The sequence below is a fragment of the Lytechinus pictus genome, chromosome 3, assembly GCF_037042905.1.
Source record: "Lytechinus pictus isolate F3 Inbred chromosome 3, Lp3.0, whole genome shotgun sequence".
Classification (NCBI taxonomy): domain Eukaryota; kingdom Metazoa; phylum Echinodermata; class Echinoidea; order Temnopleuroida; family Toxopneustidae; genus Lytechinus; species Lytechinus pictus.
The window spans coordinates 63,540,004-63,612,092 of NC_087247.1; the positions used below are offsets into that span (position 1 = coordinate 63,540,004).

Genomic DNA, 72,089 nt, shown 5'->3' on the forward strand with positions numbered 1-72,089 from the left:
CTAGCACATTCAAAACTTGCTGTTCCGCCTTCAGTACACAAGGCATGAGTAGGCTGCACATTCAGACCCTTAACTCGAGTGAAGGGTTTGCCCAGCAGACTAGCGGCTAGGTAGGCACTAGCCTCTTGTCGAGGCCCTGTCGGCTGCTTTCCGAGCGAACATGGCAAAGCAAGGGAGAGAGCGAAGCAGAGCGCCGCGAGACTCGCGCCAGGCCTAATTCGCTGCGCGAATTAGGGAATCCCTTGCTTCGCTCGGGAAGCAGCCGCCAGGGCCTCGACAAGAGGCTAGGTAGGCACAGGGCCTTGACATCGCTGTCTGGGCATGGGTATGCCGAGCCATTTGCCCCATAAAGGCGATAAACTCAGTTTATCGCCGAAAAACCTAGTTTATCAATCGAAAAACTAAGTTTTTCGCCGATAAGCTAAGTTTATCGCTTGAAAAACTCAGTTTATCTAGAAAAACTCAGTTTAACAGTCGAAAAACTTAGTTTATCGGTGATAAACTTAGTTTATCGAAGTTCTTGATAAACTTAGTTTTTCAAGTGATAAGCTTAGTTCATCGGCGAAAAACTAAGTTTATCGGCGACAAACTTAGTTTTTCGATTGAAAAACTAGGTTTTTCGATTGATAAACTAGGTTTTCGGCGATAAACTGAGTTTATCGCCTTTATGGGACAAATGGCTTGCCATACATGGGCGCCTTGCTTTTGATGATCGCCCAGTTTTACGTTACGTAAATGAATCAATTATGATCGACCCCACCAACTCTGTCTCACGTTTGTAGAGGAACGAACATGTCTTCAAATCGTCGAGTAGACAGCATTTTAGGGCATTTGTCCACCACACGAGACCAAAATAAGGATGAAGCTTATAACCTAAAAAAGAAAAATTGCAGTGAGCTGTCTAGTTCTGGGAAGGAATCAGAGGCAAACGGACCACGTATTCCAAAAAGAAGGTGAGATGCAGTCACTCATTGTCTTGATCCGGCTGCTGTATGGCTGGCCTGGACCAAGCGAAGGCTAGGCTTGTGCTCTGGGGCCCGAAACCCCGCCGCTGCTCTGAGCCCTGGTGCATGGTGATGGTGGTGGGAGCGAGCTCCTAAAAACGTGCTAAGACAGCCTAAGTTAAAGTTAGGGTAGGCAATGGCCACACATGGCTACATCTCGGCAAAATCGTGATATAGGCCCCGCTCGAGAAAAACTTGTAATCGATCATACCTCAATATCTAGGTTGCTAACTTCAGCTCACTATATATACTCGTGATATAGGCCACTCTAGGCGACACCCCAATACTTACCCGTGTTAATAAACTGGGACTCCACTCACGCACATTTGGGCCGCCCTAGCTTGGAACTAAGCATCAATATCAATTTAAAATATATATCTACAAGTTATGTATAACCTATTTACTACTTTGATAATGTTTAATCGGTACTCACCAGTTCTTTTGATGTATTTTCTCAAGAATTCCCAAGGATTTGTCCCAAATCTTGCGACAAACCACGTCGCGGTAGACAGCTGTACATTCTTTTTTATTTATAAATAGAGCGCCCCTTACGATAGTTGTTAACAACGCGGCCAAATTGTTAGGTTTTTTGCACTGTGTCCAAGGCGTTTTTATTTTGTTTTATTTTTTACTTTTTAATAAATATTTTGTTAAATAGCGATTTTTACGTCAAATATTAAATTTATATCACAAAATATTTTTAATTGTAGAGATATATATAATATCATGCAATTATTTATTCTATATATATTTTATAATAACATTTATAATTGTTGCGGTCTTTAAAAAAGGATAGTCGATAGATCAGGTGATGACTACACGTATCACGTGATCTGAAAATCAGCTTCATACCGCTTTGATCGCACTCGACGGTGACCGCACTGACTGCCAAGAAAAGATCGAAAAAGGACTCAAATGTAAGTTTCCCTTTATTTTATTAAATCTTAAGTAGAAATAATATGATATTTAATGGGCAATCTTTTAATAAATGATAAACAAACGAGAAAAAAAATTGTATTTAGGGAGTAATATCATACTTGGGTGCAGGAAACAGTAACGGTTCTACTTCTAACCTGTTTTTAACGCATTGTCGCCAATGAGGTCCATACATGTAATGTTTGGACCTCATTGGTACTAGGAGTGATATAGGCCCCGCTACTGTGTTGAATGGCTTAGAATGTCCGTTCGCGGGGCCTGTTTCACGAGTATAATATTATAATCGTTATATAGGCCCCGCACTACGGCACTTCAGGCACTCCAACACAGTAGCGGGGCCTGTATCACGAGTATATTATTAAGCTTGCATCCTAAGATAGTCGCGAAACTGGCCCCGTCCAATGCGCCTTTTCCAGCATTCGCACGTGTGTGGGGCTCAGATGACGGCTATTAGTATACTCGTTATCGAGGCCCCTTGCACTGTTATATCATGGAAAATAACGTGGTCCTGGGGCTTGTTTCCCCGGCCGGTGAGAATTATCATGGGCGGCGCTGGAGGGGGGGGGGGGGGTTAGGGCCTCCAATTTATTTTCCAAATAAACAAGGAGAGAGAATAATAAAAATGTGTATATATTTATTTCAATCTATTTTAATTGATAAATTAATCATTTAATTGATTTGTTTTCAGTTTTTTTTCTTTTGTGATATAGAGAATAAGAGGTATCATTCGTTTTCAATTATTTCTATGTGTGGAAGTTCAATCATTTCAATCTATTTTAATTGATTAATTAATGTATTTATATTGATTAATTTAATGTATTTATATTGATTAATTTAATGTATTTATATTTATACATTAATCATTTAATTTATTTGTTTTCAGTTTTTTTGTCTTTTGTGATGTAGAGAGTCAGAGGTATCATTCGTTTTTAATTCTTTCTATGTGTGGAAGTTCATTTATTTATTTATTTATCAATCTATTTTAATTGATTGATTAATGCATTTATATTTATTCACTAATCATTTAATTTATTTGTATTAATATTTTTCCTTTTGTGATATAGAGAGCCAGAGGTATCATTCGTTTTTAATTCTTTTTATGTGTGGAAGTTCATTTATTTCAGTCTATTTTAAATAATTGATTAATCAATGTATTTATATTGATTAATTAATGTTTTTAATATTTATTCATTAATCATTTAATTTATTTGTTTTCAGTTTTTTTGTCTTTTGTGATGTAGAGAGTCAGAGGTATCATTCGTTTTTAATTATTTTTATGTGTGGAAGTTCATTTATTTATTTATCAATCTATATTAATTGATTAATTAATATATCTATATTTATTCATTAATCATTTAATTTATTTGTATTTTTTTTGTGATATAGAGAGTCAGAGGTATCATTCGTTTTTAATTCTTTTTATGTGTGGAAGTTCATTTATTTATTTATTATCTATATATCTATTTATATATTTTTTGTTATCTGAGACGCGTGCGTAGGCCTAGGTCTTATGTTGATACAGGCTCGTACATTTCATTTATTTTTATTCATTCTGTAAGTTCTTGTGGATATACAAAATGATGACGGCAATCATTATAAAGCTCAGAATATCTACTCTTTCACCTGGTATCCTCAGAAGATTCCTCGATCATTCAGGCATGAATGACTTTAACAATTTGAAGAAAGTATAGATATACAATCTAAATTTAAAAATAATCGTTTACCTTTTTTAATTAGTCGTAGTTGAAGGGTGTTATAACCTTATTTTTTGTTACATAAAAGGAATATATATTTTATTTAAAGGTCAAGTTCACCCCAGAAAAATGTTGATTTGAATAAATAGAGAAAAATCAAACTCGCATAACGCTGGCAATTTCATCAAAATCGGATGTAAAATAAGAAAGTTGTGAAATTTTAAAGTTTCACTTATTTTTCACAAAACAGTGATATGCACAACTCATTTGCTTGCAAATGATACAGTTGATGATGTCCCTCGCTATTTCTTTTGTTTTTTTATTGTTTGAATTATACAATATTTCAATTTTCACAGATTTTACAATAAGGGCCAACGTGACTGAACCATATATTCCACATGTTCAGGGAGGATTTAATCTTTGTTTCACTTGACAATGAGAAAATCGGAAAATATATTTCATATAATAAAATACTAAAGAAATAGTGATTGGGTGGCGTCATCAGTTTCCTCATTTGCATACCGACCTGGACGTGCATAACTATTATTTTGAATTAAACTAAACTTCGAAATGTTATAACTTTCTTATTTTGCATCCGATTTTTATGAAATTTTCAGCGTTATGATCGTTCGATTTTCCTCTTTTTATTCAAATCAAATTTTTTGGGGTGGACTTGTCCTTTAAATTAATTTTTTTATTCATGTATTTGTTTGTATTAAACTTTTTGTTTTATTTGATATTAGACCAACAATTATCGTTAATTTCTCTTTTTTGTGTATGGATTTGATCTCTCTCTCTACACCGTATATTATTATATATATAACAAACTATATTTTGTTACCTTATAATACCACTGAAGCCAATACGTGAAGTGTTTATATATATATATATATATATATATATATATAGAGAGAGAGAGAGAGAGAGAGAGAGAGAGAGAGAGAGAGAGAGAGAGGGCCTAATACATTACTATTTCAAGTTCTCCTTCGTATTGCTTCACTTATTCATTTCCTGGTTTATTCATTTATTCGTTCATGTTTGTGCTGTTTTGGGAAAAAATGTTGTCTATTAATTGACACGATAGGCCTACCCCGAGAGGGGGCAGTATACCCTGACGTGAAGTTGATGATAATTAAAGCAGAAACTAGAAAAAATATTCTTAAAGGTTTGCTGAAAATATATTTTTTTAATTGCCACGCATTTTGGTTAAGAAGTTCGCTATTCTCTAATCAAATATTTCCATTCTCACACTTTAATTAGTGTTTATTATATTAAATTGTATTCTACTCATTAATGTAATGAATGACTTGCTAAGATCAATTGTAATGTCACTTTCACCTGCCCAGTAACCTGCACAATCAAGGTACTAATGGATAATTTGTTTTTCTGTTCCAATCATGAAGAAGCGAAAACGAAAATCAGCCCCTTAGTTTGGGGTTTTTGGAAACCCCCATAACGAAATCACAACGAGAATAACGTGTTATGATTTGGTTTTTGTATATCAAAAAACAGAAAAATTAAATTTAAATTTTTTTTGCCGCTTTATCTGATTTCTCATTCTAAATTTGTGTATTTATATATATAAAAAAAAAGAATATCAGAACATGCCACGATTCGTGACCTCACTGTCAACTAAGTATATGTATGATGCAACTGCATGAAAAACAGCGCCTATAGAATTGTTGGATGTCGCCTAGCAACAGGATACTATGTAAGTGGTAATTAAACTACATGTAAATCGATGTAAAATATTGATATTTACAGATGAATCCAACATGACCAAGCAATATCATTTTGGTTATATATCCTAAATATAATGCTAATCAAATAAAGCTAATTTCTTACCCTCCAGAAATTATTAGACGAAACTGACAAGTTAACAAATGTCACTTAAACACAACAGTCATATCATTTCGTCTTCAAGAAATATTATTTTACAAACAAAGAAGTTTATGAAGCATGATCTGATTATTAAATCAAGAATTATGTAAATCTCAAATATAGAGAAATAAAAAAATATCCACGCAAATCATGTTCGATAAACGATCAAGCAGGGCACTGGGAACGATTTTTAGTAGGGGGTGCTGTGGTAAAAATTATTGCTCCTAAATAAAAAAGAATTACAATCGATTATAGACCTATAATTTTATGCTCCCATCAATTCAAAGAACACAACGGTTCAAGGAAAACGTCAATTATACTAAAATCATTTAAAATGCATTATAATCCTTTGTAATGGATCAAATTCAACAAGGAAAGTTAAGCGTTGAACAAGATGCCCCCCCCCTCCTCTCTCACTCCTACATGTCAGCAGTGTTTAAAAACATAACCTTTTCGTGTCGATATATATCAACAAAATTCATCTCGAACTTCGATTGCATTCGCATCCTATTTTCAAGTGTGAAAAAAAAATCAGCTCGCGCTCCTCTTTCATATCCTGTTCATGCGTCACTGTAAAGTCCTTTTCCCATTTTCAGTTCAGTAATTAAAATATTAAATAAAGGTTTGTTGTTTAGGGTTAATAAGAACTTAGTGTGCTCCATTCATAGCTTTTAACACATGGATTATAATTATTTTTTTTTTCACAGTTAGCGGTCTCGTTTAGTTCGGCCGTATAGTCATGGTAGGCCTATCTTGTTGGTAAATATTAAAGTAAAATGTACTTAAACTTCCATATCACAACGCCCCCCCCCCAAAAAAAAAAAAACACTTACCTTTTCCTCTTTGAGTGGCCGACCAGGGATTTCATGAATGGCAATGTGTCCAACCGGCCTGTACGGCAAACAATCGAAATCCATCATTTTTAAAACCATGCCATCAAATACAGTTACAAACAATCTTCAAGTGGATTGATTAAAATGAAAGCAGGATGAGAAAATAATTTAAGTTGATAGGTTAATTAGATGAAGAAATACTGGGATATCAATGAACGGTATTAGTAAGCTTTTAAAAAAATAAATGATTAATAAATTGATATTTAGGTAAAAGAGAAAACGTACTTAACGTACTTAGATAATATAGATAATGATAGGCCTATCCCCAGTTGTGGGGGCCGGGAGGGGGATAAGTCTCAGTAAAATATAGATTAAATTAATTATAGCGTAGATATCCCTCAAGCAATAATAAAATTGACCAAAAGAAAATTAATACATTTTCCCCGAATGAATATGCCTATTCGTTTTCTTTTCTGAACTTAAAAGGATGAAAAGCGGGGGGGGGGGGGATTTATGAAAGGAATGAAAAAAATACAAATTGATAATACGCAGGAAGCCGGATGAATGATTCAATATTGAATAAGAGAAGAAAGCAGATTTGAAAAAAATGTATATTGACTTCTTACATCCAGGTGATTATAAATAGATTATGATACATGTACATGAATGAATAAATGGATTCATTCGCAGCAGTACGTCAAGTGAAAGATTGGGGGAAATTATACAAGAACTATATAATTTAATTATTAATGACACCTCCCTCCCCGCAAAAAATAATTCAAATGAAATGCTGAATAAAACGAGGTTATCAAATAACTAGCAAATACAAATTACGATGGATAATGGAACAAAAATAACTATGTATAGGCCCAACGTTACATCGAAAACACTCCCAAAAAATTAGCAAATGAATGAATCATTCACGGATTTATCAAAAGTTATTCAGAGAGCAGATCTTTAAAAGCAAAATATTAGCAACACGAGGGCGGCGTCAGGTTGTGAGGGGCCTGGTTGATTTTTCTCTGAAAACTGGAAGGATAACATCATGCCTAAAACAAGTCACTCATATGGATCCTACTCCATTGTCATGCAGAGTTTTTATACTCACTTCTTTATTATTCCCCTTGTTTTTTAAAAAATAAATTGGAGCCCCCCGGGCCCCTACAGCGCCGCGCATGATATCACTCACCGGGGAATCAAGACCCACGACCACGCTATTTTCCATGATATAACAAGTGTAAGGGGCCTCGATAACGAGTATACTATAATAGCCGTCATCTGAGCCCCACACACGGCGAATGCTGGGACAAGCGCATTGGACATTACAAAAAAACTGAAAACAAATAAATTAAATGATTAATGATTAATGAATAAATATAAATACATTAATTAATCAATGTAAATACATTAATTACTCAATTAAAATAGATTGAAATAAGTGAACTTCCACACATAAAAATAATTAAAAACGAATGATACCTCTTACTCTCTATCTCACAAAAGAAAAACAAACTGAAAACAAATAAATTAAATGAATAAATCTATTAATTAATCAATATAAATAGATTGATAAATAAATAAATAAATAAGTTAATAACTGTATCAATATATTAGTAAATCGACAAAGAAATTTCTGAAGAAGTAAATACATACACATTTTATTATTCTCTCTCCTTGTTTATTTGGAAAATAAATTGGACTTTGGTGGAACGTTAATTGACAAACGAACGGTAGCACTTGCGGGGCTTTGTTCAAGGTACATAGAATTTTCTAAATTTTTTGTTTAATTTGTCATCGTTTTGAATATTTTCCAAAAAGTATTATCGTCAGCAAAAATAATAAAAAAGTAAGTTTTTTAAGTTATTGCATTTATTGGGGTCTCTATTTTATCAAACAATTATTGGAATTGCGCATACAATGAATCATGAATCTAGTTAAAAAAATACCACCAAGCTGAATTAAGGCTGTGAACTGTATTAGCGCCACCAACGACCTTCTTTTTATTTCCGTGGAAGAGACGTGTGAAGCCACTTTCTAGGCGGAGGTAAGCGATGTTGCTCTTTTTGTGTCCTTTTTAAATTAAAAAATATGTTAAAAATTGAAAATGGAACGCTTTTACCAGAAAAAGCCCTGGTGAGTAACGGAATGGGTTTCGGCTAACATCATTCACGTTGTGAAGCGATGTTAATGACAACTCTAAAATCCACTACAAAAACACGTTGGTTGTGCGAGGTTCTTATAGCATATATACGAACCTCGCAATAGTGTGAGTGGGCAATGGCACTAGATTTGTGCTGTAGACATAAGTCTATAGCCAATTGGTGAGCTGGCCTTAGTTTTCTTTCTATATTTTGAGTGAACAATGCAACATTCTCGCCAGGTTCATTCTGACGCTTGGCGGAAGCCGCGCAGCGGCCTTGGTGCGTGCGAAGCACGCACGGGGGGAGGGAATACAAGGTACGGAGGAATACAAGGTATTTAAAGGCCAAACTGGCCTTGCCCTAAAAATGACGAAATTTAAGGCCTGGAACTTGTCGCGATGTCGCTCGCATTGATTGGCCAGGATATCGAAAAGCCTTGATAAAAGCACAACTCGTTGAACGTAGAGAGCAGCAACACACGGCTGCCATTTTTTCGTCTCCGGCAGAAAAATTCCAAAAGTAAGGAATAAATCATCGGTAACGTATATTTTCAATATTTTCTCGGAACATGTATAGTATCAAAAGAAAGATCAGAGTCTAACGAAAATAGTGGGCCTTTGTTCAAGATAATATAATGTCATTTAGAATATTATAAAAAAAAATCTAGACAAAACCCGGTCGCCTGGATTGGGCGACCTAATTACTAAGCCTGAGTCAAATCGATTTTAAAATCGGTGTTCGATCGATGTCATCGAGCGCCGGTGCAGATTTTGCAAAATCATTGCATCGAAGAAAATGCACGATGAATTCATGAATGGAAGTCATCGCCATCGATCGTGCATGCGCAGTACTGTGCTTTAATCAAACCAGAAAATTGCCGGGAAATTGACGCGATCAACATAAAATATACCTTGCATTCATGAACAATATTAATATAATGACCATAGAATAATATTTAATCGTAATATTTAACAATAATTTGCATATGATAATCATTAATATGCATTTAGAGCTTGATGTGAAACGTTTGTATTTCGTTTCAATTTTCAATGACGGACATCACATGACGATAGACTTGAGTGAGTGCACTTGTCTAAACAAAAAATTATCACGTCAGGATTGATTCTCAAACATTGTCAATATGCAGAAACTCTTTTCAAGATCGTAATATCACCATATACTAACATTTTACATGACAAAACAGAGAAAATTGCGTTTGATATTTTTTCCATCAATTTGAAGCTAGTTTGTGCCCAACTTTGGGCTCTGATTTCATGAATGGAAATATGTCATACGTCATCGAACGCGCATGTGCATTGTGCTTCTTTTCTCGGAGACGTCTTGATGGAATAAAAGTAAAAATAATGACAGGTTTAATATTTCCATGACCATATGAACATAACATACTTTGCTGACATCGTCAATATTTTAGTATGGCCATAAAATCTTATTAAATCGTAATTATTTAACATCCAATAATAATTTATATGAATTCTGAGCTCGATCCGAGACATTCGTATTTATTTTGATCGCATGCTCTTGAGTCTCCAATTTAAAAAAATGGATTATCATATCAGGATTGATTCTCGAACATCGCCATAACTCATATTCCACAATCTTTCCTCACAATCGTTATATCAGCATTAAATACCAACTCAAATGACCATCCAGAGAAAATTACGTATGTTATTTATTCTCATCAATTTGGATCCAACTACACGATCTCAGGCAAGTTGCAGTGCTCTCCGCTGGGTGCACTTGTTTGCTGGCTGACAAGCACGCCCGTCGTTTCTGGAGAGTGTACGGTACGGGGCTGCGGACGGGGCGGCTAGGTGTGTGGGAGTCTGCGAATGCTAGTTGACCGAAAATCATTCGGATCGACTCTGCGTGATTCATGTCTTTAATATTGTTTCATTTTAAACTTATGTGTTGTCATCTGAAAATATCATTGTTGAAGATATTTTGGGAAGAATTCTGCTTTGGTCCCCGGCCTTTTTTTGTATTTTGTGATCATGGAAAATACAAACGAACTTTGCTCCGTCGTCAGTGCTAGTGCAGTGAGTGCATAGCGCATCGCGGCCGGAGCAAAATAAAATTGACTCGATTTTCCCCGCCTTCAACATTTGATGCATCGATGTTCGATCGAATTAAGCTGTCGAACACCGGTTTTCAAAATAATCGATATGACTCAGGCTTACTGATTACACATGCAGGCTCGCACTAACACACTACCGTCGGTGAATAGGGATGATAGTAAAATGTCAGAAATTGTTAAATGAGAGACGACGGTTATTCCTGTCTATGGTGAGTGGAGCCAACGCAGTTCAGCGAACAACCAAAATACAGAGACTGAAGCTTTTGGTCTAGTATTTGGATTGCTTCCTCTAGCTCCAAAACTTATTCAGAGTTTGTAAAACTAATCCAGATTACACTGACATCTTAACAACTAGTGAGTGACTTTTCAGGACCCCCTTCGTTTTATGTTTGGTGTTATAATCATGTGAAATTGACAATTGACACAAACACCAAAAGGTCAACACTGAACTTGAAATCACCCATTCTCTTTACACACAATACAGGGATTTTAAAGACTGCAGTGCACTTTGATGCTGCTACATGAAATGCCCGAAAATCATTGTTTTTCCACCATTTTGAGTCAGATTTTTGAGTTAATATCTTTTTATGTACTATTGCATATAAAATGTAGGAAGGAGTTCCTCTTGCGACAGCCACCAAAATAACTAAAGATTGTTGAGTCTTCCGGTTCATTTACTCCCTCTTTTTTTTATTATTATTTTTTTTTTTAGTGTTTCTTACCCAGTGGCGTAACAGTGGGGGGGGGGGGGGGAAGCTGGCGGATTTCAATGGGAAAATTTAAAAAAACAGGAAAAAGAGAAACAGGAGGAAGAGAGGAAGGGAAAGAAAGAAAGGAAAAGAGGAAAAGGAAACAGGGAAAGGGAAAGGGAAAATGAAAAGAAAGGGCAAGAAAATGAAAATACATAGGGGAAATGGAAGAAAAGCGGGAAGGGAAGGAAAGAAGAATATGTGAGGAAGTGCAAAATATCCTGAAATACTAATACATTAGCATTAGCATGATTAGCAAGAGAGGGATATAAAAGATATGACTCAATGGCACGGGCAAGATTGGCAGGGGAATGGGAGAAAGAGGGAAAAAAACGGGAAATGAAGGTAGATCCAAAAGCTCAATTGGAAAATCAGAACATGAAGATAAGGGACAAGAAAAAAAAGAGAAGAACTTAATAACATGACTGGGCTGCCGAGGATTGAAAAATATAAAGAATGGGAAGAAAGGTGGATGGTGTCTAATATAAGCTTGCTAATTTTTGTGCAATAGTCGCAATCAGGACAAAAAAATCCTAAGCCAAGGGTTAGATATAAATGTATCCCCCTTATATTATATCCTAACCTAAGTAAAGCTTTCCACAGGGCTTTACGCTAGCTAGATTTACCGTAAAAAGCCTTTTAATGTTCACTTTGACTAAATTTCCAAAGCTACACTGTACTATCACATGATTAGAATTTAAATTAAAAATCATTTTGAAAGGCCAACTTTTTCTGGCTTGCTTTGCTCGTTGGCGACTTTTACAAATTTTTCCGCATTTGCTATGTTGTGCTGCCTCAAAATATTTTGTTCATTATCTGCAACTGCGTTGAAGTTAATATATGTTGTGTATGTACCTGCGATTCAATAAAAAAAGTGGCCATCTGTGATTTCTTAAAATATCATCAGGTTCCACAGGTTCCGCCCCAGACCAGTGGCGGCACCAAGGGAGGAGGCACGGGGGGGGGGGGGGGGGGGGGGGGGGGATTTACCCCCAGTGAGTTGCCACCCCCCCCCCCCCCGAAATTTTGAAAAATAAAAAAAAGATGTGTAGTAAAGCTTGTACTAAAGCTGCAAAGTGCTCCAGAACAGCTTTTTTATAATTCCAATTTGGAAATTTTCTCTTCCATTCACTGTTGTTAGCTCAAAATAATCTTTGTCACTAACATAAATCTTTCAGGTCATTACATAAAATTCAAAATGTTGCTCACGTTATACGCGCTTGCAGTAACCGTTGACTGAGATAAAGAAATAAGTTGTTCACATGGGGCTTAAAAATCCAATGTTCAAGTCAATATGCTTCTCACGATTAGAGTTTTCATTATTCGTTTTAGCGAGATACACATCCTGCGTATTCATAATTTTCATGAATCAAACATTTTTATTTTTTGATTAGATAGCCATCCAGTTCAAGATTACAAAAAGTGCTTAGAACGTCCAATTATCATCTCAGGATATCAACAATTTTCTGCTCGTGCTACGCACTACATTTTTTGGTGAGATATTATTTTCATAACCCAATGCAAACAGCTACTGTAAAAGTGGAAGTTTTCGCGGGATTAATTTTTCGCACTCGGCGGAGTAAAATGAATTTTGGGTGTTTTTAATTTCGCAGGCTGTCTGGACTATCAATTCACTCAGTCCACCACTGCCATGGTGCTGGCAGGGCAGCGGCAATAGACTACTAATACACTCCACAAAGTCTAAAATACAGAATTTCATGAATGCTGCTGGACTATCAAATGTGAAGAAAAGAAGAATACTAGTAAATACCGCTCATAACCCAACAACCTTGCTTTGGAAGATGTAAAATAAATACACATGGAAAATACATAAAAATACATCGATTTATATGAGCCTAGCTTACCATAGATGAGCACTAACTTGTCGCACTGAGCTCGTTCTGCATGCGCTATGCACGTATGCGATGTTTTGTTTACATACAGTAAAAAAACTGCAATAAGTACGCATGCGCACAGAATTTATTTTTCTTCTACTTGTAATTCCTACTTTGTGTATGAAAGTGAATTCCCTTCTGTAATTTAAAATAAGCATCGCTTTTAAAAAAAAGCATCTCTGTTAGCATAATAGCGATCCTGTATGTTGATCTTATTTTTTTGTGTTTTCCTTTTCCATTGCCTCCTAAACATTGCCTCCTTTAAGCCATCTCCTGGATCCCCACATTTTTAATTAATATTTCCTTTATAAGTCTACTTAACCTGAAAATTAAAACTTTCTTGTTATTTGTACATGTAGGCCCTATAACTTCTTTTTTAAATGACAAGCGATAGACGTCTCCCATTGCTTTTTATTTCCTTTTTATTTTCTTTTTATTTCTTTTTATTTTCTTTTTACTCATTTTTATTTCTTTTTTTTAATCACCGCCAACATGATTCCCCTTTCTCTTATTTCCTATTTACTTGTACTACCGTGGGCGTGCCTAATTCAATATGATTGCTGTGATAAATGCCCTAGTCTAGTTTTCTACTTCTGTGGTTACTAGTAGTAACTCATATTTAGATATCTAGGTGAAGAGTAATATGATATAAAATAACAGAAATGTAGAGTGTCTACATGTACTTACATTTACTGTACTTGAATGATCAGTTCATCCATCTATCCATGCATGCTTATAAAAATCCAGCTGTCCTAGGCTAAAGGCTTTAGGAGTCGATAATTCCAACTTAATATGACGTAGGCCAGTTTAAATGCACAGTTTAGACAAATTTTCAGTACAAATAATTGTCATACTGGGTAGTGACATTGGTGTAATATAATGTTTGAATTTAACCAGAACAATTAACACGTCAACAAATGTCAAAGTCAAACTCTAGTTGAACGTATTTACAAATGTTTTGAGTATCATAGTTTACATATTAATCCTCCCACTCTCCATCCTCCACATCGCTATCATCGCATGTGGGGACGGGAGCTTCCCTTGCTTGCTGAACAGCCTTGGAGATACCAGTTACGGCGAATCCTTGCTTCACCAACTCATTGGCAATGAGTTTTTGAGTGGTCATGAGCCACTTTGCGTGAACAGGCTTGATTGTTGCTGTTCAGAGATCAACGGAGCCAGCAATTTCTTCAGTAGTGCGCCCTTCTTCAACCATCACTGCAACTCTTTCTGCAAACCATCGCTGGAATTCACTCATGAATTGCTTGCATTTTCCGTTATCGGGTAGCATCAAGAGGTTGAAAGTCGTCAGTGCACCATGGAGGAATGAAGACACAGAGGGCGCCAAGATCTTCAAGAGCCTTTCCCACTTCTTCTGTGCAATGGGCAGCAAACACATCAAAGATGAGAAGAGGGGGCGAAGTGGTTCCTAGTTTTAAGTTGAACACGCTGTACGTACGGGGCTATGATCTGCTCAACATACCCAACCATGGTGCTTGTGGTGCTCCAGTGAGAAGGCGAATGCCATATGTACCAATCATCCGGAAACTTAACATTAGGATAGCATCTGTCCGTCGTTCCTTGATAGATTGTCTGAGGGGGTAGCATCTCGCCACTGAGGGTACATGCAAGCAGCGCTGTGTATTGGCGTTTGTCGTAGATTACCTTTGATCTCTACTTGCTTTCCCCCTTTTTAATCATGGTCCAGTTGCCGCATGGAATGACCAGTTCATCCGGAATGTTAAACTTTCTCATCTGACGTCTGATACACCGATAAAACTTGCCGCCGAGTGTTTCAAGATCATCTGGATGGTGCTTGGCAGCCTTGGTGCAGAGCTGCCAAGTAGTACGAATTTTCCGTATTTAGTACGTTTTTGCAACCAAAATACTGCAGTACGTTTTTTCTTTAAATAATACGTTTTTTTTTTTACAAAATCGAAATTTATTGAGAAAAATCATCTCTATATATCTCTATTTCATAAAACGTACACAAATATGGTTATTAGATCAATGTAATTTCAGGTAACTTGTTTTTTTTTTTCAATCATTTTGTAAAAACCAGGGTTAGATATATACACAAGTTTCAATGTTTTTTTTTTCATCTGCAATAGTACACATTTTAGCTTGCATGCAGCTTGAGTGCCGTGATGGGCGAGTGTGCCAAGCATTTTATTATGAAATACACTTTTTTTGGGAAAAATACTGATTTTGGGGGATAAGAATACTGAAAATGCAAAATACAACTTGGCAGCTCTGTTGGTGCCCTTCCTCTTCGTGAAGTTCATTCGCTGGAGGAGTGAACGGGCCAAAGTGTTTTCTAGGGTTATTGGACCACCAAAATCCTTCAGAAGTTGGGGCTCGCACTTTCTGAGCAGACCCTTTGAGGCTGCAATGACGATGGATGTAGAACTGGCACACGACAATACAGTGGCTGGCACAGATATGGCATTCGCGATGCTATCATTAGCATTCCGCACTGATGCTGGATCAGTACCAGGAACACTAGTTGGATCAGGAAGTTCAAGACGTTCCTCCTTTCGTTTTGGAAAGCGGCTTGAAATAACGAAGCATGGTGATGTTGTTGAAGCAGTGTGTAAGGCTAAACGTAGGCCGACGTGACGCGTGATGCATCAAAGCAAGCGTGCATACCAAAGTGCGCCGATATGAACGTCGTTTAGGCCAAATATATTCAGGCTTTTTTATTTTTGCGCCAAATACATGCCGCGCGAAATGCGCGAAAATTTCCACTTTTACAGTAGTCTTTAACAGGTCCCTTTTCAAGTCAGGGTCTACATTAAAAAAAATAAAGCTTGCGCTTCTTGCTCGATTTTGAGAAATTGGTAAAATATTTGTGTGTTGCCCCCCCCCCAAAAAAAAAGTGTTCTTTTGCCTCCCTCTAGATTAAACATTCTGGTGCCGCCATTGCCCCGGATCCGATCCGCAAAGTACTGCCCCAAAAGTTCTACAACTGAGAACAAAAAAAGGAAAGATGAAAGGAAAGGAAGATGTAAGATAAAATGTTATTTTCTGAATACCATATCAAAATCAATCTCAAAGTTATATTCTCATGAAAAGGTGATTTTTTTTCTCGCTCGCTCGGTCTTGGCTAATATTAAAGAGAAATTCCAGTAGTTGCAGTAAACACTGATTTCATGAGAAAGTCTGTAAAACCAGGCTTAATTGTCAGTATATCATCGAGGATCTAGATCTGGTACAGTTACATAAACTGAACTTTGTGAAATCTTGAAATCTACGCTGAAAAATGATCAGACTGAACTTCCCCAACACAGATAAGCGCACGTGGGACAGTGTATAATTATTGCTTTGAGCGTCGGGCCCGACGCTCTACCCGAATCCTGTGCTTATTTGCTGATTTCTCAGCAATTACACAATTTCTTCCAGAATCCTTTGGCACATGTGTTTTATTTATACAAACAGATACTTTGGTGGTCATTTCATTGGATTCTGTACGAACTCATTTTGATATCGTTACCAAAACTAGCATTTACCTTTAAGCAAATTTTTGCTGCGCGGTCCATGCTGTGCCCCCTCTTTTTTTGTACTTATCACGCATTGAGCTTCGCCCTAAACTGGTATTTCACTGTACAACATGCTACATGTATAATATGCAATAAAAGTAGAAATGTAACAAATAGAGTGTTAATTGGTGTGCTATTCTAGTCACCTGGTCTATTCAGTTTCTTTGTCATACTGTGTAAGGCATACTTACGTAATGTCTTGCTTTGAAATCTGCCTATCACAATGAAAGAAATGAAAGGCCATTTGACCAAAATTGTCAATGAGGTGACTACGAACTGGTCTATTTGCATTTTAGATGTTGACTTTGCTGGCCATCTGGATTGGATCAATCGCATTTCTTTGTAAGACTGAACCCAGCAATCAATTGTTTTTGTAACACCTCATTAGTGTCTCTTCATTAAGTTGGGAGTGGTGGTCTGGAGCCACGTGAAGAATAGGAATTACTAACATGACTAACGCAAGCTAAAATTACCCTCAAAAGACAAAACTAAGTGACTGGCTGTTTCAAGTGACATGACTTTGACAATCGCAAAAATGGGCTTGAAAATCACAGTCTGCAGATTGAGATGGTTCAATCAAACTTATAAACTGATTATCGAAGTCTGCCATTTCTTTGCAAAATCTAGCTAGACCAAAAGTTATTGTAGAAACAGAAAATTTTGCTGATGTGATTTTCTTTTGTAGTTGCAAATACCAAAGGGCCAATCACTTACTTGACGAAGCCAGAAAATTGATACATCGCATAGTTTCCATTGTTTGGCTTGGCTGGCTGTCGCTGTTGGTCCCAATGATACATAAGTTTTCCATTTAAAAGCTAAATCAATAATTAAGCTAGGGCCCCATTGCTGTGGCCATGTCTGCACCTTAAATTGAACTTCAGATTAAACATGACCTTGTTATTCCCACTCTTCCATTGTACAAGGTTAACCTTGTTATCCGTTAGTATCCCCTGTGGGCTAAATTTGTCAGGTCCATTTTCAACAAAAATGAATGCTATATCAATTTTATAACTGAACAAACAGTACCACAATTCATGCTAATAAAATTTTATCTGAGAGTAAAATTTTCATTTTTTTTTATTTCAGCTATTTCACAATAATGATAGATTACATTCAAATTCATTGATCAATGAAATTAAACTGGAATCGTGATTGGCATGTCATCTTTCTTAATTTTTCTTGTCTCTCTCTGTACAGAGTGAGTTGATCGTTTCACGAATTCAATATTGCGAAAGCTTCCTCTTCAGTGACAAATAGTATGATACCACCTTCTGTGCAAGAGACATTGTATAGAATAGCAAAATTTGGATCCAAGAGTAAGGAAGTGTGACATGCCAATCGTGCTTCCGATTTTTTAAAATTACATGTACAGCGTATAGCCTGGAAATCAATTTTGTTATGAAATATGTAAAGAATCTTAATTGTTTGAAACATGAAAATCTTCATTTTTTGTTGTTGTTTTGTTGCATTCAACAGTTGCTGACAGTTACAGTGGTATCGGAATTCAAAAAAATAAAAAATTCTAATATGACACAGCACTTTTTAAACAAATTTTGTGGGATGGGGGGGAGGTATTCTGAGATCCATTTTATCTTCTGTAAGACACACCTATTCATGAAGCAATATCCATTGAGAAAGGTTGTTTAATAGCCCTCTCATCTCATTCAATCTATGAAATCCAAAGTGAGTGTGTGTCAAGTGAATAGTGATCAAATGCACTTAGCACTATACGCTTAGTCGTCTTTACAGGAATTTCTTTGAAAAATACATGTATAATCAATACTCTTGTTGGATGTTTCTTGACTTTCTTCACGTCATTTCATGCATCATTTCAAGGGCAACATTAGTTGATAAATGTCTTATGAAATATTTTGTCATTCTGCTGAAATAATAGAGCATTAGGGTCAATCAATGATTATTTCATTTTCATTTCAATCTTGGCATCTAATTTACCTTGAAATATTGATGAAATTGATGTTGCAGAGATAAAATAGCCCCACCCTATTTCAAATTTATTTCAATCAACAACATGGGTGTAACTACATCATCTGTGAATATGTTATTAGAAATTGGTATGTCTGCTTAGGGACTGCTGTGCTGCTTATTATCTTTACGGGGTCATTGCACTATCACGATCTGAAACACCCATCCATCCTGTTCATTAGATTGGCAGAGGGCGGGATAGGAATTGGTTGAAATTGGGAGAAGTGTAATAACAATGTTGTGAGGATGGGTAACAGCGGGCATTTATTCAGATCGGTGTGAATGGCAAAAAATTTTTGTTCAAAATTTCATGTCGATTTTCCCAATCAGAAAAAAATTATTTTGAATTGTAAGGGAAGCGGGAAGAGCGTAAACTACGTGGCACACAGTAGTGGGATGAGCGTACGTGTAATCAGGTGTTTCCTGGCATACTAACAGCGGCATGCAAACGTAATTAATTCCCCGCTCCCTTAGAGTTTTGCTGACTCTCAGTCCAATGGTTCATTTCCCCTGATCCTGCCTGATCTGAAGGTTTGCCAAATCGTAGCAAAATATGATCCTTGGGTAATACCACATGTGAGCCTATGAAATGAAATTTCATGGTTTTGCTTGTTTTGAAACATAATATCATTCATGTCAGTGAGGTAATGTAACAAGATAGACTATAATGAATGTGATTATAGCAAGTATCATAACACGACAGGAATAAATGACCAATGAAAAGTCTATCCCTCGGCTTTTTTTTACATACACGTTAAACGGTAATGATACGAAATTGACCTGTATGCATGTGATGGTCTATAAAACTCACTGTGATTATAATGAGTATTTACTTTTAGGCTGTTTCTAATAATCACTTTATATTGACTGAAAGTTTTAAATATAACCATGGACCTGTTACATATTGTGATGGGCCCATGATTAAATAAATGTGTAGAGGAGGGTCTTTATATCCTTTTGGGGAACCACATTGCTGATAAAAATATAAGGAATCATGCTTTATGAACCAACAAGTTATTTTTCAGAATTGAAAAGGATATTATCAATCCCTCAATAAATCTTAGTTGATGACAAAACCTCTTGTATCACAAATGAAATAATCAAAATAATACAAATTCACCCAAGATGTTTTACACATCACTGTCTTTACAACAGATTAAAAACATGAAAAGAGGAAATAAATACCCTTGCTGTCAACCTGATAATGACAATTGATACTATATGATAACTGTTTTATGAATTTTATCGTTGTATGAAACCCTCATGATTTTGCTGGTTTTGTAACATATTAATCTCCAGGTTAGTTTGGATTATGTAACCAGATAGAGTACTAGGACTGTGGTATTTCCTTTAAGGCAATGGAATATTCAGTTTATATTGACTGAAAGTTGGAAATATAATCATGGACCCATTACCTTTGTGTGACATGATTTCATGAATGAATGTGTAGAGGAGGAAGGGTATTTATCCTTTTGGAGGAACCACATTGCTGATAAGAATCTATGGAAGCATGCCTAATGTGTCAAAATGTTTTGTTTTAGAGTTGAAAACGATATTAATTGGATAATAAATAAAGTGTATAGAAACATTTTTTTTTCTTAAAAGCTCATCTGTACTGTAGGCAAAATAGTCTTAAGAATACTTGAGTTATTTTATAAATACTTGTAGCCTCCATACTCTTGTTGTATTCGAATCAATATTATTCCTAAAAGGAGGTGGTGTGCAGAAAACACCAAAAAGGCCGAAAGTCATAATTTTTATGTCTGTTTTTTTAAACTGATATCAATCACATAAATTTACAAAATATGAGAGAATATGACCCTACATCAGAGAAAGAGGGGTAAACACTGAATTTAACTTTCGTACGATACAATGTTACTGTATCCATTATCTTACCACTCATTTCAAACAACAAAAACCATGTAAAACTTAGTTTAATGATGAGTCTGACTAAAACATGTATGATACAAATACATATACATTCGCACAATTTTCGAACTACGGCTATAAAATTAGGGGTCCGTTTCATGGGACTTGTTACAATGGCAAATTTAAAATAACAGTCATAAACTTCTGAAGTCCTTCAGTCGGATTGGCTTATAATAATTTGTTACAGAAATCTTGTATTTGTTATTGTGTCAGGTCTTTGAAAAACTGGCCGTAGGTCTACTTAATGAAATGAATCACTGGAGAATTTGCATTTAAAAGGGATTCCCCTCTTTATCTATAAACTTCATGAATAACCTTTTTTTTTTTTTTTTATATAGTCCGAGATGGAAATAGATTATATTCCTTTTTGCAACCTTCGAGAATAAAGAAGAAATATAGGCCTTTATATTCTTTCCAATCTTAGGCCCTCTTAAAGGATTGAGTCTATAGGTAGTAGTGATCTTATATTTGGGGCTTTTCTTTTTTTTTCGGATTCATTTCATAAACTGATCCGGAAATAGGGAGGTGGATTGGCTGCTCGCTGCTCGTCACTCGGCTCCATGCGTTGTAGGGCGTCCACCTGTCTGTGTGTTTTGTTGTGTGTAAGTGAGTTTGTCATGTTTTTGTCGTATTGTGTTTGTGTCGTTATTGTTTGTGTACAAAAAAAGAAATCTTCCGCAGGTGTTTCCTCTTTAGTATTATTCTCTTACTATGCGTATGACGCAGGGTAATGTCACTTTTATTTCCATGAACTGTCGCGGTCTAAGAGATAACCGCAAAAGGCAAGATGTTTTATTTTACTTGAAATCAAAGAAATATGATATTTGTTGTATTCAAGATACACATTTTGTTCCTGAAATAGAGAATGAAATCCGCAGGGAATGGGAAGGTAAATGTTTCTTTTCTTTTAACACATCCAACTCCAGAGGGGTAGCGATTCTTTTTAAGAAAACCCTCCCTGTTGATATAAATAGATTTAAAGTAGATAACATCGGTAATTTTGTCGTTTTAGATATGTTACTGTATGAACATAATATTACTCTCGTATCGTTGTATGGCCCGAATTTAGATAATCCAATATTTTTTTCAGAGATCCAACAAACCATAATAGACTTTGATAATCCACATACGGTAATTTGTGGAGACTGGAATTTAGTTCAAGATTTTACCTTTGATACCTATAACTACTTGCATGTAAATAACCCACGAGCAAAACAGCAAGTGGACAATATGAAAACCGATTTGGATTTATGCGACCCTTGGAGAGTTTGTTTCCCAGACAAAAGATATTATACATGGCGACAATTCACCCCCTTTAAACAGAGTAGATTAGACTTCTTTTTAATTTCTTCGGAACTCCTTTCACTTGTTCAGAAAGTTCGCATTTTTTCAGGTTATCGCACAGATCATTCTTTAGTTTGTCTAAGTCTCAACTTGAATAAGATAAAAAGAGGTCCTGGTTTTTGGAAATTCAACAATTCTCTATTGAAAAGTGATGAATTTGTTTCTAATATTAAAAAAGTAATAAAAGATACGACTATATTTTATGCGAGAGACGAAGTAAAATTTGATGAAAATGATCGAATAGTAGGTGATTGTGAATTCACTATAAACGATCAGTTATTTTTCGAAACTTTAATGATGATAATACGAGGAGAAGCAATATCACATGCCTCCTTTGTAAAAAAACAAAATATAAACAGAGAAAAAGACTTAGAAAAGAAAATTGAAGAGCTGGACAGAAAACTGGTGATCACCGACGATAAAATATCTATTTTGGATCAAATTGATAAAGCAAAATCAGAACTGGAAACATTCCGTTTAAAAACAAATGAAGGAATTGCGATTCGATCTCGGATTAAGTGGATGGAGTTTGGTGAAAAGCCTTCTAAATTCTTTTTAAATTTAGAAAAACAAAATTGCATTAATAAAGAAATACGTCAGTTATCCACTGAAAATGGTGATAATTTAGAAATGCAAAGTGACATAATCAATGAAATATTTAATTTTTACTCTAATCTTTATGCGGAAAAAGAAACCAACGTAAGCAACTTGGAATTATTATTAAATTTTCCTGGTATTCCTAAGTTGTCCCCTAAAATGTCTTCCTTATTGGAGGGTCCTTTAAATGTTGATGAGGTCCTTTTCGTTTTAAAGCTCATGAAAAATAGTAAATCGCCCGGACAGGATGGTTTTACCGTAGAATTTTATCGTTATTTTTGGGAAGATATTAAACATTTTTTGGTTAGATCATTAAATTATGCGTATTTTTCAGGACATATGTCTAATTCACAAAAAATGGGAATAATTACTTTAATTCCGAAAGGAAACAAACCCAGACACTTGTTAACAAATTGGCGACCTATCTCCCTATTAAATGTTGTCTATAAAATAGCGTCCAGTTGTATAGCAAACAGACTCAAAGGTGTTCTGTCTTTTTTAATTCATCAAAACCAAACTGGTTTTTTGAATGGTCGCTTCATAGGTGAAAACATTCGTTTATTGTATGACACATTACTTTACAGTGAATTACATGATATAGCTGGCATGCTTTTGGTTGTTGATTTTGAAAAAGCTTTTGATTCTGTATCACATAATTTTCTTTTCAATGTCCTGGAATTTTTTCGCTTCGGTCCATCCATTAAAAACTGGATAAAATTGTTATATGCAGACGCAACCTCTTGTGTGTTAGTTAACGGACATTGTACAAATAGGTTTAATATAGGAAGAGGGTGTCGTCAAGGAGATCCTTTATCTCCCTATCTTTTTTTGTTAGTCAGTGAGATTCTTGGTATTTTAATTCGACACTCAGACAAACTAGAGGGAATGCATATTAATGGGAAAACACTTAAAGTGTTACAATATGCAGATGATACCCTTTTGACACTCAATGGTTCAGAACAAGATTTAAAATGTGCTCTTGATACACTTGATGAATTTGAAAAAATATCCAACCTCAAAATTAACATAACTAAAACCCAGGTGATATGGATTGGGAAGAATAGAACTTTCAAAAAAGAGATGTTACACGAGTACAAACTGAACTGGATTTCGGAAGGATATTTTAGGTACCTAGGTATAGACTTTTCAGTTGAACTATCAAAAATGGTCGATTACAATTATCAAGAAAAGTTTAAAGAAATAAAACGTCAGATGGCGGTATGGCGAAAAAGATCTTTGACTCCCTTAGGGAGGGTAACCATTGTTAAATCTATATTTATACCGAAATTGAATTACTTGTTTTTATCTTTTCCAGAACCAAAATTAGAAATTATGAATGATATTCACCGATGTTTTTACGACTTTATATGGGAAGGCAAACCTGATAAAATAAGTAGGAAACAAATGTGTCAACCGTATAGTGAGGGTGGTGTTAGGATGACTGATATTTTTATCCATTCCAAATCATTAAAAATTTCATGGATAAGAAGGTTCCTTTCTTGTTCTGAAAATTTTACTTTTCACATGTTTCAATCATTTTTGCCTGCAGTATATACATCTTTTCAATTATTCATGGGGGCTGAGCATTATAAATCACTTGCTATATCAATGAATAACCCATTTTGGGCACAGGTATTGTTGGCCTTTTCAGATCTTTCCCGCCTTATTGTTGATGACGTTGCATGTCAAGCCCTTTGGAATAATCCAAAAATTAAAATGAATAATAATGTAATATTTTTCAGGTCTTGGTGTGCTAATGGGGTGCGTTTTGTTAATGATATTTTGGGAACAGATGGAAAATTTCTCTCATATTTTGATTTTCAACGCAAATACAATGTACACGTCAATTTTCTTCAATATCATGGCCTGTGCAGCGCCATTCGATATGGTTTCAATAAACATGTAATACCAAAAGCTATGGAACCTATTATTCCAGAAGCATTATTTTTGATAATTAAAGTAAAAAAAGGTTGTGCTCACATTTACAATATTTTTTTGAAGTATAAGTTGAAAGATTGTAAAAGTCTCATCAAATGGAAACAGACGTTTGACTTTGACAACACGATATGGAGGTTCTACTATCAAATACCTTTTTATTCAACTGCAGATGTCAACATGAGATGGTTTCAGTTCAAAATAGTGAATAGAATTATTTATATGAAAGATGCTTTGTTACGATTTAAATTTGTTACAGATAACTTATGTACCTTTTGTTATAATTATGAAGAAACTATTATGCATATTTTTTGTTCTTGTGCCCACACAAACGAAATATGGTCTCAACTCGAAATTTGGTTTTCTCGTAACAATTTGAATATCAAAATTTCAAACCAGAATAAACTATTCGGTTTTTACGGAAACAACAATGGTGCTCTTAATTATATTTTTATAATCGTTAGAAAAGAAATTTTTGCAGCAAAATGCAAACACTGTTTTCCAGTTTTCGACCATATTTTGTCTGAAATAAAATCTTATTATGGTATGGAAAAGTATATATATAAAACAAATCTGAAAGAGAAGAAATTCATAAAAAGGTGGTCATCTTTTACTTTATTACATTAAGTATATCAGATATCATTCTAAAATACACACATATATATATATATATATATATATATATATATTTTGTATGGATTTTTTCTTTCCTTTGCACTTTGATTTTGCTTTTTGTATACAAATGTTACGACAATTTCATGGAATATTGTATTGTACATATTCAACTTGTGTGTCATATACTGTGTTAATTATTTAATCATGTATTGTCAAAAAATATGTATTATAGTGATTTCAATAAAGGACCCCTGTGGAAGGGTTTAAAAAAAAAAAAAAAAAAAAAAAAAACATGTGAGCCTATGGGAATGATTGGGTCATAGGTCATCTAGGGGTCAAAAGGTCAAATGACATGAGGTCATGTTCATCCTTTTTTTTAAGCTTTTGTTCAATTTGCTCTCATTTCTTGATTTCTGCATCAATTATGTTCACACTTGGTACAAATGATCCTTGGCTATAAAAGACCACATGTCTGTTGTTCAGGATGATGGGTCAAGGTCACCTAGGGGTCAAAAGGTCAAGTTTATGTTCAAACTGCTCTCATTTCTTTATTTCCGGATCAATTTTGTTTACACTTCGTACAAATGATCTTTGGGTAATACCACATGTGTGTCCATGAGGACGATGGGGTCAGAGGTCATCTAGGGGTCAAAAGATCATATTGCATATTTTATTGATTGCGAAATCAGGCGAGACTTGTGGTTCGTGAACCATCTTGTGCAAAACAAATACATGTACCTGGTAATGGCACTTGTTTAAATTTGTGATTAATTTGGCAATGCTGGCATCTTGGGTAGGCCTATTGTCATTAGCTTCCACTAAAAAATTTGAGTTAATATTTCATATGAGCTTGAATGATAGCACCAATGTGTATGTGTGTTTTAATTTCACTTATGAATATTTTTATTCAATATTTTCAATTTCAGACAAGACCTGCTCAAGTGGAATGGATGGGGATATAGAGATTGCAAGTTTGTTTTGGATCCTGTCAAAGAACTTGTATCATTCGAAGGTGACAGGTTTGTATCTCTGTGTTAGTTTTGAGCTCAAAATATCATGGTTTTTTCCTACTTTATCAGATTCAAGAAATACTAGTACCCCATTACCTTTAATACATAGCAGAGCACATTGTTTGATATTACTATGTGCTATATATAGTAGTGTTCATTATATATATATTACATTTGATTCTTAGTCAGTTAGCATAATGTAACAAACCATCAGTGAGTGAGCTTCAACTTATAATAAAGAATACATGAAAACTAACTAATAGAAGCAAGTAACCAGCCTCAGTTATAAGCTGTTTATAATATATCTATAATCAACGTCGGGTGATTGTGAATTGATTGTATCCCTCAAATAGTATGATGACTCTGAGGTAGAATATGATAATCATACAATTTTTGTACAGATTCACAGTCACCAAAGCCTTTACAATTTTGTATGCCTCAGCTCGCCATAGGTGGTTTTCAGGTCATCTGTCTTTTGTGTCCATCTTGTTTTTTTTTTCATTATTGTGATTATAAATAAGCCATTTGATTGATCAACTTTAAATTTGGTCCGAAAGAAGTTAAGATGACCTGATCAGCTTTTAAGGAATAGGCTAACATTGATTTAACTTTTTTTTTAAATCTGAGCTGCAAGGTCAAATCTGTACAAAAATTGTCACCTGTGTCTTTGATGTGCTATAAAAATGAAGCCCATAAAAAAGAAATTGTGTCCCAAAAATCATTATTTACTGCTTCAAAAAATGAAATTTAAAGTGACCAGATACACTATCTTAATTTCATCTAATACACTGCCTTGCATTATATTAATCTCCCCAAGAGATTAGTAAATAATTACTTTCATAAACAGATATCTTGAAAGTGTTTGCACAAAGTTGATTTTTTTCTCTCTCTTCATGGGTGTTTTTTTTCCATATGAACAATATACAACATGAATCAAAGTTCAATATTTTTTTAATAAGACTTTGTAATGTTAGCCAACACCCTTAAGTGGTCATTAGGTGAAAAAGTCAAGTTTTTTTCAATGTTTTCATGAAAATCAATGAAAAATCTCTTGTTCTTCAGTAACTTAAAGATCCTTTGATGGATGAATTTCAAACCTGGCATCATGTATGCATATGGGTGATGATGATCATATCAGATATGAGTTAATAAGTTCAAAATTCAATGATCACAGAGGTCATTCCATGATTATTGCTCTTTCTCATTTTATGTTGAGAATTGTATGATTGTTTATACTAGATACAATAGATACAGTGGTGCTTAAGGACGTTCCACAGTTAAAATGAAGTCCATGTCATTTTCACCAAATTTTGCACAGAGTTACTTTGGTATCTATGCATTATGAAAATGCAAAAACTAATATAGGTTCATGTGCTTATTTTTTTTCTACGGGACTTCAAAGTTGCGGTATTTGAATGATATAAAATGTTGCGCAATCATGAGAATTATGCCTCTCTTAGACCTCACGAATTCACCAAATGAGTTTAAATCATCTTTACGCAGTGGATACCGCATCAAACTGCATCAAATTTTCAAGATATATAACAAAGTGTATTACAAAGTAAGAAAAAGTCTTTTAATTGGTAAAACTATATCTATTTGGAGTCAGCAGCGCCCTCATTTGGCAAGAATGGTGCAAAAGCTCGGAAAAAACAAATCTTCAAAGACGTGAATCTACTCAAAAATTAAAAAAAAGTATTTTATAAGCTGCACTTTTTTCAAAATCCATGTCATTTTTATCAACTTCGGCTAAACTGTAGAAGAATGTATATGGAAGATGTAGGGAAGTTAAAAATATGGGGTCCATGTGCTCGTTCTTTAACTATGAGTGTCAAAAGTGTTGCGAGTTTGCATGAAAATCGCCTAAAATACGCCGAAAACATGCAAAAGTCTCATAATACCGTCTGAAATGAAAAGGGTTCCCGTTATTCACTCCCAAACATTCAAAATGCATGTCATTTTCATCATACTCTCTAAATTTATAAAGGAATATATTCTAAAGCCATTAAAATATTAAAAATATGGGGTCCATGTGCACATTTTTAAATTATCAGTGTCCAAAGTATTGCGAGTTGGCTTGAAAATATTGAAATCCACCTAAAGTGCGCCGAAAACGTGCAAAAGTCTAATAATACCGTCTAAAATGCGAATGGTTCCGTAGTTTTGCTCCCAAACATTCAAAATCCATGTCATTTTCATCATACTTTCTAAATTGGTAGAGGAATATATTCTAAAGCCGTTCAAATATTAAAAATATGACGTCCATGTGCTCGTTTTTAAGTTACCAGTGTCCAAAGTGTACCGAGTTGGCTTGGAAATTGCCTTAAATGCGCCGAAAACATGCAAAAGTCTCTTAATACCCTTAACAATGCAAATGGTTCTATATTTCGTTCCCAAACATTAAAAATCCATGTCATTTTCATCATACTCTCTAGATTTGTAGAGGAATATTTTCTGAAGGCTTTAAAATATTCATGTGCTCGTTTTTATACTATCAGTGTCCAAAGTATTACGAGTTGGCTTGAAAATATTGAAATCCTCCTTTAAGTGCAACGAAAACGTGCAAAAGTCTAATAATACCGTCTAAAATGCGAATGGTTCCGTAGTTTTGCTCCCAAACATTAAAAATCCATGTCATTTTTCATCATGCTCTCTAGATTTGTAGAGAAATGTATTCTAAAGACGTCAAAACATTAAAAATATGGGGTCCATGTGCTCGTTTTTAAACTATCAGTGTCTAAACTGTTGCGAGTTGGTTTGAAACAGCCAAAAATGCGCTCGCGAAAACAAGCAAAAGTCTGATAATACCCACCAAAATGTCTAAAATACGAATGGTTCCTGAGTCCTGCTCCCAAACATTCAAAATCCATGTCATTTTCATCATACTCTCTAGATTTGTAGAGGAATATATTCTGAAGAAGTTAAGACATTTAAACTATGGGGTCCATGTGCTCGTTTTCAAATTATCAGTGTCTAAAGTATTGCAAGTTGGCTTGAAACAGCCAAAAATGCACCGAAAAACAAGCAAAAGTCTGTTAATACCGTCTAAAATGCGAATGGTTCCGTAGTCTTGCTCCCAAACATTGAAAATCCATGTCATTTTCATCATACTTTGCACATAGATACTATAGCACCTAAATATTTCAAATATGCAAAAATCAACATGGGTCCATGTGCTTGATTTTTTGCTATAGAGCTTCAAAGTTAACCCAAATGGATGTTCTTAAGAATTGCGCATTCAAAAGAATTTGGCATTTTTAGACCTCACGAGATCACAACAATGAGTTTAATGCTTTATTACTCAGTCAAAATCCATAAAAATTTCATCAAATTTTGCAACATGATTAATAATTGTATCCTTAAGATGGATAATCTATTTATATTGCTTTCAATTGTTTGCTCATTTAAGTCTAACAGTACTCTCAATTCTTAGAAATTGCGGGAAAGATATCAAAAATGTGAAATTTCAATAACAAACTTGAGAAGTAAAAGAAATGCTGCACTTTATTCAAAACCCATGTCATTTTTACCAAACTTTGCAAAGTTGTAGAGGAAGGTATACCTAAGAGGTGCAAACATAAAAAAATATGGGTCCATGTGCTTGTTTTCAAACTATCAGCACTCTTATTAGAGCAAATGTGCTTCTTAAAACACCCCCAAAATGCGCCAAAACTTTGTATCTATGTGAGGAGAAATTCCGAACCACTCTACCATTTATTCAAATATTCATCATACTTTGCATCACTACAGAGAAAAGTATTTTGACATTTCAAAGGAATAAAAAAAATGGTCCATGGAATAATTCCAGTTTATTAGGAGAAAATTCAGCTCACAATACCTACAGCTGATTAATCACCAGTTCATCCATTGTGACGTCAGCGCGCAGAGTGTAAAATATGCACAGATCATGATGCGCACAAACATAACTGTGGAACGTCCTTAAAAGTTAGTGAACCCCACCAGAAAATGAACATATTTAAAGTGTTCAAGTTCTGTCATATTGTAGATATTTGTAAAGTCAGGTGATAAAATATTATATTCATTGAAGTTTGTTTTTCTGGGCTTGTTGAACATTGTAGCCTTCAAGCATGTAATGAAGTTTAACATTTTGAGCACAACTGTATTAATAATATTTTGCGACAATATAATAGATTTAATGATACTTTTGTAAAAATTTTGGAAGTTTTGTGTGTAATATATTTTATTCAGATTTGGAAATGACATATTGGACTGCAAGCAGTTGAGAATCCGCATAGTCCATGTTCCTAATCTGATGTGTAATCAACTTGGCATTAAGAGCATTATGATGAAAAATAAGTTTTCTTTATAAACATAAATTTTATCCACTGTTTATCCTGGAATAAATGAAGTGAGTTTGTACATACTTATATTTCATATCTGCCTTGTAGGTACCAACTTAAAGGACCATTACCATACTTAAATGGGTGGCTAGAAACCATTGAAGGGGTCAACTTAAAAGCAAATCGTGAAGCACAGGTAAATATCTTAGGAATGTATTATCAGATGATTTTTTTTTTTTTTTTATTGAGTAATGTAATATTTTTATATCACTTTATAAAATTGAATTTGAACCAAAAATGGCATTACTTATAATTTAGTTTTTGACACACCATGGCTATCTTCCCACGATATCGTGTTCATTTCATGTGTACAGATGTCTACCCCCCCCCCCCTTTCTCCATAACTCCTATAGCTTTTTTAGCCATTACACAACATGGAGGTCTATACAACAAAGCTTCATAGTTTATGTAAGAGACATACATGTGTAAAAGGGGTAGGACATTCTAAAAATATTGCAGATCTAGATAATAGACTTGATTGCCAAGCTGCAAAAAATGTGGATCAGGCAACTTTTTAAAAATTTTATTCGGAAAGTTAGTGCAAAACTTGATGTAATAGGTTTGTCTAAATGAAACGTGATATTAAGGTCTCTCTGTTTATAGTACGGTACATGTAAATGCATTATGTGTTTGTATTGCTAATAAGCAGCAAAAAAATGTGTTTATGCCATCCTAAACACACCTTGTTCCTCCAAGTCAAATTCACCTGTCATGCTTCACTTTCAGCTTATGATTGTGTTTATTATCAGAAAGTATGTCTTGATTCTTCCTTTTAAATACTTTAATTTATGGAGTATTCAACTTATCTATTAAAACAAAAAAATGTTTTGAATTGATGTAAAAGCTAGTATATTCCTGATTTGTCAAACATGTGTGTTTTCTTTGATTTCCCCTAGCCTGATATTCCAGCTGATAAGATCCCTAAATCTATCATCAATGATGGATTCTTAGATGACTTCAGAAGAAGTGGTATATCACACACATTTGATCCACATGATAGACTCTTCAGGGCTCATGGTAAGTTATAATGGTGTTCTTTAATTGTTTCTTGTTAAGTACTGCTTTCAGTTTGGAAAATCACCCTGATGATTCAGAGAGGGAGTTGCATAAAATTATGATTTGATGCTACCAGCCCAGTACTTTTCATTTTTATTGCAGATTTTCTTAATTGAAATTGGTGATTCTAAAACTGAATAAATAATAATTTCCCTAGGTATTGTCAGTTAGATGAATTTACTTTTAATATATTTTAAGAGATTAAAAGGGAAGATGGAGGGGGAGTAGGGGAACAGTTGCTGTCTCCAATCCACTTTTTTTTAAAGCTTGAATAATCAGTCAAATCTATTAATCTGAGGTATAATCTTATGCCTAATATCTATACCCCTTTCACCTGGGAAGTTCTCCTGTGTACATTTTATGCTGGACACTTTCCCCTCCGCTGGCGAAGTTCGCCAGCGAAAAGTGCAGTATGAAAGGGATATTAATTTAGAAGCGCTCCAGTCTTGATGCTTGTTTTACATGCGTTATATATTAGTTTGCAATAGCAAGGTGACTTTCACAGTATTTACTTGGGATAAAATTGTGGGTATATTTGCTTTGTCGTTCTTGGATTTCTGACCTAGTGTAGAAATAGTGTAGGTTCAAGGTTCATAATACTGATTGTTCGAAATCTGTATCTGGCATTTTACTTATGCACAACTTGTAGATGTGATTGAATTTTTAAAGAAAGTAAACTTTATCAAATTTGATGAAGTAAGTTTGACTCCACTCAGTAACAGATATTATTACCTATACAAGGCATTCTAGCAGATAAATAAAAGTCATATTTCGCTCGCTACTTTCAATCCGAGACCAACGAGGTAAACATTTCCCAAGTTGCCCTCCCCGGGCTTTGCCCAGAGGAATACTGTACAAAAACATAGGGCAACATTGGCCATATTTCTGCTCTTGCGCTTGCACAGTAGGTGCCGATTTCGATCTCTCTTCTTAGTATTTGTAAAATCTGGTTGGAACCAGTGCATACCCATTCTCAGCTGCAAGATTTTATGCATTAAGTGTATGTGCCTGCCGTGCATGATGCGCGACTGTGTGGTAACAATTTATGTCACAATTGCTTAGCAAGGATTACTTCGTTAAAGGTCAAGTCCACCCAAAAAAAATGTTGATTTGAATAAATAGAAAAAAATCAAACTAGCATAACGCTGAAAATTTCATTGAGATCGGATGTAAAACAAGAAAGTTATGACATTTTAAAGTTTCGCTTATTTTTATTATACAATATTTCATTTTTTACAGATTTGATTATAGTGACCAACTTGACTGAACCATACAGTATTTAAGATATGCTAATTCCATATGTTCAGGGCGGAATTGATTGTTGTTTCACTTGACAAAGAGGAGAAAATTAGAATATTTCATATTTCATTTAATAAAATAGAAAAGAAATAGTGAGTGGATGACGTATGTCATAACTTTCTTATTTTACATCTGATTTTTATGAAATTTTCAGTGTTATGCTTGTTGGATTTTTCTCTTTTTATTCAAGATTCTTTTATTGGTCAATGGACACATGCAAAGAAATTTGGTTTCCAATGGCTTTAACAATAAGTATACACAAAGATGAAAAGTACAATGCATTGTAACAATATTGAAATGATTCACATGAACAATCAAATTAACTTTATATTTGGGTGGACTTGTCCTTTAAGTTTGTAAATAACTGACATCAGAAGTAGTTACAAGCAAACAGGCATATAAATTGTTCTAAATAATAGTTTCAATTGCTCATTAAACAGCTGTAGGTAATAATGATAATATTGACTGGCTCTTCTTTCAGGAAACGTCAAATATATACATGTATTGCCCTTAAAAGAACCATATTGCCCTCATCTAAAGACTCGGGCCAATATGATTCTGTTGCGGGCAACATATTTGATGTTCCCTTCAAGGCCAATCAATATTATATAAATATTTGATCATAGCATGGTCTTGCTAAAAATAAAGATTCAAAGAAACCAATTATTCCAGTTCAATTATTACAATAATAATCTGTAAGATACAATGACCTATGCTTTTATTAATGACATCCTGTACATTGTACATTGTAAGCAGTTTATATAAGGACAGTTATATACTAACGCAGACTTAAAAGACCAAAGATTGTTTGTATTATGGATTAGATATGTCATGTAAGCTTTTGTGGTTTTCAGTTGATTAATGGGTATATAAAGCTCTTTACTGGTTGAGTCTGGATTGAATAATCATTACTGCAGTATTCATGCAAAATTGATTTTAAAAAGTAAAAAAACATAACACTTTTGTAATTCTTGACATGACCTTGAGAGATCTAATGTATTTTTCGGAATATAAACCGCGGCCGTGTATTAACCGCACCCCCAAAATCGGGAGGCTAAAAAAAAATTTAACAATTTGGCAAACCGATTTTAACAGCATTTTGGGTTTAGCTATTTTACTGAAAACCATTGAAAGATCAAAAAAATATTACGAATTTTTGTATTTAAAAAAATGGTTACTTCATTCTTTAACTTTATTTTTCAAAGAATATAAATTATTCCTTTGTAGAATAAAGTGAAAAAAAAGACCATGAAATGGCAGTATTGTATATCAAACTTATAGTCTAAAAAGGGAAAAGGAAAAAAAATGTTGAGAGAAAATGAGGAAAATAAATGAAGAATAAAGGACTTTATTTATTGCCTGTTTTATAACCGATTACGATTACGATCGATTACGATTACATGCCTATTGAAGAGCATTTTCCATGCATTTTTAGCTGAAAAAAAAGTTTTCATCACAAAACAACCAGTTTTTTTTTAGGAAGACATTAAATTAATAATAATAAAATGAATGATATAAAACAACCTTTACAAAGAAGATTTTTCAAAGAAAACTTCGCAAAATATACTCTCTATTTTTAATAACCCACAAATAATATACATTAAATATAGTATATAATTCTTGGTTGGTTCATGTCTTTAATTACACAAGAAATTTAGTCAGCTCACTAATGATGTTTTGTAGTTTCTTTGGATAAACCGCACCCAATTTTTCAAGGTTATAAAGTGGGGAAAAAGGTGCGGTTTATATACCGTAATTGTTTTTATTGCATGTATTTGATGTATCTTAAATGTATTCATAAGTTATGTTCAACTTCATACACAATTTGGAACATGTTTTTTTACCATTTTGGGTGCTAAATGGCATTCTCATATCACCACTTGTGTGTAATATTATGTGTTCACACACAACTTCTGATAGCTTAATGAAACACTTCCCAGCATTGCAGAATAGACTCCCTACATTAGAAGCATGAAGGGAATTACTTGGCTCAGTGCTCTTTACACATTTGGTGAATGGCAATGTGAATATTTCACCAACATTAACATTTCAACAATGTGAACATTTCACCAATATGAATGTTTCACCAGTGTGAACAAATTACCTACATACATAGTTTGTAAGTTGACAGCAGTCAAAGTAGATTTGTTGCTTTTGATTGATTACTTTTTTTAGTGCCAAGTAAATTCAATGAATACATGCACTTTTATGTATGCAAGATGAAACTGGGATGTTTGTTTATTTCAGGGGCTCCTTTTTTCATTAAACAAATATTCCATTTTCTACATGTACCTTCCATTGTACATTGGTATATATATTCTAATTTCTGGTAAAACAGAAATTTTGCAGAAAGAGAAGAAGAGTTTAATATCTCAGAACCGAAGTTGAGATGAGATGAGTTTGGGTGAATTGAAATTTTTTTTTTAAAATGAGGTATAAATTTAGGATTTTAGGGAGTAAATATGTAGTACTAGGCTACATTAAGGGCAAAATAGTTACTCAATTTGTTCAGTATCAGATACATGTATATTTTTTTTCCTTTTTTTTCAGGACATACCCTTCATGACTTGTTTACGCTGAGGGAAGGTATCTTTAAAAGAATTCCAGATATTGTTATATGGCCAGGTAACTGATGATTGATTCTCATCAATTATGTTTTAAATGGGGCCTTTTATTAAAGTGTAGTGGATCTTTACTTTCCATATTTTTGTACACATTAGGCACTATTACTTATATACATGTAGCAACATTGATTGAATATTGTGTTGCTTTTTATTATAATTACTTCAATAATTATCTAGTACTTTGAAATGTCTGTCATTACTCTTTGGTCTGAAACTTTACTGACAATATATATTCTTGTGTAAATAACTTTCTGTGCTACTTGTAGTCTATTAAAAAAAATAGTTGTGTTAATAGCAAACACCAACATGTAGTGTATAGTGTATACTTTGTGTCATGGTAACCATTGCTCTGATATATTAATACATATTGTTTATGTTGGCCAATATAGGGATCATGTACAGTAGGGTGTAGGATGGGTATTGGTTACATTATAGCCATCATTTGATGACAAGCACTCCCTATTTTTTTTTTCATTTTTGCTATATCATGGCTTTCATGAAGATACATTTGTATTACAGACACTTGTGTGATGATTGTTTATCTTAAAGCTATTATAATTCTTTCAGTAAGTTAGATATTAAGTCATTGTTTCATCTGCAAAGCGGAACTGACACAAAGCCACTGCTTTTCTGAAGGCAGTAGTCGTGTCAATATAAAAATCTTAAACCCAGGTTAGGTTTATGAAAAGTGGACTTATAAAAGTAATTATAAGTTGCCCTCAGAAATTTTGACACATCTGTAAGGGCAATGAAGTTGCAGGGATCATTTGACGGAGAATTTATGTCCTGTTTCATGAAACTTGGACATAGTGGTTATTTAAGTTTCTGCAGTCATCCAAGTAAAATTTCAGATTACTTGGCAAGGTCAAAGGTAATTCAAAGTCAATAAACTTTTTAATTATTGATATTTAATCAAAATTTTAAAGTTTTTGTTCAAATTCAAGGTCGAATATAATTTGAAGTCCATTTACTTTTTTTTTCATTAAACTAATTAGTTTTAATGGACATCATGAATTCAAAAAGTGTTTTCTGTTTAAGCTTTTATATAAGAAGTATCGAGTATCAGCAATCATGTGAGCAGAACTACAGGTCATGCATGGGAGAAGGTCAAATGTCATTTATAGTCAGTGATTTTATATGATCACTTCAAAAGATTTAATACAAATGTAACTTTATTCTTAATATTCCCTTTATTTTTAGACTGCCATGATGATGTAGTAAGAATGGTTAACATGTGTACCAAGCACAATGTTTGTATTATTCCATATGGAGGTAAGTATTCATTTATTTTTAAATTTTACTAATAGAAAACCTTATTTATTGTATAATATTTTTTTAGAAAACCAGCAAAAAAACTTGTTGCTCTAACTGCATATTCTGTGTTGAATATTAAAACTATTAAAACTGTTTAAACAGCATGACAGGATTATGAAGCAAATCCACATTATATTTGAAGGGGGAGGGGAGGGAATCAAGGAAAAGTCAATTAGTACTTTTCAAAATCTATATTTTGGGGGTATTTTGTACAAGTATAAACATCTTTTATGGGTTTTTTTTTGCAGGAGGAACTAATGTGACAAGAGCAGTAGAGTGCCCAGTTGATGAGAGGAGAATGATTGTTTCACTTGATATGTCACAGATGGTAAGCACCATTAGTGCCAATGATTTTTTGTTTATAAAAATGGTCTTCCATTTCTTAAAACCTGAAAATTCCATTTCAAACTTGATCTCAAATGAAAATTCAGTTTTGTCATAGAAAATGTACACACCAAAATCATGAATTCTGTTTTGCAAAGGTAAATTCAAATGATTTCTTACATGAAAGCTACAAAACAAAAATAGGTTTTCAGATTTGATTTACTTGTAAACAGAAGATCAATGTTTTTTTCACCATTCAGATTTATATAAAACCATTTATTAGGACAAACACTTCACAAAAAGGACAAATTGAACCTGAAATACTAAATAATAAGCAAAATAGTGTTTGTGTAATTACAATTTGAAAATAATGAATTATTAGAAGAATAATGGAAATTTAACCAATTATTTTCCAACCGCCTCATTTAAGGTGAAAGGAATCAATCAGATCCAGGCACTAAAGTGTGCCTTAATTTTGATATCAGTAAAGAAAGTTGTTAATTCCTCTGTAATAATTTGTATTATTGCTCAAGTTCAACGCCCTTATGCTGCCCTAGTCTAGTTTCTATTGTCCTTTTGAATTATATTCCCATTATCCAATCTGTGTGGATTGAAACATTGAGATAAAGGTCAGTATCCCAGATAAAAAGTTTTAATATTAAACTTTGTTTCAAAATATCTTGATAAATAAAAGAGAAATGCTTTGCCAGGGTTTGGGGTTTGTTCATGTGTTTGTAAATGCTGTAAATTTATTCCAGACCAAAACTTATTGGTGGGATCACACATGGAATGAATTTAATAGATCATGGAGTATGCTTATCGGACAAGTATGTTTGATAACCGAACACATACATGTGTGTCGGTATATCAAAAGTTGAAATCATAATATCTTTGCACGTCGAATATTCGTATCATTTATTTAATTAAGATCGAAATCAGCAAGGCCAATAGAGGAGAAGTCTAGTGTTTGTTATAATAATCAGGGAAACTAGAATTGTTTGAATACCCAGCAATGATCCGAAACGAAGTACATGTAAATAATAAGTGATAATCATAACAATTAAATATATAAAAAAACCTACTATGAATTTGTAAATTCATATTTGAAATGAGTCTGTTGAATTGTTGTTGAAGAACACACATTTTGTAGCAGGCATTTGAATTATTCCCTTTTAAAGCATACTTATTCTGTACCTGTAATGTACACTCCTGCAAAAAAATGTACAATTTTCTTCCCAAATCTATGTGATTGAGTTTGTTCACTTGAGAACTTTTTTTTTTCTTTAACCAAGGGCCTCAATTTCGGGATTCTAATATATCTGTTTATGTGTGCACACAAGTCATAGTACAATAATGTGTTCAGTTAATAAGTACATACATGTAGGAAACAGATGTAGAAGTATGAACATGCATTTATTGGTCCAAATTTACAAATGTGGTCCTAAAATTATGGTCTGAAACCACGATTTGTGCGGATTTCATTACACTTAATTCAGAATATATGTTGAGAAAGAGTCAAACAGTGAATGCAAGTCTTTTTCTCAGGTTGCAATTATCCTTGATTGATACTAAGATTACAGCGTCAATGACCCTACTGTTTCAGCAAATATACATAAATTTTAGGCTTATAAATTCTCATAAAGGAGAATGAAACCTTTGGAACAAGTGGGCTTGTGAAAAAAATCATAGAATAAGATCATAGAAAGTTTGAGAAAAATCAGACAAATAATGAGAAAGTTATGAGCATTTGAATATTGCGACCACTAATGCTATGGAGATCCTCCAATTGGCAATGCGACAAAGATGTGTGGTGTCACACGTGAACAACTGTCCCTTTGATGGACTATAAAATACCCCAAAAATGTCTCTTTTTGTTCTTGTGGTGATACAAACTCTTTATCCACAATGTATTTTTTAAAATCTGTATTACATGCCCTCCTTTAGAAAGAATACATGATCTAAGTACATGTAGTGATAAAAAAAGGCAGTTCTAGTGAAATATATACGAAAGTAATGGGAAAGTTGTTCACATGTGACATCACACATCTTTGTCGCATTGCCAATTAGAGGATCTACATTGCATTAATGATGTAAACTTCAAATGCTCATAACTTTCTTATTATTTATTCAATTTTTCTCAAACTTTTGTTGATCTGTTTCTTTGATTTTTCTGTTTTCATGCAAGCTTTCTTGTTTCAAAGGTTTAATTTTCCTTTAAATTCTGTAACCTTAATATAAATAATGAATAAAGCGCACTGTGACTAAAGCGCAAATTCTTATTGGACTCTTTCTTAACCCTAACAAGGCCAGACTTTTTTGTGACTTGTTTCTTTCATTACTATTTTCTTCTCTTTTTTTATTCATAGAATCGAATCTTATGGGTGGATGAGAAGAACCTGACAGCTCATATTGAAGCTGGTATATTTGGTGTAGATCTTGAAGAAAAGGTGAGATCAATGTTTCTCATTTCAGTATTTGAATGAACACTAATCCTTCTGATAATAAAGTGATTGACTTCTTAACTTTGTAATTTGTCGGACTGATTTGAAGAAAAAAAAACTACACAATATATCACTTATTAGAGTTGAATTAATTTACAAAGTACTGTCTGAACAAATACTTCAATGTAAAATGATAGACATACATGCATGATTATCTCACAAAATTGATCAAAGCTTAGATTGTGGGAAAGTACCCACTCTCAACATATAAAATTGATTTTGTGTTTGTTTTTTATCAGATGACATTCCATGGTGCAAGAATTTATTTGTATCCCCTAAAAGCATGTTAAACAAGTAGAAGTTATTGAACCAGTTGACTGCTAAATTTTGATTTCCCATTGTGTTTGTATAGAGATCACCCCTTCCAGTATGCTATGGGTTAGTATAACTTAAGATATTGCTACTATGATCATTTGAGAATCTCCAAATAAATTATTCCATGCTTTTGTTTGATTTGATTGTTATTGCAGTTATCAAAGTATGGTTTATGTAGTGGACATGAACCTGATTCATGTGAGTTCAGCTCTTTAGGAGGGTGGGTTGCTACAAGAGCTTCAGGAATGAAGAAGAATGTATATGGAAACATTGAGGATATAGTAAGTTACACCTTCCCTATGATTTAGACTGTCTCATTGAGATTTTAATTGCCTCTAATGTGTCTCAAAAGCAGCTTTAGGATTTGTGAAAAAAATCTGTAAATGTACAATGTAAAGCAAAAGTGGATATGAAACTGAATAGGAGTTATACTGATGGCCGCTGCAAGAAAACAGTTTCAAAATAACATCATGCTTTAGCTGTGGATAAGTACCACATGTTTTCAAGTATATTTACCAAAGAGTATACATTTTATATTGTAGTGAATTGTGTTCATTCCAGAGGTTCTGATTCTACAGAACTTAATCACTCTTTGTCAGGTATTCAATGGAACTTTGTATTCTGTTAACGCTTGCTGCATTACAGATTTAGGGATGAAGCTCTTATGGCCAGATTGCAAAGGTATTATTGTTACCATTTTTTAAGCATTTGTTCAAGTAGATTTCATGTGTAATTTCAGCCTATACATTTAGTAAGTGTCCAATATGAATGAGCACTTTGTCTCAGTGTTGAATTCATATTTGTTGCTCTGGTTTGTATCTACTGCATTATCTCAATTTATTTGGCTTTATTAACAGTACAATGATTTAAATAAAACTGTGGACCCTCACCACATCAACAAGCTTGACTTAAGTAGGTTACGAGTTAAATTTGATGCACTTAATATTTAGCATTATCTGTATCGTCACAAACAACGGTTTCAGACTATAATTTAAAAACTACCTTTGTGAAGTCAGGCCTATGTTGTGTGTCTTTCATCCATGTTGATTCTGATTATTTTTTCAAGGTCGTCCATATAAGGATGGTTACACCTCAAGGTGTCATTGAAAAGAATTGCCAGGTAATTTTATTTTTATTTTAAAGATCACAGACCATCATGAAATATAACAAATATCTGTAAAAATGTCAACTTTGATCTATGAATGCATGTAATATTCATTCTTGAATTGATCTTTTCTTGGCCATAAGTATGACAATGAATAGCAAAGGATATGATATTATATTTTACGAGTCTTTTGTTTCCTTTCTATTACCGGTAATTCAGTGGATTTACAATATGGTGTGCCATCTATTGGTTGCAGAGAACAGGCCAATTGTCTAACTTTGCTGTCGACATCGCGAGCACAGGCGGAGGCATGTACTGCACAGTGCTAGTGTATTGTAATTTGACTGTGGTGCTTCAAAAATTAAAACCATATGGCAGGAATTCACAAAAAACCGTCTAAATTTTCCACAGAAATATGTGAGGAAATTTCTCTCCTACCTCCCTGGACCCTAGTAACCAGTCAAGCTGCATCGGCCAGCGCTGAATAATCACAGACATTCATGCATTTTAGTACTAGTGTGTGCAACAGATGTCGACTTTTTCCCCATGAGGCATTACGAATTTCGGCCTGTCCACTGCAACCAATAGACGGCGCACTGCATTGTGAATCCATCGAATTGATTATTGCTTTTGTGAAATGTGCTTTATAGAAAAGTAATATATTTTTAACTTTTTATGACTTGGATTCAAATTCTTTGACAAAGCACTTTATTTTCTTTCCCATACATTGCTATTGGATGAAAAAAAAATCATAGACTTGAATAAATGTCCTTGAGAGTCATTTTATTATAGTGTAGTGAAAACTTGTCCAGTCCTTTGCAAATTCTTGTAGGAGTTACTGATATTTTGTTTACCCAACTTTAGGTTTGTTTGAAGTGACCACATACTCATGGATAACTGTATTAATGTATTTTGGCAATTTGACAGGTTCCTCGTATGTCTACTGGTCCTGATCTTCATCATTTCATTCTGGGATCAGAAGGTTTGTGCTTTCTATAACCCCCCCCCCCCCTTCCCTGTATTCTATAAACAAAAGGAGTACAATAGGAGCATAAGTGAGCACAAAAGGAGTGTCAATTTGTTAAAAGGCTAGTTCTGAGCAGAGCAGAGCATTAGAGCCCTTACAGAAAAATAAACAAATATAAGTATGTTTTATCATTTAAAATAATTCCCCGATAAGGTATGGTAATTGGTAATAAGAATGGTATTCATTTGGTAATAGTACTGGTATTTGTTATGCTATTGATAATTGTTTATTCTAAAACCCTATGTCACCAGATGGCCAAATAATAGAATCATTTGCAACATATATGAAAAAAGAACACACTTAAACCATCTACATATGTGCATTATTAATTTCTTAACTGAAGAGAAATATAAATGATAATGATAAAGAAAGAGATTAATTTTACTTCATGGATTTCACAGTGAATTACAAGATATGAGTCAAGATGGAACATATTGATAAGATTTGTATTAAAAAAAGATCAATAGATGGAAAGATCAACAGTACAAAGAAGGAAGAGAGAGGTGTACAGAAGTCAGGAAACAGGGTAAGACAGAAAGTGTAGAGCAAAGGTGGAAGGAGAAGTTGAGAGTTATATTGAATGTAAGTTAGATATTAGAAAAAAAACACAAAAACCTTAATTAGGATTTGATACATGCTATAATGAAGCTATAATTTGCATTTAGGATTAACACACAAGTGGAAATGAATTCTTGTACCGGCCTATTTTGTTTCTTGTAGGTACATTGGGTGTTGTGACAGAGGTGACATTAAGAGTTCGTCCTATACCTCCATGTAGGAAATATGGATCTGTAGTCTTCCCTAACTTTGAACAAGGTGTTCAGTTTGTAAGGGAAGTAGCAAGGCAGGTAGGCAGGATTTAATGCATTCTTAATCAGTAAATATAAAATACTAAGATTTTAATTTTCAAGATAATGTTGGAGCTATAGGTTCCTACTTCATGAAAATTTGGCATAATAGTGTCAAATATCTGCAATCATGTGAGTATGATTATGTGAATTAAAGGAATCTTTAACATTTAACTATTAAAATGTAAATACTGCTGCTGCATTGAATCACACAATTAATGTAATGGGGTTGCTGGTTGTTAATTTTGTAGTGCTGATTTATAGTTATACTGTATAGCTATATTAAAAGCAGTCGAACTTTTTTTTCGCATGAAAATTTACGCTGAGTGCAAGAATGATCTCACATGTATTTAAAAATGCTCGGACATCCTTGCTGATTAGCTAGTAGTGGATTTTCATTAAAAATTTGATGATTTCAAGACGCTTTCCAACTTAGTCAAATCCGTAGTTAGTCATGTATATATTTGGAGGGTCACATAATTAATTAAAAAAATGTGCTTTGACATGACTATCTTTATTTTGATATTCAGAGATGTGCACCAGCTTCCATTCGTTTGATGGACAATGTTCAGTTCAGGTTTGGAATGTCCCTCAAGCCACCATCAGAATCAATCTGGACATCTCTCGTTGACAGTCTCAAGAAGGTCTATGTCACAAAGGTAATTGAGCCAAAAGTTATAATGGCCATTTATTTAACAACTCGAAAGTTCATAAGTTTCTCCATTACGACATATTTCAGATACTTAATTAATTCTTCTGTATTTTTATACAAATTATAACCATGATTACTTCCCTCTGTCCTTATCCATAAAATCGAGGGAAAAGTTTTCAGTTTTGGAGAATGTTAAAAAATGATAATGAAGGCAAACTTTCTTTTCAGATGATACTGAGAATACTTATAAAAATTTGAGTTATGTATCTTAGCTACTATATGTGATAAATGGTAAATCCCCTTTTATCTTTTTAATGCTCAGTTAAAAGGCTTTGATCCAGAGACAATGGTTGTTACAACACTTCTATTTGAAGGAACTAAAGAGGTAAGTTTGTGTAGTTTATCCTCAACATATGATGCATGTATACTGTATCCATAAGCTTTTCGTAATCCATGTTAGATTTCTACAATCCCAGTAATCATTAAAAATAGCATACAGCAAGAAAGGGCAGATAATACTTTCTCTTTCCCAAATCTAAAACAAATGAGTAACAAGATATATGAAAATTTGCAAAATTTAGAGTATAAGAAATAATTGACCATTGAAAACAACAAAACAATTTGTTAGATAATTCTTGAAGATGTAATATCCAAATAGAGATAGTCTCATTCAAGTACATACCCTTGTACTAAATTCTTGCCCTTGCTCACATCGGTTGTATTTTATTGTGCCTTTCTGTATTCTTTTCCATTGTATTCAGGAAGTTGCAGCTCAGGAGAAGAGGGTGTATTCAATTTCATCAAAATTTGGGTAAGTTATGTGTATGAACATTTCATAGTATCTATGGTTTATGAAATGTCTTCTTAGTGGTGGATATTTTTATCTTTGTTTTTCCTCAGGTGGAATTACTGGTGCTTAAACATTTGCATTCTAAAATTTTATAGACTTTGAATGAACAAGTCACACAAAGAGTTGAGTACTGTTTACACTGGGGTTTGATTTTCTCAGAAATTCCTTTGATTTAGAAGATTCCATGAATTTGAAACCAGTATTTTTGTTACCTTTTAACAGAGGTTTGGCAAGTGGTGAAGACAATGGCCAAAGAGGATATATGATGACATTTGCTATTGCTTATGTCAGAGTAAGTATGCTTTTCCTTTTCTTGTATTGCAAGCACAAAAAACAAGTCATTAAACAAAGTGCTTTACTTTTCACTTAGTCACAATATTTTTTTCAATTGAAGTTTGAATATCCCATTTTATAATTATTCCAATTTTATGTGTATAATTTACATTAATGTTTCTTCACCCACATCATTATCATTTGTCAGTGTATATATTTCAATAATCTAATTGTTGTTGTATGTGTCTTTATTTTTATGTCAAAGTTATTTCTATGATGTTTATTTGATGATTTTCTAGGATTTTGCCATGGACCATTACATCATCGCTGAGTCATTTGAAACAACAGTACCTTGGGACAGGTAGGATAACACTGCAATTAGAGATACATTTTTTAACTTCAGATGAATTGCATCTCTATATGATATACAGGTATTATGAGACACAAATTGGTGACAGCGGTATATTTAGAGATATGTTGGAATAAAAGAGATAACAGCTTTTAAGGAAATTGATATTAAAAATAAAACGTATAGTGGGAATTATTTGAAAATGCATATAAATAGATATTACTATTGAGATCAGACATGGAAGAGGTTTACGATTCACCTGTGGTTAGTCCTGAGAAGTACCATGGGTTGGTGGAGAGGTAGAGGTGAAATAAAAGGCAAGAAAGAGAAAGATAAGACTGAGAAGTATCTTGTGTGATATAAAGTGTAGTCCTCAAAAGGACTGTAAACTAGATGAGATTGATGACTTTGATGAGTTGAGAAGTCCTGGCAGTGACAAGTAGATGCCATGAGGTGTCTCAACGTTCTGGACAGATTGACTGTCTGTTATGAGTCAAGCATCCCACATCTGTACCACCTTGCAAACCTTCAAAGATCATCTGAGATTAGACATGTCATAAGTAGATAAACCAATAGATCTGTATTGTGAGAAGTCTAGAAGATTTTACTTCTTCCTACAAGACGGTAAAAGAGAGCATTATAGCCAATGAGGTGATTGAATGCAGGTGTTTGAACTCTCAATTGGAAAAGTATCCTAACTACTTTCTTTTCTTGTTTATTTAGGGTTCTTGATGTATGCAGGAATGTAAAGGAACGTATAACAAAGGAGTGTGCAGCAAATGGTGTACCATATGCCCCAATCATTATGAGCAGGTATGTAGTATATTGGATTAAAAATACATGTGAGTCAGCATAAGTCAAATCTGTTGGGACTACAGAACTGTTTGACTTATAGATATTCTGATTTGAAGTTGGTGCAAATATGATTAGAAACAAATGATGAAGACCAATAACTTCAATTCACCATTATATTTCCTTGTATTTTCAGAGTCACCCAGACATATGATGCTGGAGCTTGCATCTATTTCTACTTTGCGTACATGTACAAGGGCATCCCAAATCCAGTGGAAGTCTATGAAGAAATTGAGGTATGGTATATTCTTGAATGAAGAGGAGAGATTATGTAGATAAACTAGGAAAAAATGCCAAGTATGTTTGAACGAATTTTTATTACAGAGATAGTAATTTAATTATTTATTAACAAATTGAATGGGCAATCAATTAAATAAACTTATTTTAAATTAAATGGAATATAAATAATTTAATGAAATGTAATGTTTGCTATCATGTAGGCTCACAAAGCAAAATGATGTGAGTTCTAAGGCCGAATAATTCAATTCAGATCTAGGATGAAAAAATTTGTAATTTATGTTTGATGAAGTTAGAGGGAACTTACAATTTGCAATCAATTGTATTCTTGCAAAGACTTCATAAAATATTTCTTTCTAATAAATTCATGTATAGAATGCTGCTAGAGATGAGATTATATCCAATGGAGGAAGCCTGTCACATCATCATGGAGGTAAGTTTACTGATAGGTTACATAACTACAAAATCAAAACATTATAATTAACTTACAAAATCCTCATTCATCCTTTGAAATTTTGAATTACAGTCAACGTTCATTAGTTACCTCTTCTAGGTCAAAGCTCTGTTCAGTTTGAGGTATCCATATGACCCCCTTCGTATTTTCTTGGTCATCCTGTTGAGGCTGAAGCGGCTTCATCGGTCTTAGATTTAACTGGAGCAAGGTTGAATATACATATTTATTTATAAGATGTAAGTCTTCATTAAATGCCAAAACAAAAAAAGAAAGGGTTTGTGATATCATCAGCTCTCTCATTTCCATATCACCACTTCTTAGTTTACATTCATTTTTTAATGATATTTTCAGTGTAATGTTTCCTGATTTGTATGTATTTATTCAAATCAATTTGCCATTGGTGTAGACTTTGCTTTAAAAACACATTTTAATGGGCTTTTGTGGCTTGCGAAGTAATTGATTTGATTTGATGTTGTTTTGTGTTGTAGTTGGCAAGCACAGGAAGCACTTTATGAAGGGTACAGTATCAGACGTTGGAATGATGGCATTACGAGCAGTCAAAGACAGACTAGACCCTGACAATATCTTTGGCAATCAGAATCTAATGTAATGCAAGTTCAATACTCCTGTTTCTCTTACAGTACAGTGCAATTGATAAATCAAATCATGATATTGTTCTGTTGGTAAGGGTCACTGTCATTAAAGGTGCACACTGGTTTCAGGTATGAATATACATCTTGTATAGTCAGTCTGATTTGATGATAATGATTAAGATCATTTGATATGATGGCATTTTTTTTTCATTTTGAACATTGGAAACTTCATATGCTTCGTTGGGATGCAGATATCCTCTATTCAATTGAAAATCGTAGGTAAAAATCAGAAGTTGAATGTGGATTTGTATATTTTGTGACTAATGTTTTTGTTAATTGATATTGTACATCATCTACCTATAAAGTTTGAATGTTGTAAACAATGCAAACTTTGTGATGATCTGGTCATGGCTTGAAAAGCCATGATTCACATACTAATACCAGTAATAGTATTTTTCTGAATATTTCATACGAAAATACTCCATTACAGAATTGTACAGCAGAATCAAGGAGTAATATGATCATACAATACTTTGACATACATGAGGTATGAGCTAGCTGAGGGAGCTAACCTTGAGGAATCTTAATTGGAATGTGGTTATCTTCATTCTCTGTTTGTTTGTGTGATGGTTGTCTTTGTGGTATATTCTTGTGTAAATTTCTTAAACATTTTTTTTATACAAATCTTACTTTTGTCATCTATGCTTCATAGTTACATGCTGATCATCTACGTAACATCTGAATAAAGTAGTCTTGATCACATAGTACCCTAGTCCCTGTAGGATAATTATACCATTCAAAATGGTACTGTAAGTACCTTGCGTCTTTATTCTCCGGTTAACTGTGAAATCTTCAATCACATTGGTTGGTATTCCAATAGCAGTGGTTTAGTTGACCAGAGGCTAACTTAGAACATACTTTTATGGGGTGCCATATGCTACCTTATTCATCAAGAACAAATAATTTTAATCATGTGGTGAAAAGTTATGGTTAACAATGTTAGGGTGAGAAATGCCTTATAAGTACATGGCAAAATGATATTATTCTAATGGAATGAGAAGAATATGATTGTATGATACAGTAAATGTAAGAAAGATACTTGATACAATAACCTTGTTATGAATATTGAAACAATAACATGAAACCTAACAGTCCATAACAGATGGTTAGTCAAACCTGGGTTTAATTATCATTGACTGGTATTCTATAATTATTTTTACAGATGCTTGACAGTTTTATATAACTTAACATTTATTAAGTTGATGGGGCAAACTTTTACCTCAAAGGCAATCTAGATGTAGATTTTTTTCCCAAGAAGACCTTAAGAAAGATATGTTATTAGACTGCCATGGAAGTGCATCTCATCACCTGAAACCTTTTTATCATGTGATTTATTCATTACCAACAGCGGGTAAAATATTCACTTCAGTATGTTTTCTTATACAACAGGAAACTTTCCTTTGGAAAGACAACCTAGGTTGTAGGTGGTAAATTTTTTACAATTTCCCTGCTAAATTGCAATGTTTGTAAACATCCGTATGAAGCAGGATGTGGTGAAGCTCTTTAGTCATCTTGAACATGAGCAATGACCCTCAACTTTGTATTAAGTTACAGTAATGTTTGAGATCAGGTTGAGTATAGTATTCACTATGTCCCTCATACCACTCCATAATATATATTCATCAAGCACCAACTACATGTAATTGTTATCTGTTTTAGTATTAAGCAATACAAGGTGTTATATCCAATTGCCAAAGCAATGCAAAATTTACCTGTTATTTTATCCAATGGAATGTGTTAAGTTGTTAGAACAATAATACATTCTGTACTGTAATATTTACATGTTCATGAAGGGCAGATGAAATGTAAACATTTTTTGTAGTTTTCCTTTTACTATAATATACTATCCAGTCTATATGTCCTAGTCTATAAAAGAACATTACTTTTAAATTTGTGGTTATATGAAGCTTGCTCATTGTATTTTTCAGTGGAATACAATAAAATGCCTTTGCAATCATTAATATTATTATGTAAGCTATATTTAGCTAAAATTCTTTGAAAATCTAAATTTTAGAAGCAGCTAATTGCAATGGATACTTTTTCATATGTATTTTACATTCCTTGTGCCTATTTTTGTCTCGCCTGCATAGCAGAGCGAAGCTATAGGCGCCGCTTTTCCGACAGCAGCGGTGTCGTCAACATTGAAATCTTAACCAAGGTTAAGTTTTTGAAATGTCATCATAACTTAATAAGTATATGGACCTAGTTCATGAAACTAGATCATGAAACTTGGACATTAGGTTAATCAAGTATTACTGAACATCTTGCCTGAGTTTAAGGTCAAATGACCAAGGTCAAAAGTCATTTAGGGTCAATGAACTTAGACCATGTTGGAGAAATCAATATCAAAATCTTAACCAAGTTTAAGTTTTTGAAATGTCGTCATTACTTAACAATTATTGGGACCTAGTTCATGAAACTTAGACATTTATAAGGGTAATAGTTTATCAGTGAAGATCCTGCCTGAGTTTTCGGGCACATGACCAAGTTCAAAGGTGACTTAGGGTCAACGAACTTTGACTATGTTCAGGGTATTTTTGGAATTGTCATAACTTTGAATGTTTATGGATCTAGTTCATGAAAATTAAAAATGATAGAAATTAAGTATCCCTAAACTTCCTGTGAGAGTTTCAGGTCACATGACCAAGGTCAAAGGTCATTTAGAGTCAACAAACTTTGATAATGTTGGGGGTATTTGTGGTATTGCCATCATAACTTAAAAATTTGATGGATCTAGTTCATGAAACTTGGACAGAAGAGTAACCATGTATCCCTGAATATCCTGTTCGCGTTTCAGGTCACATGACCAAGATCAGTGAACTTTTGCCAAGTTGGGGGTATTTGTTGAATTGGCACCAGCAAGTTTATTGATCTACATGCATGTAGTTCATGAAACATAGACATAAGGGTAATCAAGTAAGTTTTGCACACATCTTGGGTCACATGATCATGGTCAAAGGTCATGTTTGGTCAAGGGACATAGTATTTCATTACCAAAGAAGTGTTTTCTTTTGTGATTAATTATTCAATAGCTGTTTTCAAAGTCAGTATTGCTGCTATATTGAATCGCATAATGCAGGCAAGACTGCCAGAGGTGTTCCACTTGTTAGAATTTATCTTTGTTTTTGTATTCAAAATGGGTTAAAGTTAGGGATATATAATTATATTTATAGTTTATGTAAGGGGATTGAATTGAATTAAATGCCAATGTCATGTAATGATTATTGTAAATTAATCCACATGTGTGGTATGTAATGGTACATATAAAGCGGAGTTGTAACCTTCAACTTGTCTTGTTATATCAAGTTATTCAATAGACTTCGTGTATTTTTTTCTCTCATTTTAATAGATTCACACCTTTTTCATGATGTTTATGAAAAGAGATAACTGCAATAAAATTCTCTTTTATTTACCCCACATTGGAAATATGACAAGATCTAAAAAGTTTGAGTTAAATGTTTACATTAGATTAGTGTGTGGTCCATATACTTTGGATATTTTTGTGCAGTACTGTAAGCCTTTGGGGAAAGTGAGTAAATAATTATTAATTTTTTAATCCCCAAACCTCACAAAATTTTTCATTTCAAGCAACTTCCATGATTTCTTTGAAACAGCTAAGTTGTGTATATGATAAACACTTGATCAGAACTCATGTTAACTTATAATTACTATAGTGTAGAGAGACTCTATTGCTTTTGAGAAAGCTGGAAATTGTCATTAGATGACAGATAATACATAGTGTCATGATACATCCTTTTTTGTTCTTTATGTGAAAGAATTTAAAAGGGATCATGACTATCACCTTTTTTAAAATAATCATATGAAATTCAAATTAACTTTTGCTCTATCTTGCATAGAAATTCATATTTCTATATATTTTTTGTCCTTTTATTGATAATGACTTTTCCCTTATCTCCCCAAATCCAGAAATGTTCTTTAAAGCTATTATTTGCATATATTTCTATGAGTGACTTCAAATGTGGCTATCAGATTGTGAAATACAATGGAGATTAACACTTTGCATGCATCTCTTCTGCCAGATTTAAAAGTATTAAAAAAACTCCATGAAGCACTCCATGATGCACTATCAACACTATACCCTACTGACCAGTGTTTATAGAATGGTATATTCATTCATCTAGGAACACTTGTCAGGAAAAAAATGTATATTTTTTGTGAATAGTGAAATCAGTGTGAATACAAGCATACACCAGACCCAACATATTCACACTTCACAGACATGATTACATAGGACTGAATATACATTGGAGTCAAATTGGACTTAGTTTATTTTGATCATGAAAAATCCTAATAATAAAAATAGACACTCGTCTTCCAGCTTGAGTTAATGCTGGGCTTGGCCAATGTGGCATTTTATGCAAGCAAAATGTTTAGGTCATTTGTAATGATATAATCATAAGTTGATAATTCTATCTTTAAAAAAAAATGAGGATGTGACATTGTTTTCCAATTTCAAGTCACACCGACATATCAAATCTTATAAGAGCTTTATAAAACCCTTGGTTATTTATGTTTTTCTTTTTCTGTAATTTGATCCATGTCTACAGTGCGTCCCAGAAAAAACGAAACCGAGATTTAGCGATGATTTATTATAACTTAATCATAAATAAAATAGACAAATGACCTACCAATGTAAAGCTTAGAATCTCCTCTTTCATCTGGTATTTCTTAGATTATTCCTCATTCACGCATGATTGAGCAAAAACAATTCGAAGAAAGGATGCCAAAAACTCATTTGGCGGGGGGTATCTGAATTTCAAAAAGAAAATCACATGACTAAAAAGTTCAATATCTTCTCTTTTCTTTGATACCTAAATCACAGAAAATGGTCAAGTAGTAAAAAAGTTATGATCCCTCGAAACAATGCTTGTATTTCCGTAATTTCATTTAATAAAAGTGTTTTCACCGGTTTCCCACTGAAGCTATCGCACGGTAACAAAAGACTTAATGCATGGCTGATCGTCAAGAAAACGGAGTGTCGAGTGAGTTTGAACGCTAGCCTGTAAAACCTCTTCCTTTTATGAAATTATTGAAATTCAAGCCTTATTTCAAATAACCAGAACTTTGTTATTTCTTGACCATTTTCTGTAATTGAGGTATCAAATTAAATGGCAGATATTGAACTTTTTAAAAATGTGGTTGTCTTTTTAAAACCCAGATACGGCCGGCCAAGTGAATTTTTGGTATCCCCTTTTCAAATTGTTTTTGCTCACTCATGCGTGAATTAGGAATAATCTAAGTAATTTCATATGAAAGAGGAGATTCTAAGCTTTATAATGGTAGGTCACAGGGGCGGATCCAGCTTTTTATAAAGGGGGGGGTTGGGGTAGTATGCGAGGGAGCGTAGCGACCGAGTCCAAGCGAGCGGAGCGAGCGAGGGGGGAGGGTGTGGGAGGGGGGTGTCCCCCCTCCCACAGTAGGGAAAATTTTTGAAAATCTGTGTGTGAAAATGGCGTTTTCTTGCATCTAAAACACCACTCTTTTTGGTATAGAGGTCGTTGCCAAATTAACCCCCATGAAAATTTGTAAAATTAAGTTGCATTTTCCTGCAATGTAAGGCCAGTTAACAACACAGATACAAAGAATTGGGGACCTTGGAATAAGCACTGTTAGCCTAAAGATAAGATTTTAAAAAATGGTCCCCGGAATTTTTTTTTTTTGGGGGGGTTGCAACCCCCCCAACCCCCCCTCTAGATCCGCTTCTGGGTCATTTGTCTATTGTTTTTGCGATTAAGTTATGATAAATCATCGATAAATCTCGGTTTCGTTTTTTGTGGGACGCACTGTATATGAGTAGAATGTGTTTCATGCCAGTGTCATGGAAATCTAGTTTATAATTCTTTTGTCATTGAATATACATGTGGTGATTTTTTACCTGACTGCTAAGAAAGCATGAATGCTTGTAAGTAAGCAACCAGAGGACCGACGGCTTAAGGTCCTCTCTGAGGGATCTGGTAGTGAGGATTAATGCCTTACCAAAGGGCACTAGTGCACCAAGTGAGAATCGGAACCGGGATTCTAATCCCCCGCTCTACCGACTGAGCTATCCCGCCTCCTCAAGTGCATTTAATATAGATGAATGAATGGTGTCTAATGATAATTTTACTTAGTTTTTTTTCACAATGTGATGTGAAAGGTGTGGTTTTATGTTGATTCAGTAAGGTTTAAATGCTGATCTATGTATTTGTCACTCATGCTTGACATATTTGGTGGTGGAACTTCATATAATCTTAAAATATTAGTCTTTTGATAAATTTCTCCCAAGTTCTTCTCTTATAAACATTGCATTTAAAACACCAAATATTTGTACCATCATGATGTTGATTTGTTCTGAATTATTTTGAACTCTTATTAATGATCAGGTAAATTCATTTTTATACTGGAATAGAAATACTCTTTTGAAATGAGTTTTGCTTGCTCTGATTTGTTCGTTTATTGTTTTCATTCACATTCATTGAGATTTGTACACTAGCTCACCTCCACTTTAAAAATCATCTTGCAAGTAGGACATTTTAGTGCTCTTTCTGGTGTTGGTTAGAAAGTGGGGGATGGTGAGGATGGCTGGAGAACTCCTTTCTGGTGTTGGTTGGGCAGTGGGGGATGATGAGGATGATTGAAGAGTTCCTCTCTGGTGTTGGTTGGGAGTGGGGGATGATGAGGATGGCTGAAGAGCTCCTCTCTGGTGGTGGTTGGGAGTGAGGTATGATGAGGATGATTGAAGAACTTCTTTCTGGTGTTGGTTGGGAGTGGGGGATGATGAGGATGGCTGAAGAGTTCCTCTCTGGTGGTGGTTGGGAGTGGGGATGATGAGGATGGCTGAAGAGCTCCTTTCTGGTGTTGGTTGGGAGTGGGGAATGATGAGGATGGCTGAAGATTTCCTTTCTGGTGTTGGTTGGGAGTGGGGGATGATGAGGATGGCTGAAGAGCTCCTTTCTGGTGTTGGTTGGGAGTGGGGGATGATGAGGATGGCTGAAGAGCTCCTTTCTGGTGTTGGTTGGGAATGGGGGATGATGAGGATGGCTGAAGAGCTCCTTTCTGGTGTTGGTTGGGAATGGGGGATGATGAGGATGGCTGAAGAGCTCCTTTCTGGTGTTGGTTGGGAGTGGGGAATGATGAGGATGGCTGAAGATTTCCTTTCTGGTGTTGGTTGGGAGTGGGGGATGATGAGGATGGCTGAAGAGCTCCTTTCTGGTGTTGGTTGGGAGTGGGGAATGATGAGGATGGCTGAAGATTTCCTTTCTGGTGTTGGTTGGGAGTGGGGGATGATGAGGATGGCTGAAGAGCTCCTTTCTGGTGTTGGTTGGGAGTGGGGGATGATGAGGATGGCTGAAGAGCTCCTTTCTGGTGTTGGTTGGGAATGGGGGATGATGAGGATGGCTGAAGAGCTCCTTTCTGGTGTTGGTTGGGAGTGGGGAATGATGAGGATGGCTGAAGATTTCCTTTCTGGTGTTGGTTGGGAGTGGGGGATGATGAGGATGGCTGAAGAGCTCCTTTCTGGTGTTGGTTGGGAGTGGGGGATGATGAGGATGGCTGAAGAGCTCCTTTCTGGTGTTGGTTGGGAATGGGGGATGATGAGGATGGCTGAAGAGCTCCTTTCTGGTGTTGGTTGGGAATGGGGGATGATGAGGATGGCTGAAGAGCTCCTTTCTGGTGTTGGTTGGGAGTGGGGGATGATGAGGATGGCGGAAGAGCTCCTCTCTGGTGGTGGTTGGGAGCGGGGGATGATGAGGATGGCTGAAGATTTCCTTTCTGGTGTTGGTTGGGAGTGGGTGATGATGAGGATGATTGAAGAGCTCCTTTCTGGTGTTGGTTTGGGAGTGGGGGATGATGAGGATGGCTGAAGAGCTCCCAATTTCTGGTGGGGCATGGTTGGGGAGATGATGAGAATGGCTGAAGAGCTCCCAATTTCTGGTGGGGCATGGTTGGGGAGTGGGGGGTGATGAGGATGGCTGATTTCAACAATAGCATAAATATTGTCCTGTCTCCCTCCCTGAACATACAAAATAAAATAAAATGAAAGCATTTTATACAGGATTCCCAAACTATAGCCTCATGCCTTCATGTCACATAAAAAGGTATCCTGCTTATGAAAATATGATCGATACATGACATCTTTATCTCTGATCAGACTTTATTGATGGATCAAATTCAAACTTGGCTAACTAAGCACGTAGGATTGATCAGTGGTATGAAATATGAAGGGTAGTCCTGATTGGTTCCTGATCAGTGTTTTGAATGAAATGTGCATGCTACAATGATCTTGATTGGCCATAGCCTAATTAGATCAATTGATCGGAAACCTATGTTTTACCAAAGTGTTACCAGCACAGATCCCAGATCTAACGGGGTCACAATTTCAAATAATAAGAAAACTCATCATTCATGAAAGCTAATATGGGAGTGATGTTCCTGTAAGTTTGAAGTTCTTTTTTTCTTTTCTCCATCACCTTATACTTCATTTTCTCCGGTAATCTAAGTGGTACCCCTAAGGGCCACTTTTAGGGGGGAGGCTCTTCTTTCATCTCTATACCTAGCTAGTTACCCCCAAGTTCCTCCTTCCGGCCACTTCTTCTCCCCGTTAGCTCCTCTAAATCTCCCCTTTTTCTCTTCCCTCCTCTACTTTTTTTCTTCTTACAACCCTTCTCATCCTTCCATTTTTTAACCTTCCTCTTTTTTCATAGCTTCTCCATTTTCACTTCACTGCGTTTCTCTCTTCAGCCCTTTCTTTTCCTTTTAATTGCAACATCCTCTATAGTTCCCCTCTTTCTTTTCCTCTATTTTCTAGGCCTACATCTTCTCCAGCATGATTTCCATCTCATCCCTACCGGCGCCTCATCATTTTTATTCTTTCTTCTCACTCTTTCTATTCTTCCATTTCATATTTTTCGCCACATCGCCACCCTTTAAAAAGAAATCTTTTTCCCCTCCACAGGGATTTTATTGGCAATCAAAAGTCAATAGATACGTCAGAGTACAATGAATAATACAATCACTGATATAAACAATGAACTGACAAATATGTAACAAAATAATTTTACATGTGGAAGTCAAACAAAGATTTTTCAATCGAAACCATCTTTTGTCAAATCTGCGTTGTTTGAAATTTAGTTGGGCAATGTATTTCTAATTTTGGTAATAATTGATTATTGAGGATTGAATGATACTGAAAAGAGGAATTGAATTGTTTATTTTACGATCATATACAGTTTTTCTTACTATAATGAAAATATATCGTGTTCTTGCCTCTTCTCTTTTTTCCCTTCTTTTCATTCTTCTTCTCTTACCTCTTCTCTTTATCCCAATCTTCTATTCCTCCTATATCCACTTCACTTCTAATATTGATTCCTTAATATATTCCCCCATTTCTCTTTCTTCCATAGTTCTCTCTCTTTTTTTCTTAATCTTCTGCTCCCTTTTCTTCTAACATCCGCTTCATCTCCATCCCGTTTCTTGATACTCTTCGGTTTCTCTCTCTTCCTCCGCCTCCTCTGTTCATTAATTCCCCTTTTTTTAACGGAGGGGGGGGGGTAAAATGTGAAACCCTCCGACAAAGTATCGATCACCTGTAATCGCCCCGATCGTGTTTGCACAAGTGACTCGACAATCAACAAGAAGATCAAGTTTTCCGGCCGAGCCCGTGTCTTCTACTACATAGTATTACCAAAATAACAAGCATGTCTCTCACAAATCTTGCGTCATTCCTGGTCGTAGCGAGTTTCCTTTTTCTATCTTTGACTGTCGCCGACGATAGCGGAATAAATGATGACCAGCAGCCGGTCGTCAAAACAGCCACGGCTACTATTCGCGGTAAGCGGTTTGAGGTCAGCTCAAAACTATTACCTGGTTTTGAGCGAACGGTAGATGTGTATTCACGCCTTCCTTATGCCGATCCACCTGTTGGTGATCTACGATATACACGGCCTGTTCCCAGGTCAATAGAAGGAGACTTCGAGGCAACAAGAGATCCTATAGGATGTGCTCAAGTTCTGAGCCCTTTCTTTGTTATGGACATCCCATTTTCGGAGGACTGTCTTTATCTAGATGTAACTGTCCCTAATCCAAAGGTATGTTTGTTAATTATGTTCATAGTCGTGGAGCGACAGTTTGTTCAATTTTGATGAAGTGATTTCATAATTCATTTTTTTTGCTGCATAATTTATATTTCATAAAAAACACACCATTATTTTTCCAATTAAGAATGAAGAGAAGTTTTTTATGATGATTTATCACTTTGATGTAAATCATATCCCGGAATCATATCCACTTGTTTTTATTTCATTATTAATTTTCCATCTAATATAGTCAAACATGAAGATAAGTCTCCCTAATTATCATATACCGACCCCTTGTAGTGGTAGGCTTCGATCAGTATTAAAAATGTCATTCCTTAAAAAAAATAAAGCTTAATTTCTTTCACCCAACATTCCTCTTTTCTTCTTTTCGTTCGATGCATGCTCTTGATCCCAATTCTGCACCATATATATGTATATATATGTGTTTGTGTGTGTGTGTGTGATGTTAATATGTTTCACTTATATAAATAATGACCCTTTCATTTTCCTTCATATTTTCTCTCTCTCTGTCATAGTTAGCCTATTTCCATTGTTGTGTCTTTCTTTCAAGACATACACAGTAGCGCAGTGCTGCACCAGCCAGAGTTCGCTCAATCTCGAGATTTTAGACTGATCGGCTCTCTTCGCCATTAATCTAGAGATTTAAGAAACCCCATCTCCACCAGTGCAAGAAGAGCAATTCGTGATCGAGCTATAGGCATGAATGCATTCTGGTCTGACGCCGTGAATAGATAATCCCGAGCGCATCTGCACCTGCAAATTAGCGGGATAATTAATTCGTAAATAGTGAACTATTTTGCAAACCATCCTAAGTTTACTTAGGATTGCAATCCCTAGATTAATCCAGCAAACTATTGCGATGATTGCATCTCCATTACAAATTTAATCTCAGATCGGGATAATTTGCCGGATCAGAAATAGGGCGATTATTTGAAAACTCAGTCTGGTGCAGATGGCCCTATAGATTTTTGAAGAGATGAGAAATGATGAAGAAGACAGGAAGATCGGGATTAGAATAAATAATACAACAAACTAAGGCAAGATTTCAGCAACAAAGACAAAAGAATATTAAAGAAACAGAGAAGGTGAAGAAGACTGAAGATATTCCAGTGTTACTACAAAGTTACTCAGGGAGGATAAAATTTTAGTACCATAGTGAATGAAATAATCCTTCTTGTCTCATCATTTATGGGCAAACTCATTTTGGACAGATGTTGAATTGATGCAATATAGTTCATTAGGATTATAGGCAATGATCCCACCGCTGCCACCAGAAATGTCAGGATGATTGAGTCATGAATTATAGCGAGTCCAATATGCCTTTTTCTGAATTCCAATCTAAATTGGCAGAGACTAGGGATGTTTGCTCCCCCCACACACATACACACAGTTATGCAGATTTATTGAATTTAAACTGAAAATATTTCCTTGTCTGTTCCTCTGTATAAAGCCTAACAATGGAGCTGTGATGGTATGGATACATGGTGGTGGTTATCATGTTGGAGCAGGCAGAATGTCAGAAAAAGACACTTTGTTCTATGCAGCCAGAGCTGATGTTATTCTTGTAACCATGAATTACCGTCTTGGCATGCTTGGCTTTATGACAACAGGTATGGATACATCATTCTTGCTTATATGTCCTGTAAATATATTCAGATCTCTACAGAAAATTGTGTAATACAACAGAAAATGTCAAAATCTAAGTAGATGTAAATAAGTCAACTATATAATTTATTCTTTAAATATCTTAAAAGTCACTTGATGAAACTTTAATAGCTGAACCTGAACCTGAACCCTTGAATTTCATGAGATCCATGTACCAAACTGAACTTTAGCAAGCATCAGATTTAATGATTGCAAGGCATTTTTAGGTAACAGTTGTTTTCTGTATAAATGATTTCTTTTTAAATTTTAAACCTTTCAAGTTTCATGTTCAAGAAATTCTCGCTAGTTTGCACAAAGATCCAGACCCATATATAAAAGCACAAATGTGATTTGATACGCTCAGAGACATATTCCTTTTTCAAAACTAAATTTATTTAGGGTTTCTGATCCTGAAACATGACCTTTTATTGAATGATGTAGACACACCATGATATTAGTTTTTTAACTGATGGAAGAAATAAAACATGTCAAGGGTGTGATATGGAGCAAAGTGAGCATTTTGATGCATAAGGAAGTAGGAACCAAAACATTCATAATATGTAATCTTGTGGAATGAAAACAAGATGCTGCATAAGTTCCCTTTGAAATTTGAAACTTAATAGGTCACTATCTGATTACATGGAAAACACTCATATCATTATTAAAACAAACTGGGTTAAAGGATGAGCAGATTAAACTATGTGACTACAAGAACCAATTACGGTAGTCTTTAAATGTAACTGCTGTCATTAGGCTTTTCAATTCTATTGCTTATTACTTCACAAACTTATATCACTAGCCTAATATGCACTTTGGCATTTGTCATCTCATTTGAATATGAAGAAGAAAGACATACTTGTTCTCTCTCAGCCTAAAGTTCTTTACAGGGTTAAGAAAATCTACTATGCAAATATTGATTGCCATATTGACTGAATTGATGGGGCATCTTTGCACATATTGCAGGTCTGCAGGATCACATTCCGTTATATAAACCATATAGCATAACTACAACTGAATTCTGCAATTAACAGCTTTCTATATTAATTTTAGCATCTTTTTGGTCGATTCTAAAATAAAAATTGCCCAAAAGAGGATAGTGTTATTACCTTTCATGTTTGATAAGAAATGTAAGAAATAAGAAATTACAAAAACATGGATATACATTATCTTGATATCTTCTACTAGAATTTAGAGGTTACCACCTGGGAGGCCAGTCAAATGTACATGTATTGCTGTACACACGCGTGGCCAAATAATTTCCAAACACCCCCTAAACAAGTTTTTCTCTGTGTGCAAAATAACCCCTAAACAAGTTTTTTGCGGGCTTTATTTACACATTTTGGCCCCTAAACAAGTTGTGGCCAGAATATGACCCCGCGGGGAAAAAGCTTGGGGGGAAAAAACATACCCTAAACACGTTTGGCTAGTCTTTAAAAAAAAAGCTTTGGAAAAAAAACATACCCTAAATTTATACGTTTGACCCTGCGATTGACCATAGGCCAGTCATTCAAAACTACCCCTTTTTTGAAAATCTGTGTTTTTGATACCCTTAACGAGTGCACACGCGGCCCGCATCCAAAACTAGAAAAACACCCCTTTAAACGCATTTTTTTGGTGTGTATAGCAATATATTTGACTGGCCCCCCGGGGGTTACCATGTGTTTAAAAGAGATACTGATTACATTTATACACTGGCATGCTGATGACATTATTGGGAGGGGGGGGGGGGCTACTTCCCATTTTTGTCCTACACCATAGTTTCACTGATTTTTTTTTAATACGTAATGATTTAAAAATGATCTTAATTATCTTTTCATTGAACTGCATTTTTTTATATTTGCTTCCATTTTCTAACAATGTGCACCATCCACAACTTATCCCACTCAATTGTTTTGCCTGATTAAATTCTAAACGATTGTATTCAAAGTATTTGTCTTTGCCTTGGCTTTAAACTCTAGTAGTAGTAGTAGTAGTAGTAGTATACGCAGTAAAAGCATATATATACAATAAAATATGGTGGATTGCCCACATTCAGCTTGACTTGCAGTCATATGCTGGTCTTCCATGAGGTCCAAAAGAGCAGTGTCCCTCATTTATGTTCCAGGAAAGATTTTTGTTGGGAATTTGTCTCCTACTGTTTACATGCCCCATCAATTATTTTGAGATATACATTGCGTCCCCCAAAAAACTATACACTTTTGAAAAGTGTGCCAAATAAAAAATATTTCACTTTGGGGGAAAACACTTACATATATGGAAGCCACAAATGACACCAACAAGTTGGAAAACTATTCAAGCTTGAGCGAGTACTACCCACTGAAACAAAGGGTATGAAAATTAGGCTGGACCGGAATTAGCCAATTTCTGTCAGTATTTGAGGGGCACATCCTTTGGAACTTGCTAAGTGAAGGTGTTGTGATAAATTAATGATCAACCATGACTAGTTTTGGTTGTTTAAGCAAATCTCATTAATTATTAAATTGAACTTTAATGCATGAATGAACACAAATTACACTTTTTTGGCAGCATTTCAACTTTATCATGTGGCTCTCATCAATGTGTTCATGGAGTCAGGAGAATAGGGGGTGAGATAGGACTTGATGGAATAAGGGTCAACAGAACATTTAGCCACCCCCCCCCCCACCTCTCTCCCACCCTCCCCTCCTGTTGAGAGACTGATTGCTATTGTCATACAACGCATGAAGTCCAGAGCCGAATGTTGATTTAATGATAAACTCTGAATGGGGGCATCAACTTTTTCCTATCAATCATCTAATCATCAATTTATCAATAAATCAACTCATTCAATGTGCAATGTGATCAATCAAACATTTATTTTTTTCAATAAATTATTTCATAAATCATCATCAGTCAATTTCTTGGTAATAATTCAATGAAAAAAAAAACTGACCATCAGCCACCGGTCACTTGACAGTTAAGTTTTTGAATAGGCTACAATCCAGGAAGTGGGAGAGAGAGAGAGAAGGAGCTGGGGAGAGGGAGGTTGAGGGGGGGGGTACATATATGACTTTTAATGTGTAAAAGGACACAAAGAAGAGGAATGCCCTTTTAACCAAGTAGTACCATATCTCTTGCTTGTAATGGGTACTATCACATTACTCTGAATCTCACGAACACACTGCTGAGGTCCACAAAATGAATATGCTACACTGAAATTACAATTACTGTTCACTCATGCATTAAATTTCAATTTATTAACTCATAAAATTTGCCTAAGAAACCAAAACATATCTCACTCATTAATTTAGCATAACACCCTTAGCTTTGCAAGTTCAAAAGGACTAACCTCTCAAAAATCTGTAAGCTAATTCCTGCCCAGACTAGCCAAGCTTAGTCTCTCAGGAGGAGAGAAGGGGGGGGGGGGGGGTAGAGATGGAGGGAGGGGTTGATAAATGTTCTGTTGACCTTTATCCCATCAACGTACTTCACCTACTTAAGTCCTATCTTACCCCCTATTCTCCCGATTCTCATGAACACATTGCTGAGATCCACATGATAAAATAAAAATGCTGCACTAAACATCGCAATTCATTATCACTCATGCATTAAATTTCAATTTAATAACTCATCAAATTTTGTCAAACATCAAACTGATGACAATTGATCATTAATTCATCACAAAACCCTCAACTTTGCAAGTTCCAAACAAAACAAAACTGAAAGAAATTGGAAGGCTAATTCGGGCCCAGCCTAATTTTCATACCCTTTGTTTCAGTGGGCAGTGCTCGCTCAAGCATGAATAATTTTCCAACTTGTTGGTGTCATTTGATATTTGACTTCATTGGCAGCCTTTTCAAAAGTGTATAGTTTTCTTGGGGGGACACACTGTATTAGCTTGAAGAATGATTCTAAATTTGTAAGAATTATCAAACCTAAAATCCATGTTTTCTAGAAAAATTGAAGAAGGGCAAAGACATAAGGTTAGTTTTGATAAGTAATTCCTCCCATTTTTCACCAAGAGGTAGTTTGTGATTTTTTTCTCAGGAAATTTATTTCTTACATCTGATGAGTATTTTGATTTCACTCAAAATTTTCTGCCTATTTTAGGGGATGATACCATGCCTGCCAATCTGGGACTTCTAGATCAACGTCAGGCTTTAATTTGGATACAAGAAAATATAGCTGGTAAGTATAATTAGGTGAAAAAACAAATTGAGTTTATTTCATGATTAGTCCTTGTTATTTGATGTTTGCAGGAGGTACAGGTTATTGTGTAAAGATTGATCTTATACTCATAGTGATTGATCCATAAACATTAAAACAAACAGACAGTATAATGAAACTAATTTAACAATTGGAATACTGAAAGAACCAATATTAGAGTGAATACCTGTGAGAAAAATAAACCTACTAAAAAGAGTGATATCATAATTGAATATAACATGTACAGTTCTATGATAAACCTAGACAAAGATGAAAAAATAATCAACTAAGATTGCATACTGAAACTGATGTTTTGGGTTTGAGTCTTATTATTTGGATTGTATTATGAAATATATGACAAAATGTATTTCTTACCACCAGCTGAAAGCAAGGAATTGTTAAGAAGCTACTCACAAGGAATACCTTGTTTTTGAAATAAGAAGATTCTGTTGTTTTTGGTTAAAATATACCTGATTGATTGGGTAATAATATGATGTTTATTTAGAAAATGTTCATGTTGTCACTTTTCATGTTAATAGCATTTGGTGGTGATCCTAGTAGAGTTACAATTTTTGGAGAAAGTGCTGGATCTGGGAGCGTGAACCTCCATCTTCTATCAACCATGAGTGCTGGGCTGTTTTCTGGTGCTATTATGCAGGTCCAGTATCTCTTTGATTGGATATTGATGATCATAATAAATTTGATTACAGTACATGGTTTTGATGCTGATGAAGGATATGATTGTGCAGATATAGCATCAGTGGTGTTAAGGTGTAGCTGTTAAGGCCCAGGATATACCCTGGATACCTTATAGTGTTTGTGTTGTCATGGTATTGTTATAGGATTGGTGATGCGATGGTTAAATATTGATGGTATTATAAGATATAATGATAGTACAACTTATAAAGCATTTAATCATATCCACTCAGAAAAGTTCTGAAGGCACTCATTGTCAATATTTCACAGACAGGACACTGGTGGTTTGTGACTTGTGATATTGATAGCACACAGTAAAGGAAATGAATGGTGTGATATTCAAGGATTAGACAGCATTGAGTTGTTAATTAATTTCATCAATTTTCATTAAATGTTTCATAAATTTACATTTAGTATTGTGTAATCTTTGATGCATTCATAGCATTTTAAACCATATACTATTATTAATTAATGTAGAGTGGTGCTTTGGCCATGTGGACACATCACTCTGACAAGCAAACCACAGTTGATATGACCAAAGCCTTTGCAATGGAATTAGGATGTGATGTATCTTCATCTGTGGAAATTGTGACATGCCTCAGAGGAAAGTCAGTTGAAGACATGAAAAAGGTCCAGTCAAATGTAAGTTCTATCATTTCTCACTTACTGACCCTTAACATTCCTGAAGCTGAGAAATTACTGTTTGGTTTTAACCTGAATGGTTAATTTAGAGATAAATATTTGGATTTTTTTAATGGCTTTAAGCAAAATGGTAACAAATTTAAACATGAAAGAAGCAATGATACCCCCCCCCCAGGTTAATTATTCTCAAGATTGTCATCATTTATGTTGTTAATTTTCTGATCAGTATTGATCATTACTATTGTTATTACTATTATAATTATATTTTGATTAATTATGTATGAATACCTTTTTACCAAACTCCAAAGAAACATTTAGTTATGTTGTATAATTCTAGGTAACAATGGAAATTGCTCGTTACATGGCTTCTCCTGTTCCTGATGGAGAGTTCCTACTCAAAGATCCTTACTTGTTGGCAGCAGAAGGTTCTTTCAATCCAGCAAACATCATGATAGGCTGTCTTTCTGAGGAAGGTAATATTGCTGCAATGCCTGCCATGTTCGGTCAAGAAGGACCAGGAAAGGCAGTTGTTGATGAAGAAGCTTACAGAGGATACATGACCAATGTTATGCAGATGGCTGATCCAGTAACACAGGATATTGCAGCATTTGTCTTTGGCTCTGACAAAATGGTAAGTTAAAGAATTATTTCTTATTATTTGTCTCATTGAGGCCCTCTCAGGTATATATTAAAATATTATAAAGTATTAAGGCTCTTCTTTGATTTAAAGGCCATTATGATTGTACATTAACTGTATGCAAATGAAGGTTTTGTTAGTTACTTGTATAGTGTGCCTTCCAATGGTATCAGGGAATGCTTGATTTTGATTTGCTGTTGAGCATGTACCAAAGATATTTTAATAGTAACATATTCTGCAGCAAGCACCAGATGAATAATTAATATGGGTCCAATTTTATGAAGGACAGTATTCAGAATAGGTAGTCAATAATGATAAATGTAGAAACTGAAGTAAATGTCTTTCAATTCCAAACAGTTTAGCACTCCTGCACCTGATTATGTTGAGGTGGCTTCTGGTATTCTTGGAGACACTATGTTTGTATGTCCAACATTTACCCTGGCACAGCAGATAGCTCAGGCAGGAAGGAATGTCTTTACCTACTTTATGACCCATGAACCCAGTCACTCAATGTGGGGGAAGAATATGACTGGATATGGAGCAACGCATGGAGAAGACCTACAATATGTATTTGGTATTCCTTTCCTCTATGATGTTGATGAAGATAAAGATTATTACATGGTAGGACGTTTGAATGAAGAAGAGATTGGACTTTCCTTGCAGATGATCAGATATTGGTCAAACTTTGGCAAGACAGGGTAAGTTAAAAGACATTCATCCGATCTATGTCAGCAAGTTGCCCATGAATACAATAGGTTCATTGCTGATTCAAATGAGAACTAACAATAGAATATTCCTAACTTTAAAAACAAATTGCATTTCACACAAATAGTCAGATGGAAGCTGATAATAAAAAAGAGAAAGATGTATATAGAGAGAAAGTTTTCATAAATAAATTCTTTGTGTTACCACTCTTAACCATGACCATGATCGTTATAAATTTTGTGTACGTTTAAAGTTGAATTAAGAAGACGATTCCAAATATTGAGATATTTACATTAATAGCAACCTTACAACCCCCCAAACACTAAGAGGTGATTCGACCCCCCATTTTCTTTTTTCAAAATAGTGAATTTGAACGATTTATCCCTACCCATTTTCCCTGAGTTCGCTCCTGCAATGCCTACCGAGACGGGTGTTCTTTGAGTGTGACGTCACCGGGGGGTATTCGGTCTCGGTGTAGTAAACAAGGCAGTGCCGCTTTGTGTACTATGCACGTACGCCTTCATATGGAATAACTGCAGTTGAAGTTGTATCTGCGAGCCATAGAACTTGCAAAGAGGAAATGATTAAAATATTTGTGGCCGTACTATTATTCCAAATATGTAAATTCCCTCAGAATGATACCATAGACCCTAAAGGAATAATTTCAAGGTGAATAATATGAAATTTGATCGAGATCTTCTCACCAGTCGATAACGTAGCAGACGTGTTATTATGACATATTTATCCGCGTGTGACGCGGCTCTTGCAAAAAAAAACAGTTGGTTGCGGAATTGCTTTGTGCCGACCGGCCGCCCGCTCCGGCGCAGCTAGCTGTCGAGCTACCGTACCGCATACCTTTCTTGTTGTCTTCAACCATAGATATGTATACTAATTACTATAATATCCCTCTGTCTTCAACTCACTTGCGAATTGCGTTTGTATGTGTGACGGTGACCCCTAGCGTAATTAAATATAGAAAACAACTCAGAAGGCCGAGAAAGAATAATACGTTTGGTTCAAGATTGTTCTGTGGAATGAGCTATGAGTGGAAATGATCCAGAGGATATAAAAGTGGAGTCAAAGACAAAAGAAAAGAAGAAAAAACGCCAGGGGATCGCTGCACGGCCATGAACTAAGTCGACGTACCAGACCATAACAGTACACTCAATGCCTGGGTGTTGTGTCTACTAGTATTATGCGTTCAGCGCGCGCTGAGCGAGAGCTGAGCTAGCCGCCGGAATTACTTTCCAGCTATTCACTTGATTGAACATCGTGATAAAATAAATGAGAAATAGTGAAAATATCATTCAATAACTCACTGTTTGCTATCTTACATCATGATTGAAGAGTTCATGATGGTTATTCATACTGTTTTTTATACAGGGAAAGTAAAGATTTGTACATATCAGTCCTATTTGTTTGATTTGAGTTGCTTTGAAAAAAAATTGTAAAATATCTTTCTCTCTCTGCATAGCATTTCTGTATGACATTCAGGCACCTCTTATACTAAATTCCCCCCGGTGACGTCACACTCCGAGTGGCTTTTCTGTACACTCGTCTCTCGGGCTCTGACAGGTGGCTAATTTCATAGACTTTCAAAGCAAAATATCGAGAAGGCAGAGGATTTTTGTGACATGCTATCTGTTTGAACAACTTATATATACTATATATTGTGTGTAGAACCTATATTTATGGAAACTCACCCCCTTCTTAATTCAACTTTAAAGGGGTTTTCGTAGCTTATTCGCTAATAGTTTTCTGTATTACATGTCTGCATGAGACTACTTATCCTCTTGAAAACAAAAGTTGTAAAAATCTTGATAGGTGGAAAACATGTATTCATTTGAATATATTTTAGCAATTGTATTTGTTTCTAATCATTTCTGCAGTGATCCCAACCTTTCCTCTGTTGAATCTGATGAAGTTCTGGAGGCTGATTTTCCTGTTTGGCCAAAGTACACTACAACTGAAACAGGATACAAAGAGATCACTGCTTCTTTTGAGAATAGATATGGCAATCCTAATGTCAAGAGGTGCCATTTCCTGGAAAGCATACTGCCAAAACTTCTAGGAAATGCAGGTAGGGATTCATGATCTGTGAAATACATAAGTACATTATAACATATCCTTAGAAATGCCTTTTAAACAACTAAGCGCAATTTGGGCTAAAATTTTAAAGCACAGGCTATTCTCTGTGGGAACAGTACTTTTTATCATCATCATCCTTAAAAAACACTAGTATAGTAACTACGAAACTTATTAAATGAGAAAAATAATATTCCAGTAGTCACTTAATTGCTTATCTTTTGTAACATCAAATAAATATTTCATGAATGATAAATGAATTTTATTTCTTGTTACTCTATTGAACTAGGGTTTTTTTTTTCAGGGGAGACTCTTGAGCTCACCAGACCAAGCCCAAATTTGCTATATTTTATTACAGTTGAATTTGAACACTATATTGGGGGAGGGTTTTTTTAGCCTTTCTGGTGGGTGTTTCATAAATCTGTTCTTAGAGTTACGCACAAATTTATGCACGACTAGAACATTTTCTTAGCTGCTTAGTCAGTTACATAAGGATATATTGTTTAGCACAAAAAGGGCCACCAGTCATGTGGAAAATCATTCTTAATTTAAGAACAGCTTTGTGAAACACCCACCAGGAATTGTGGAAGTATTTTTAGGACAAATTCTCCCATAGCGCTTGTGTGAACCCAGTCTTTGCCATGTCTGTAATCTAGGTTCATACACCGTATATTTACTGAGATGAATCAAAATTAATATTACCAAAATGTTACATTTTGGTATTAGAAAATTAAGAAATTTCAAATTTATTTTCATAGGGGTATATGAAATTATAATACCATTTCTCATTTTCCTGAATGATCACTCCTTAATTTACACCTAAGTCATCTCCCTTGTTTTTACTGAAATAGTATTGGACTTGAACTATCTGTTTATTGTGCTCTTATATTTGTGTGTTCACTATAGATCAAGATGTGTTATTTCTATAAAAAAATTACTCTCTTCATATTTATTTATTCATTTTTGTTTATACAGCTGAGATGGAGCGATTGAAATCACTGTTGGAAGAGAAAGTCAGTGATGACAGTAATAAAAGCTGTGATGATCCTGAGTCATGCCCATAGACCTACCATCTAACAAAGATTTATCTGCTAAGATCATGATAGAAGTATTAAATGTGATTTTATAAACAATATAACTATTGTGCAAATATATACAAATTTATTTGCAATAATATAGAACTAGGAAACAATCATAATTTAGTAAATGCTATGTGTTTACTAGGTTTTGAGAGATTCCCCAATATTATTGACTTGAAAAGTCATATGATTCAAGTCATATTATGTGGATGTTAAAAAGTGTATGAACTTTTGAGCTCTAAATCAATATTTTCCAGTGCATGTTTGACTTCAATTAAAATTGAAGTTGTCCACAGATGGATTGCAATTTTAATTGAAACAAAATTCAAGTGAATAATATTCATTACTTAGATGGGTAAAATAATGAATGCTTGGTCAGTATTATTGTAAGCCAAAACATTGAGTATTGATTGCTGAGCTGCAGCTTCAGTTCTAAATTATGAAAGATTTTTCGATATGCTGAATATATTGTAATCACTTGTGAGCTTTAACTTGCTTGACCAAAGATTTTCTTTTTACTAAAGATATTCTAAACATTAATGAGCTATAAAAAAATCGTTGTAATTAAACAAAATAATCTTACTGATTCAATCTGCTTCATTCTGTGTGTGGAAAATATCTTGTTTGTTGTAATGCCTTCATCAGATGTTAAAACTAGTGCACAATAGCATCATCTTTGTATTAAATTTGATATGTTATTGAAAAGAGTGCCTTACTTTATTATTACATTTTTTTACAGTTTGACTATGATGTATTATGAGCCCATGCAGAGCTGTCAGATTTATGTTTAGAGAGAGTTTGAGCAACTTTGCAATGATGCCAATTTACTTCAAAGTCAAATCTTATTATGTCATAACTTTCTAATTTCAAATCTGATTTTGATGAAAGTTTCAGTGTTGTGCCTGTTTGATTGAGTTTTTTTTGGTCTCGTCTGCAAAGCAGAGCCAGACTATAGACGCCACTTTTCTGACGGCGGCAGCGGCGTCAACATTGAAATCTTAACCAAGGTAAAGTTTTTGAAATGCTGTCATAACTCAGAAAGTATATGAACCTAGTTCATGAAACTTAGACATAAGGGTAATAGTGTATCACTGAACATCCTGCCTGAGTTTCAGGTAACATAACCAGGGACAATTAAAGGTCACTTAGGATCAACAAACTTTGACCATGTCGGGGGTATTTGTGGAATTGTCATCATAACTAAAAATGTATGGATCTAGTTCATGAAACTTAGACATGAGAGCAATTAAGTATCCCTGAAATCCTGTGCAAGTTTCAGGTCACATGATCAAGGTCAAAGGTCATTTAGGGTCAACGAACTTCGATAATGTTCAGGGTATTTGTGGAATTGTCATCATTACTTTAAAAGTTCATAGATCTACATGTAGTTCATGAAACTTGGACATAAAGAGTAATCATGTATCCCTGAATATTCTGTGCACGTTTCAGGTCACATTACCAAGATCAAAGGTCATTTAACGTCAATGAATTTTGGCCGTGTTGGGGGTATCTGTTGAATTGGCATCAACTTCAGTTTATGGATCTACACATGTAGTTCATGAAACATATACATAAGGGTAATCAAGTATGTTTTTTATGTCTTCGGTCACATGATCATGGTCAAAGGTGACGTGGGTCAATGGATATAGTACATGTATTTTATTATCATATGTGTTTTCTTTTATGAATAATTATGCAATAGCTGTTTTCAAAGTCAGCACTGCTGTAATTGCGTAATGCAGGCGAGACTGCCAGAGGCGTTCCACTTGTTTTTAATTTCATATAAATATTTTTGTTGGGGTGGATTTCCATTTTAAATAGCATTAAATGTGTTAGAGAATTATAGTATGAATGAGACCATTGCAGTGGTAAAGAATATTTCTGTTTATCATGTGCAGTGTACATGTATAAAGACTAGAAGGAGCAAGATTGCATGTAGTCAACCATAGTGGAGATCAATTTCAATCTTACCATCATTATTAGTTTTAAGTTTAACTGCAATAGTAAATTTTACTTTTAAGATAAATTCATTCCATTTTTAATTTTGTATGTACTTCATCTGTTTGATAAAAATTTTCTATTTTATTGTAGTACTTTTCTCGTGTTTTAGTTTCATCTAATTGAAACGATGATGAATTTCTAACTTTTGTTTCCTTATTTGTTTGTCACCGGTTTTGTCAGACTATGTATATTCAATTTAGGCAGAGATGTGGAAAATATTGATGTTCATAAAAAGGATCGAGCTATAAAGGGGTGGGTGGGTATGTGTGTGAGGTAGAAAGGAAGAAAGAGAGAGGGAGAAGGGGGAAGTTTGTAAAGAAGTGAGAGGGAGAGAGAGTGCGGAAGAGTGCTAGAAATTTGACAAAAAGCTTTGTGGTCATTTTATGATACAAAAATATCTATGAAGATTCTTGCAGGTAACATTTATATTTTTAATGCATTTGTAAAAAATACATTTGAAAAGTAAAACAACAATCTATCATGCCTTCCATTAAAAAAACGCATAAAATAAACCGAATTATCCAGTCGAAAATAAAAAAATAAATAAAATAAGGCCAAAATGCCTAGCGAAATAAGTTCTCTTATATCTCAATTCGGTATGTCTAATTGAGCATCTTAATAACACACCTGCCTCTACTCGAACCATCTGAGAACTAGCAAGCAGACTGGCTTCAATTGATAACAATCTCTCGCTGGCCGCCGGCAACAGATTGTAAAGAGCATGCAGCTAAACCACATTGGAATATTAAATTCCTTCAAATTGTACGCAACAGTTATCCACTTTACCTATTCAATAACTATTTGAAACTATACTATATCTTAACTTGTTATATACCTAAATGCTTTATAATAATAATTAGTTTTATCATACTATGTCTCTATGCGTTTCATAACTGGAAAATATATATTTTTCAATAATGAATTATCTTATCTTGAAAATATTAGGCAAGTTTTATGATTACTATTTGGAGACATGTCCCTGGGAAGCGGGGATGATGGGATCCTCTTGCAAGATTTTTCTGGGAGTGCTGCGTATGTACAGGTAGCACCCCTTGGAAATCAGGTTGG

At 34.6% G+C, this 72,089-nt stretch overlaps 2 protein-coding genes across 2 annotated transcripts; both read left to right on the forward strand.

Annotated features, from left to right (window-relative positions):
• Positions 1-25,794: 25,794 nt before the first annotated feature.
• LOC129255416 (alkyldihydroxyacetonephosphate synthase, peroxisomal-like) lies at positions 25,795-50,561 on the forward strand. Its single transcript, XM_064096047.1, has 21 exons — positions 25,795-25,799; positions 26,097-26,189; positions 30,590-30,677; positions 31,438-31,558; positions 35,447-35,521; positions 36,721-36,792; positions 37,083-37,162; positions 39,525-39,605; positions 40,130-40,255; positions 41,041-41,094; positions 42,007-42,061; positions 42,827-42,954; positions 43,485-43,613; positions 43,929-43,991; positions 44,368-44,417; positions 44,679-44,748; positions 45,029-45,090; positions 45,802-45,891; positions 46,067-46,166; positions 46,543-46,600; positions 47,110-50,561. Exons 1-21 carry the CDS (start codon positions 25,795-25,797, stop codon positions 47,229-47,231), a joined length of 1,722 nt encoding a protein of 573 aa, XP_063952117.1. The 3' UTR covers positions 47,232-50,561.
• A 6,120-nt stretch (positions 50,562-56,681) lies between these two features.
• Positions 56,682-71,163, forward strand: LOC129256828 (cholinesterase 1-like). Its single transcript, XM_054895020.2, has 9 exons — positions 56,682-57,359; positions 58,819-58,978; positions 63,081-63,158; positions 63,716-63,834; positions 64,350-64,514; positions 64,852-65,145; positions 65,509-65,849; positions 67,746-67,936; positions 68,917-71,163. Exons 1-9 carry the CDS (start codon positions 56,970-56,972, stop codon positions 69,003-69,005), a joined length of 1,827 nt encoding a protein of 608 aa, XP_054750995.2. The 5' UTR covers positions 56,682-56,969; the 3' UTR covers positions 69,006-71,163.
• The last annotated feature ends 926 nt before the right edge of the window (positions 71,164-72,089 follow it).

What these genes read in the sequence shown, in the direction of transcription:
- LOC129256828 (XM_054895020.2), top strand. Translation starts at nt 56,970, where the DNA reads ATGTCTCTCACAAATCTTGCGTCATTCCTGGTCGTAGCGAGTTTCCTT. An exon ending in TTTCTGGTGCTATTATGCAG is followed by an intron (nt 63,835 to 64,349) that starts GTCCAGTATCTC and finishes TAATTAATGTAG; the next exon opens with AGTGGTGCTTTGGCCATGTG. An exon ending in TCTTTGGCTCTGACAAAATG is followed by an intron (nt 65,146 to 65,508) that starts GTAAGTTAAAGA and finishes AATTCCAAACAG; the next exon opens with TTTAGCACTCCTGCACCTGA.
- LOC129255416 (XM_064096047.1), top strand. An exon ending in TTGTATTATTCCATATGGAG is followed by an intron (nt 36,793 to 37,082) that starts GTAAGTATTCAT and finishes TTTTTTTTGCAG; the next exon opens with GAGGAACTAATGTGACAAGA. An exon ending in TTTCATTCTGGGATCAGAAG is followed by an intron (nt 42,062 to 42,826) that starts GTTTGTGCTTTC and finishes TGTTTCTTGTAG; the next exon opens with GTACATTGGGTGTTGTGACA.